Source organism: Ostrea edulis, chromosome 2, assembly GCF_947568905.1.
Source record: "Ostrea edulis chromosome 2, xbOstEdul1.1, whole genome shotgun sequence".
In the NCBI taxonomy this organism is placed as follows: Eukaryota; Metazoa; Mollusca; class Bivalvia; order Ostreida; family Ostreidae; genus Ostrea; species Ostrea edulis.
In genome coordinates this window covers 90,075,178-90,147,266 of record NC_079165.1, presented here as the reverse complement: position 1 = coordinate 90,147,266, position 72,089 = coordinate 90,075,178, and the positions used below count along the sequence as shown (strand labels likewise).

Genomic DNA, 72,089 nt, shown 5'->3' with positions numbered 1-72,089 from the left:
TCTACATTTTTTTGTATGGAATTAATTCCGAATTAGAATCTATACATAATTATATTATGGAATTATATCAAGTTCCTTAGCATGTTCCAATAATTGTAGAATGCTGTTTAGATCTGAACCAGCTAAAAATTGCTCAATGCCTACAAATTGTGTGGATTCACAGGGGAAATTATGATATAGCATTGGGAGACTTGACACATTCATTTATGCTCCTTTTTATTTCAATTGTGTCAGAGGAATTAGCTGACTGATGATAGTTAATTCTAAATTTGTTAAAATCATATTCATGCATTCATTATTGATCAAATACCTGGATTGAGTAACTCAAACATTTGTTTTATAATGCAATATGTGAAGAACAAACAAAAGACAGAAATCAGTTTGAATTAAAGATCTATTTTAAGGAATGTGAACAATTTGCAAATTTAGCAAATAACCACATGTCGATATGAATATATACACAAAACAAATTCAACTGGGGTTGCATTGTTCAATGACAAACAAAGTAGATTGAAAGTTGCAAGTTTACAAATAATCTCAAGCATGTTAAAAGGTCTTCCATTCAAAATGATATATTTGACTGGTGACCTTAACATTGACCTTTGTCCTACATACTTACAGAAAATTTGATTATAAGTTATATTTTGCAAAGCGTATGAGGTACTGCTTTTATATTTGGCATATGCATTTATTGTGAGAAGACCTTTGCAATGAAACCAGAATTGTTGACCTTGTGGCCTTGACATTGACCACTGATCTTGTTTTTTTTGGAAGTTTTATTTAAATAACATACAATGGCACATGGTTTCTTTTTGTTGTAATCAGAGGGCATCAGTGTTTCACAAACATGTCTTGTTAAAGATACATATTTTTCAATAACAAAATGTTGTTTAAAGTCAAAATATGTGGTCAATTTACTAGTCAAGCAGCCTTCATTTCTTTTCTGTAACTAGTATTGTAAAACTTTAACAATATTCTCTAATATTTTTTTCAAATACATTAATAAGGTTAGCAATTTCAATTATTTACAGTTAGGCCATGATATACCTAATTCAAACAAGTATGTTACATTTGTAAACCAACTAATCACTTCTAGCCTGTATAGATTGTGTACACATGTATGTGTACAATGGTGAATTGTGTGATACTCATTCCTTTTGTATAGTGTTTTTACATAACATACCAATGAAATCAATTGGTGTTTTTTTTCTTCAAATAATTATCTACAATACAAATGGGTTTTTTTTTTCATGTTGAAATCATACAATACAGTGTTCCACAAACAATGCATTGGAAAACAACTCGTGTTCACTATGAACATAAAAGTACATGGAGATTTGAACACCTAAATCTGAGATGCATTTCGTTCAGGATACATTGTTACAGTACTAGGATATTCAATACATACTCTGTATCATATATATATATATATATATATATATATAATGAGAAAAGTAACAGTATATACATGCACATGTTCCAGAAATGGAAATAGTAAACAAAAAAGTCTTTAAAATAAATGTACAGTCTATCTATAATGATTATTGACTTATTGTTGTGTGATCATATAATAAAGGGAAATTATTTAATACATTACTATCCCCACAACCTTAACCATGTTGATATTGCATCTATATGTTTGTACAGAGGTATTTCACTTTGAGCTTAAATCTTGTTGTATTTCCAGAGTTACTACATCTATGTCAATAGCATTAATGGCAGCCAAGAGATCTTCATCCTGAATCTGTTCATTTACTTTTGAACTCTGTTTTCTAGAGAAGTAGGATGTAATTTGATTTACAGTCAGCCACTCTGGTGGAAGGAAGAGGCGCTCACCAGTAGCATTTCTCATGTTCTGCATTTCTTTTGCAACATCTGTGGCATTGGCTTTCCGTCCTGTTTCTTCTCCTTCCCTGAACTTGTTGTCAAGAAAATCTCGCAACTTTGAGCTAAATCTTCCAACATGACGCCGTGGAATTTTCAGGGCCCACCCGATTCCCTTAACATTATCATAACTGACACTGGTGGAATTGTCTCTTGAAGCCAGCACTGTGTCTCTGTATGTTATCGTTATTTCATTGCATAAACGGGCCCACTCCCTTCTGATATGGTCATATGTTGTCTCCTTTTGTAGTTGGAACTCATGTTGGCCTGTTGTAAGATGACCATCCAGTTCAGCGTAGGAATGGAAATGACATATGCAGCCTGATTCTGGACAAAAATAAAGAGCAGACTCGGTGGACATGGGGATGAGTTCCTTGGGATTTTCAATCTTCCCTGTTGCAGTGATGGGAGTACTAGTTGTGAAGCCATTCAGAGTGAAACATCCTGACCGGTGATGGTGTTGTTGATTTCCACCGACTTTGTCCAAATTCTCCTTTGACAAGTCTACACCCCCTCCAATGCCATATGCTTTTCTCATGGTGATTGACCCATCATCATGGAACTCTACTTCACTGTACAAACTAACCTGCTTCATTTTGTGAGATTTCAGAGACTGATTTTCAGGGTTGATGGAAACATGTGACACCTGACATCCACTGACTCCTGAATAATGATAAATGATAATACACATGCACATTTTATTCCATGGACTGGAATATTTAGAATGAATTTATTATGTTGGTAAATATATTTCACATACATATTAGATTTGTCTTTGTGCAAACTGAATAATGTTGAACAATCTATCATCACATCGCAATTCATTCCGAGAGGAGATATGGTTTGATTGATTGAATGTTGTTTAACGTCCCTCTCGAGAATATTTCACTCATATGGAGACGTCACAATTCCTTAGACATATAAACCATTAGTGGTCATGACAAGATAGCTTTACTCGTACTACTACAAAATTACATCATTTAAACAGAGAAATGGGTATCTTATCAACAAAAAGAATAATTTTGTATGTTAGAAATGGGTTATCCACCTGATATGGAGTCTATTGCAACTTTCATATCTTCTGCACATATGATATCATGTCTGTTTGCAACCCAGGATTTCATTTTTCTTTTCATGTGGGCGATCTTGGAATCACAATAGGACTTTCCTGACTGTGGCTCAAAATAACAATATGTTTTGATGTGTAGACCTATAGAGAGAAGTGCACAAATCAACATGGTTAAATAATTCCTGAAAATAATATTGACACAAAATCCATTAGATATGAAAATACTAGTGTACATATACTTATGTACCTACTGTAATTTGAAATTGGATGGTAGTACAATATATATACCTGTCCGGGTGCTTATCACTGGCAGACACAACCATAAATGCCCACAGTGGTAGCAAGCAGCATTGTCAGACCGAAGGAAAATTTCCGTAATGTCAGGTAGTTGATGTTTGATGGTATTCAGGACATCCTCCAATAAAGAAGAAACACAGAACCAATCTTGTTTTGTTCCATCTAATACGTGGGTAAAGGTCCTGTGCTGTAAAAAGAATTGTATTAAGTAAAACGTAATAAGTAAATCCAAACTAACAATAAAATGATTATATTGCACATTGAAAAGGTGAAAATAACAAACCGTGATCAATCTCATAATTCCTATGAAGAATATAAAATTAAGTGTAGGGCACATACGGACTCCTGGACAAATCAATGTTGATGGGGAAAATCCATATTTATACTTACACATAAATTCCCATCAGCGTCACGATGAATGCAGACAGTCACGTGCCAATTCATTCCTCGCTGCCCGAACCAGTCCGTCTGTTTTTCACGGTACTTCATTGGTAGGAATTCCATTGCCCAATCCATGACAATGAACATCTGATTGGGTTGAAGATTTCTCAACTTGTCAAGCCTGAATTTATCTTGGTTCACTGTCCTTACAACGTGTGACTTCCACTGCATAATGTGCCTTATTGAATCAGATGTACGTTTCTGATACTCTTCTTGAGTGCCTTGGTCCGGGATTTGGGATGTTGCTGTTAGTAACTGCTCTTCGACCTCAGATACAAGGTTGCATCGATCACATTGTATGGGGTGTGGATGATCACATGGATGCTGGAACTCTTTCATATGAGGGTCACTTAAGCTCCATGAAATGCAGTGGTCTGCACACATATCTAATTCTTTGACATGAAGTTTGTAATCTGATTTCATATATATTAAACTAGCAGTAATTCTGGTGTGCAGTTCTTTTTGTTGTTCCACTGTTATCACCTGCATATCATGAAGTCTATCTGTGATCATTTTCAAAGCCTGGTATCCTTCTGCTCCCTCAGCGGCTGTGTTGTCCAAACCTTGTAGACTTGTTCTCTTGGAAGCAGAGCATACGTTGAGAATTTGGAATAAAGTTGATCTTCCAAGTGGGACGAAGTCCGATGCTTGACTATAATTCTCATATAACTGGATCATCTGGAAATGACAAGATGTACGGAAAACAACAGGAATTGTTAGCTTTTCACCCGAATCAAAAGAAAGGTCTCTTGCTCCAAATGATACGATTTGCATAAACATTGGATCAAAGAAGATATCCAGAGCATGTTGTAATTTTGCAGAGTCCATTCTTTGTCTGTGATGTATTGTCTTAGTTGGTATAACGAATCCATTGAATCTGTTTGATAATTTTCTTGCTTGATCTACTTTATAAATTGTTATTCCTGGAATTTTTTCAATCAACTCTGTTTTTGTAATTTCTTTTGATATGATGGAGAGAATTTGTACTTTCAAGTTGCTGTCCGTTGTTTGATTGTAGAGTTCGATCATTTTCTTTTGGAATTCTTCTTTTGCTTCTTTTTCATTATTAACCTTAGTTGACTCGGGATTCAGTAGGAGTTTTTTCAAAGCGGAAGACTGACCAGGTGCAATGAAAACAGCGTTCTTAGTTACGGTGTGCCATCTAGCGGTGTTTATGAAACTTCCACTAACGATAACTAAAACTCACGATTATTCAGCGATTATTTTATTATTTATAAAACCGGAATGAAAATTTTCCACACTTTTGAAGATTTAAAATGGTGATTGAAGATTTTACCTTGAGATATGTGTAAATGGCTCTTTATTTCAGTGTTGCTGTTTTCAGAATTTCCGTTTGATATTCCGGACATTTTGTATGAATTAGTACACGGTAACAACTTTTCGATTTTTTAAATAAAAATTATACTGGGTGACAAAAAATGAAAATAAACAGATTTTCATATATCATGCGCCCAACTAATTTTTTTCTAAAAGTTTGGCCCAATTTCGTAACATTGGATGTGCCGCGGAAATTCAATTTTGCATGATTCTTACGTGGAATAGCACATTTGAAATTCATTCACATTTTTAACAAAACTGTTATTATAATAAAACACCTTTTTTGGCAGAGGGCCTTTAGAAAAAACTAAAATCTTTGTCATACTGACATTAACATAAGTTTCCATTCTGAACAATACAAATAAAAAGCATTCAAGGCATTTTGCAAAACTGTATCGTCTGCATATAACAACATAAAAAGCTATAAATACTTGTACAAGTCTTCTATAGCATCTGTTATGCTTTACAAACCAATTATATTTCTATCCAGTAGAAACTCCTCTAGGTCATTAATGCAAGGAGTTAAAACCTCTATGCAAGGAGACCGGTAAATTACGCATACCGCACCTAGTTTCTGATTTTTTTTAGGCATTTGAAGCGAGTAAGTAGTTTTTTATCTGGTTCAGTTAAACCCCTTTCTCTTTATTTATGGTATCATAGAGTTCGGGCCCAAACGGGCTTAGCCCTGTGGATGAAGCGCAGTAACTCTTCTTGAAAAGTATGTGGTGTAAAATGTTGCATTTGATGAAATTTATTTCAGATATGATATGCAATAAAATTGGAAATGCCCTATCATAGATCACTGGATTCTAAGATACAATCAAGTCCCATCGTTGTATATGTTTTAACGTACACGCTCGATATTTTTTCACTCACATGGAGACGTCACGATTGCAGGTGAAGGGCTACAAACTTTAAGCCTATGCTCGACGCTTACGGCCTTTGAGCAGTAAGGGGTCTTTATTGTGCCACACCTGCTGTAGCACGGGGCTTCGGTTTTTTGCAGCCTCATCCAAGGACCGCCTCATTTAGTCGCCTTTTACGATAAGCAAGGGGGTACTGAGGACCTAATCTAACCCGTATACCCACGGGAAAGTGTGTTCATTATAATTTTGTCTAAACTACATGTAATCTTTTGAAAGGTATGTATGTTTAATTCTGGGGCATTTCGATACAGGACTACAATGTAAATTAGTCATTTGATACTAATTGTGCTATACTGTCTAAATAAAACAATTTATTATTATCATGATTACATATAAAGATGTATTCTTCAACTACCAGCCTTATCAAATATGTCATACAAATGAATTTTCTAATTTAGAATTATTGTGTAATAAGATCACTTGAGGTAATTAACATTTGTCATCTGAGTAAACGCCTTCCACTCGTGATTGCTTTCACCTATTTATTCATTTTAATCCAATAAAAATTTTTGTAAGAATATATTCGAGAAAACCTGTAAATTAATTTCGCACGTCACCTGTGAACATACCCCCAACACCTATTGCGCAAAATCGCATTGTCGATCGGCATCCAGTTTCCTTCACTAATGAAATAGTTTACAAAACCATACCTGTGTCAAATCGAGTGGATCTATCTAAGGGTTAGCACATCCTCTTTTATACTTGATAAATATCAACAGCTTTTGACTGCATATATTGGTGTTTCAACGAATGTTATATTCTGAAAATATGAATGATACAGCTATAGATCTACAGAAGTTCGGTGATATATTGAGAAAAATGGTGGAACAAGAACATCAGCTCCAAAACGCCATCACATTCGAGAGTCTGTATGGGAAACAAAGCGTTCGAATATTTATGAAGATCACTCCATTCATCTGGCTTATTCCATTCGTCGTTACTGTTATTCTTCTTGTTATCTTCAAACGAGCCCAGCTGTTCGGCCACACTCAGATATACCTCGTCATCATAATGGTGCTGGACCTTCTATATACTCTGTTGACGGGCATTCGAGATAGTTATATAAGCTTCTCCAATATGGATTACGGATTTATAGAATATAAAGTGTGCCGACCTATTCTTGTTTCGCTTGCCGTACAAACTGTTCTTCACGGGAGTTCAATGTGGATCAAATGTCTGATGTCTATTACCCACACAATCTTCATTGCTTTTCCACTGAAGTACAAATTTTGGAATCTGAAGAGGGTCCTAGTTTCTGTCCTGATTATACATTTTGTAATAGTCAGTATATGTATTTTCTTTCCGGTCATTATGGCACTAAAGGGGGTTAATACTATTCAGCTTCCTGAAAAAGTGCAAAAACCTAGGATCATACAAGCATGTGTCCTGGATACAGATTCAGGTTTTTATGAAACGCCTCTCTTCGAATTCCTGCGCAATTTCTTATCGTACATCAGATACGTTTGCTACATGATTTTACCTACAGTTATCAATCTGATATTTGTATTGATCTTACTTGTTTTGATGCGAAAACAGATCAAGTTAATCTCAATTTTAGCACCCCATACAGCAAATAAAATCAAAATAAAATACTTGACTTTAATCAAAGTCAATGTTATTCTTGGAATATCATTTCTGGTGCAAGAGATTCCTTTATTGGGGTATTTTGGGGTCCTCATGGCCGATGTAAACTTTTCAGAGAATCTAGAAGCTCAATGCGCCTACAACATAATAATGACTGTAACTTTCGCTTTCGGGAAACCTCTAGACTTATTCATCTATGCCAGCTTAAGTAAAACCTTCCGACAGGAATTCTTGAAATTTTTCTGGATTCGAGAAAAGAGAAATATTCAACCAAATAAAACATAACCGACCATTTACCCTCCTTCAAAATTGAAGTCCTAGAATACTTTGACTACCCAAGCAGTGGTAAAATATTGATATTTGCCATGTTTCACGGTTTCATAGTATATAGGGCTCACGGCGGGTGTGACCGGTCGACAGGGGATGCTTACTCCTAGGCACCTGATCCCACCTGGTGTGTCCAGGGGTCTGTGTTTGCCCAACTATCTATTTTGTATTGCATGTAGGAGTTATGAGATTGATCACTGTTCGTTATCTCCACCTTTCATATTATACATAAGGATAATATCTTGTTCGAAATCAGATCATAATGAGTGTGAAAACCTGTTGATCTAGAAGATAATGCAAAATGGTTAATGTTATCTAAAAATTATCGTAAAAATTGTTTTATTTGAGAATTACAATTTTCCACTCACACGCACTATTAGAAAAGAAGGAAACGGCTGAGATTTTTGTTAATTCATTTGTATCTGATTAAATGTAGAAAAATTCAATTGTCTTTATAAACAGTTTTGTAACATAATTCTGTACCTTGATCAAGTCTTATTGCCTTTTATTTTTAGTTATTCAAGATCTTTTATTCTATCTATTTTGTATTGCTTATAGGAGTTATGAGATTGATCACTGTTCGTTATCTTCACCTTGCATTCTACAAATTACCCATACCCTCGCTATTCTGTGTTTTTGCTTCTTCTTTTTTTTCCCTTTCTGTACGTGTATGAATACATGGATACTGGTGTGAAATGGATATTAAATATTAGTTAGAGATGTGATTTGATTTGTTATGTGTAGGTTTGAGACGAGCATCTAGTTAAGAAATAAATTGCCTTTTAAAAATTACATGAGAGTATGAACTGTGACGCTTCACTCCAGCGTACTTCATGAAGCGCATTAATTCTTCATGAAAATTGTGTGGCGTAAAGCGTTGCTGTTAAAAGTCCCTTAATGCATTATCAAAAATGAAAGTTTGATACACAACGAAATTCGAAATAATAGATCACTGGGTATTGAGATACAATTAAGTGAAACAAATTTCTATCCGTAGTCAAAATCAGTGTGACAAGAATGGCCAAACAATCGGTATGAAACACGTCAGAGAGCATTTGACCCAATGATAGGTTGTATTGGAAAACTACACGTACAAGTAGATTGTTATAACGACCATAGAATTTGCCAAAGACTACGAAGATATTGTCAATAAGGAACTCCAGCATAATTTTAATTTCAACTGCACAGTACTTCTGCGTGGAATCAGAGTGGTCTGTAACAAAGTAATTTTTTGGATGACTGATCACTATATATGAATATTTGCGTTTTCCATTTTTGTTGAACAAGTAACTGTCTATGATATCAAAAAGTCTAGTCTTTAGTTTATCGTGAGGAATGGTCGTGTAAAATATTGAAAAGTCATAGGTTTTGATGTTATTGATTTGGAAAAGTTTTACGATTTCAAGTTTACTAAAAGTTGTTTAAAAGTTTTTAGAATCCACATTTGATTAACACCAATTCTGGCATATGTAGTCGCACAGTAAATTTGAAGTTTCTCCTTCACAGCTGTAAATATTTTCGTGAGGAGCAAAGATAGGGGCTTGGTAGAGCACTTACTGGATCCAGCAATGCATCTTTGTTTGTAAGGGTTTTTATGTAGTTTAGGAATCCAGTATAGGTACGGTAACTCGTATTCATTCGACCCATTGACTGGGATATTAAATGTGTCGGGGGTTTTGGTATCTTTAGGGAAGTATGTACACATTAATCGTGAGATGATTATATCTAAAGCTGGATTAAATTACTCTCAAATTCTAATGAATGCAATCTCACAAAAATCTTTCATGGATAAGATATACATAAGAAAAACGATAAATGTGTGAAAAACAGATTTCGATGTTCATGACAAGTGCTAGGATAATCAATAAATTATGTTATCTGGTGTGAAAACAAAAACGGAAAAGCATCCAGAATTCGTGATCACGATATCGTTTTAGAGGACTTAAGAAGAAATTGCCTTTCGATAAAAAAAAAATACCAAAAAAAAAAAAAAAAAAAAATGTGCAGTATACATGTTTACTATTAATGTGTCAAAGAATCAATTTGACATCTTTTGAGGAGGAATACCACATCAGGAAAAAAAATGATATGAATGAAAAGTGGAGAATATATACTAGTACATGTACTTTACCATTGAAAACTTTCCAATTGACTTCATTTAGTCAAAAAATACAGTTTCAGTAGGAAGCAATCTGGGTGACTGACTAAGTTACCCAGATACATTTGTAGGAAATCAAAGTTAAACGGAATACATATATACACCCCTGTAAACGCGCGATCGTTAACTCGGACGCGATCAGTAACGTGGATAACAGAGAAGTACGTGTCGCTGATTTATGCAGTTTAATATTTTACAAGATATCAGTAGAGTAGTAACAATTTATGAGCCTTTCAGTGTAATTAGAAGAAGTTTTCCCCACAAATGATAGTGTGTATGCATTCTATTTAATGGATTTGGCTCCAAATTCTAAAATTTCTTGCCGTCAAATCATTTATTTTTATAATGGCTCATTTATAATGGCTCATTAAATTGACTTTACAAATCAAAGTAAGATAAAACATCACCAAAAAGTGCGTTTATCAATAAAATGAAAAGATAGAGGCGATCAGCAACTCAACCATTTGTTTACAAAGCGATCGTATAATGCAAAAAGTGCGATCGGACAACTATATATAGGTGATTGGGTATAGTCGACATTATTTTTAATTGTTTGACAAGACGGACATTGAAAAGGGCGCTAAAATATATGATAATAAGCAAAACCCTATCTACACTTGGTTATAAAAATTCCCAATAATCATTGTAAAGTTTTGCGCTTTGAGAACGAATTTCAAGTTGATATGTGTATATTTCTGTTAGAATAGTAACTACATAATCTCCTTCCACAAAATACTAAATAAAAAGGTAACTAAATATAAATAATATACCATAAACTATATTTAAGTACATGTAGTGCTTTTCTCTTATGCCATATCACTACTTTTGATTTAGATTACTACCTTCAGAAATTCCCTGTGTTCAATTGAAGATATGGCAAGAGAATGAGAAAATAAACGAAGCAATTGGTGGTTCCTTTCTGGGCGTCAGTTTCACCCAAATAGTCCAGTCTACCCCTCACCGCCACACTTGTGATACATGTGGGAAATCATATACAACCCATCATTGGGTCAAATGCTGTCTGACGTGTTTCATACCGATTGTTAGGCCGTTCTTGGCACACTGATTTTGACTACGAATGACTCCGTTTACCTGATCAAGATATAGGCTTCATGGCGGGTGTGACCGGTCGACAGGGGGATGATTATTCCTCATAGGCACCTGATCCCACCTCTGGTGTGTCCAGGGTCCTTGTTTTCCCAACTATCTATTTTGTATTGCTTATAGGAGTTATGACATTGGTCGCTGTTTGTTGTCTTCACCTTTCATGCTCACATGAGATCCAACACCTCTATATAATCAAGTACAGCGTTAGTAACGGATTCTAGAGTGACGAAGAGGAACGGATGCGGCACATGAATAACACATTTTCGAGTTACTGCCGGAACACCGTTTTTATCCGAATTTTACACGCGCCCTCAGATTTGGTTAGCCCTAGGCATTTCCGGTTTTAAAACGTCAAGTTTCAAAATGATAGAGATAACTTTTTAAATCGATTTTTTAATGGAAAGTGACAGATCTTAGGCTCTTTTTTTTCGGATCGAGGGTTATCTTGTTTCTTTTGTGGAAAAATTAATTTAGTTAGTTCAGAGTTGTGCGAGATTGCAGTGGAACTGAGGTAATACCACTTGAACATTATCGTGAATAAAATTATATTAAACAAAGTGTTTTAATTTGTGTATAGAATTTCGGTCTGGTAAAATGTGATTCGGTCGTGTAATATTGAACCAATTGTTCAGTAAGTACCAGAAGAACTGTTGATGCACTGCGCCAGTGGCGGATTTAGAAGGGGGGGGGTCCAACAGTCCTCCCACCTTTCGCCACAAATTCAAAAATAATGCAAGTAAAAAAACTCACGATTTCTCACCCAAAATGGCTGAGTATTTTGGCTAAAACTTTACTTTCACCCCCCCCCCCCCCGCGGTCGAAAAACCTAAATCCATCACTGATTTAACATCGAAGAAAACGGGAACGGGATTAATTAAAGTAATTTCATCACATGGAACAAGTGTCTGAATTTTCAGCCAATTTCAGACATTCAAACTTGCGATATTTTATAACTTACACACAGGATTCTGTGTACAGTCTTACAAGAACGAAAATGGGTTCAGGTTAATCACTTCAAACCATATTGAAAGTGTACAAATGTCATAAATGCTCAGAACAGTTGCCATTAAATCGGACTGCATTCCAGTAACGAGGCAGATGTCAAATCCTTACAATGTATGGGTGCTGATGCACCAGTCAGGACAAATTGTGTCTGGAGGTTGTATCTGTGTTGCGCAAGTTTTTGTGTTGTTTCAAATTTGGTTCCAATTTTGTCATATATTAGAAATAGATTATATTACTGCTAAGCAAACATATATGGTAAAAGTATCACACCATGTCAGATATCATTCCCATTGTGGTATCATGTCATTCAATCATCAACATATATTTTATTTTTCATGTTTTTGTATATCGTAATTTCTCATTTCCCAACAGCTGTTTAGTTCCTTTCGTTTTTGTACTAACTGTTGTTGATCATTTTGCAAATTGTCTTGATATTTCAAAGCTAGCATTTTATACTCTGATCGGTGGCTATGTTTTATTATCATCATGAACATTTGAACATCACCACTGTCATTTTTATGTTACGAATTGATCATGGATTGGTAATAATATCCAAGCAACTGATATTAAAGTATTCCAAGAGGGTAAATATAATCAATCTAAGAAATATTCAAAACAAATTAGAAGATAGATAATAAACTTTATTTGAAATTACAGTAGTACTAGTTTGCATTTGAAACTTAAAACACGTTCAATTTTCCAGTGCAAAACGGTTCATTAGAACATAAATGACAACAATCTATCATTAAATTATAATACACTTTATAAAAAATGCTCCCACATTTTCATGAATATTATCTAATCGTTTGTAGCGATCTAGAATCTATTGTTGCGATAATGGAAAGTGCAAATATTCAATGACACTCCAGTATGCTGTTTCACGCTCCCGTCACTGGATGTACACGCGACTCTCTGGACAAACAACATCAGTGTTCTAGGATTTCGACTTCAAATCCAGGAGCACTGTCATTTCTTCCATTCTTATATCTGTCTGTACTTCCATTTCAGCTGTTTTCTTGATGTTTTGAGGTGACGAGAAACCAATATAATTGCGATTAGTGGAATAATTATCATCACTAAAACAAAGTTTGGATATCTGGAAAAAAAATAATGAAAATTAATTTTGTGGCTGTACTGAATATTTTTAAACATAATACCAGTGTTTTAATGTGCAACCAAGGGGGCGGCACTTCGACACCGCATTTGTCTCTACTTCACTTGAAAAAATGGGGGGGGGGTGGTTCTGATTTCAAAAACGTTTTTATACCAAACGAAACATTAGTGAAGCATATAGGTTAAATAAAGCTTTAAATGAAAGCAGTTATATTACACTCCATTAGGTTGCTACCCAAATATAGTATCTAATGAGTCTATTTCCTCGCATATAAAATTGAGATCCCCCCTCCTAGCACCACCAACACTGTTTTTCGCAGTGTTCCACTATGTTCAATGCAATTTTTTATAATTTGTTGAACAAACTTTATAAACATTTTCAGAATGTATATATATACATGTATGAGAATGAATAGTGAAGAGTCATTGAATTAATTTGTAAAATATAAATTACAAACCAGTTCATGCTACTGTGAGATGGATGGCTCGACGTCCCGCTTGTCGAAAGAACTCGTACTTTTCAACTTCAAAGGCTGTTTATAGTTGTTGTTGGCAAACAGTCAGGTAGGGGTTTTCCTTTGTAGGCGTTCAATCTACGAAGTGTTTGGAGTACAGTCTATAACTAGTACAAGTCCATGATGTTTCGAAGGTTCGTAATCTATTTGTTTCATCAACTTTAACCACGCTTTTCGGATCTTTTGTCTGTGCCAGAAAGGGATAGAATATAATGTTTTTCGTATAACCATACTTTCCCATCTTCCACGAGTCCTCACCCTGAGCAGTAGTATCTTGCTTTTGATCCCTTCTTTTCTTCCCAACAGATGCTATTTTACCGGAAGTATCGAAGGCTAACCAAATCTTGAAATCACGTGATCACGTTATATAAAATCTAGAATAAACATGCGTTCCGACACTAACTCGAAAATGTACTATTAAGAAGAATTCTGTTATTTTGACGACTTCTAGTCGTTGTACGATTACATGTTTATCAGTATTGTAGGTTGTACGATCGCTTAATACGTCGTTGCCGATCACATCAATTCTTGAGAAATGTACAAATCAAATCGTTATATGAAAATTGTAAGATGTGATTCGAGCTAATGCTTCATTATGACAATGAGAAGAATTTACTTTTGTGTTTGAAAAACTCTTTTTCCTTAAATAAAGTACGAAATTACCGATCGCGACCGAATTAATGACCGCGCGTTTACAGGATTGATATACAATTATTGATGAAACTTGTATTTTCATTCATGTTGTGAATGGAAATAATTCATTATGACGATGTAGAATACCTCCTTATGCCTCGTTCACACGAAGAATTTAATTCGCATTAAACGTAAGTTAATGCGAATTAAATCTGAACCGCGTTCACACGGAAATTTTAATGCGCATTAGTTTACTTCGAATTAAAATTGACGTCGCGATTTAATGCGAATTAAATTTACTTCGCATTAGCTCCGTGTGAACGCTAAGCGAAGCTAATTCGAATTAAATGTAGACGCATGCGTAATGGCCAATTTGGGTCACATGTATCATACCCATGGTCAGCTATATATATTAATGTTAGTTTTGTACGAAAAACTAAGCAAAATGATGATAATCACTAAAAACATGTACAAACAGCATGACATTAGATAATGTCAGACGTAAATCTGTGCTCTGCATAGGCATACTGAGTAATACATGTGGAAGGAATTGTTTTTAAATATGACAACAATGTTTTAAAATAGCGATAATATGATTTTCTTTTTTACATTTTTTAAAACATATGCCGCTCATTGTTAATTTTTATACCATATGACGTCATAGTAGACTTATAATACGTATTAGTAATTAAAAATTACGTCATAACAGTAGTCAGCGGAATGGTGAAAAAGACGTTCCGAAGTTTTAAAATTGGGCCCATGAAGAAACAATATATTGTCTAGATTGAATGCTGGTTGTGGGAGGAAATAACAAGTAATTTCTTGGGAACATATAAATAAACACGACAAAAAACTCCTTATGTGTAGATCAGAATTATGTATGTAGGCCTAAATTGTAAACATGTAGTATACTACATGTAGGCCTATATAGCGTTTTGAACAAAGAATTCTGTATAGATCTACACAATATTCATTAAAATATATATAAAACTAATTTTCAATAACATAGTCTATTCTTTAATTTATTTCGCGCACCCTTTAATAGAGATGCATACGAATTTAATGCGCATTAGTTTACTTCGCATTAAATATTACCGCCGTGTGAACGCTATTTAATTCGAATTAATTTAATGCGCATTATTTTACTTCGCATCAAATTTGATGCGAAGTAAAATTTAATGCGCATCCGTGTGAACGAGGCATTAAAGTGCTAAGCATAACTGCAGTGATTTTTTGTCACCAGTTGGATTTCTACTTTCGCTTTCGTATTTCCGGGAAAATGCTTTTCCAGTGACTCTGAAAACACGATATCAGATAAGGGACCAGTGTAGCCTGTTTTCATACGATTTTAAGGACATAGCTAAAGAATACCCAAAAATATTTTGTTATTATTAAATTTTGTAAAAGTGTTTGTATTAAAGTGTTTAATTTACATGACTTGTTTATAAGAAACATGGTGAGGGTAAGTGGCAATGCTGGACATAACAAAGTAACAAATAACATTTAATCATGAACTTGTTTTGATTAAACAAGTGGTCATGTAAAAATCGTATTCGCTAATTGCATAAACATCTTCATATTCAACTATATTAGATAAAAATACATATATATCGTTAGAAGTAAAAAGACAGATGCTATGGCATGTTGGAAAACATTTGTGAACGGTTGGGGACAAATAATACTGCTCGATATCCTATTTTGGTACAAGAGTCCACAAATTAGCGATAGCTAACTAATTTCATTTCTGTACACGAGAGTGAGTGTGTCCAAAGCGGTTCTAAATGCACAGTAGCTGCAATAATGTAGCCCTATCCGATTTTTTTTTAATTCTGCCTCTTTCGGGATAGGGCTACAATTCCATAGGTTCTCCGTAAAGGTGCAAAATAATTTTATGAATAACCTATGATAAGCTCTTGTATTAGTCCCAAATGTTGTTTACACCTTAAGGAGTACCAACTTTGTGCTTGGACATGTTTAATAAAGGTGTTTTTCATTAAACAGCATGTATAGCATGCAAAATTATTCGTCTGCTCCACCATGCATGTTATCGCGAGATCTCGTAGGTGGATTTTCTGAAAAACCCAAACATTGAAAATCTGCGCGAAAATGTAGTTACTCGAGCCACTCCGACAAAGAAAGGAAAATCATATGGTAGCAGAAAGAATTTACACTCTGCTGTTCGTTTTTTAATTTGATATTAAATCATAACCCTTTTAATACCGACGAATTAGCTTTCTCCTCCGTACTTCTCCATTGTTTTAAATACTATCTTATATGGCATATGCAAATAACTTGATAATCGGAAGTTGAAACTTCAGTACATCAAACATGGCACACAAATATGAATCGAGAAATTGGAATATATCGAAATTGTTGAAAACGGTAGAATAGAGCCTCACAAATCGTAAGTTGCAGATTGTAAATTTATATTTTGACTAAGAAACACAGAATATCTTTTTATTTACGTAAAGAAAGTCAGCAAATGTTTAGAATGATCGAAAATGTTGCGGGAGTGATTCACTTCCGCATTCGCACCATTACGGAGATCCTAAGGAGTTGTATATTGAAATATAGCTGTCAAATTCCAATCGTAGGTCATGATGACCTACTTTATGGTCAGCGAACTCCGAACATGCAAGACCCATCAACTGACAAAGTTTGATGACTGTAGGTCAAATAGTATCTGAAATATAAAAATATAGCCGTCAAATTCCAAAAGTAGGTCAAGGTGACCTACTTTTTCGTCAATACCCTTCAAACATGCAAGACCCAACAACTGACAAAGTTTGATGACTGTAGGTCAAATAGTATCTGAATTATATAAATATAGCCGTCCAATTCCAAAAGTAGGTCAAGGTGACCTATTTTTTGGTCGACACCCTTTGAACACGCAAGACGCATCAACTGACAAAGTTTGATGACTGTAGGTCAAATAATATCTGAAATATATAAATATAGCCGTCCAATTCCAAAAGTAGGTCAAGGTGACCTACTTTTTGGTCGACACACTCCGTAGACTCAAGATGCATCAACTGTCAAAGTTTGATGATTGTAGGTCAATTAGTGACTGAAATATATAAATATAACTGTCAAATGCCAAAAGTAGGTCACAGTGACCTACTTTTTGGTCGACACACTCCGAAGACTCAAGATGCATCAACTGACAAAGTTTAATGATTGTAGGTCAAATAGTGTCTGAAATATAGTAATTTAGCTGTCAAATACCAAAAGTAGGTCACGGTGACCTACTTTTTGGTCGACACAAACCGAAGACTGAAGACGCATCAACTGACAAAGTTTGATGATCCTAGGTTATACAGTGCCCAAAATATGCATCTAAAATTGAAAATGTGAAATTTGAATATCTGCAAAATTCAAAAAGTAGGTCACTGTGACCTACTTTTTTATAAATATGTTTCAAGGCCTCAAGATGCATCAACTTACAAGATTTGATGATTCTAAATCTCTCGGTATTTGAAATAACAACTTAAAATATGTCTATAAATGATAAGCCATAAAATTCAGAAAGTAGGTCACGGTGACCTATTTTTCAGTTGACGCATTTCAAGGCACCATGATCCACCAACTGACAAGTTTTGATGATCATAGGCTTCAAAGTGTCCAAGATATGCATCAAAATTAATTTTAAAATAAATACCTGCAAAATTCAAAAAGTAGGTCACCGTGACCTACTTTTGAGACAACTTGACACAAGGTCCTAAGATGCATCAACTGTCAAAATTTGATGATCCTAGTCCTTATAATGACTAAAATATCAAAGATTTAAGGAAATATAAATTTAGGTCAACTTTGAAGTGACCTTAAGACCACGCCCTTTGCCCCAGGGTAATGCCTTGAACAATTTTTAATCTACAACATATCCTCATCCTTATGTGTAAGTTTGGTGATAATCTGCCCAGTGGTTCTTGAGAAGAAGATTTTTTAGCAACCACTACTTTTGTTTGTATTTTCCTGATTATCTCCCCTTGTTAAAGGGTCACATCCCTCTATTTAGTATGTATGAAAGCCCTTGGGCCAATGATACCCTGTAACAAATTTGAAAAAAATTGGCCAAGGGGTTCTTGAGTTATAGCCCTTTTTCTAAAAAGTTTACGCACACCGCACAAAAGGCCATAGCATTAGCTCTTTGAGCCTTTGGCTCAGAAGAGCTAAAAATCCATAGGCCGCATTACGTATCCTAGGGGTGAAAGACCTAATAAACCCATACCATCTGCTGACGTTGGATTTGATATTGAAGTATTTTGAATACCCATGATTTTACTATTGCCTTGAACAAGTCATTTATAAAAACTGAATACAGAAATAACCTGACAAAACTTCATGTCTTACACAAAACTATTTTGACATACATCCGTTAACAATAGGGCTTTGCGTATCAATATGGCAGCCATCAACAATGGACCTTACCTTATACAATTTAACCATCATACCTTCTTCCCAAACAGTGTCAAAAGCCTTGGTGATATCTACAGAGGCGGTGAATGTAATATCATTATTATTATATAGTATTTCCTGTTATGTAAAAGACATTACATATGCCAGAAGTGGTGTAAATCAAATGTGGATTCTGAAAAATTCTAAAGAACTTTTAGTAAATTTGAAATCGCAAAACTTTACTCAAATCATCAACATCAAACCGTATGACATTTCAAAACTTTACACGACCATTCCTCACGATATATTAAAGACTAGATTTTTTGACATCATAGACAGTTGATTCTTCAACAAAAACGGAATTTTTTTTTTTTATTTCACTCAATCGACATACATTTGCACATATTTAAGCGTACTTATATATATTATAATGTTCATTTTCTTTTTATGAGAGAGAGAAGAGAGAGAGAGAGAGAGAGAGAGAGAGAGAGAGAGAGAGGAGGGAGTCAAATGACTAATGGAGACCATTTTCCCCAGTCCATTTTAAATTTATCCAATTTATTTCTTTCCTTATAACTATCCAGGTTGATTTGATACAATTGTTTCCAATCATTTATAAGGGCTTTAAGTGTTAGCTGATTTTTTTGACATCTATTCCTATATATATATTTTTTGATTATTATAAGTAATGCATTGTATGACCTGAAATGTTTTTGTTTTGTATCACCAAATATAAAAGTTTTGACATCAAATTCTATTTCAATCTCCCTAGAATTGCAATATCTGATAAATTCTGATAATAATTGTTGTACTTTTGGACAATCCCAAAGTAAATGGTAAATTGTTTCGTCTTCCCTATCACAAAAGGTGCATAGTTTAGAATCTACTCTACCTAATTTGTACATATAGCTATTAGTAGTTAAAATGTGGTGGTTAACTCTGTATTGAAACCATAATAATTTAGAATCCAATGTAGTCAAGAATGGCAGGTAAAAGATTGCCTTCCATTGGTTATCAGAGGTAATGAAATATCTACTCCATTTCTTTTTTCCTGTGGGTATAGCATCTGATTTATTGAGAGTATCATACATAGGTTTCGACCCTTTCTTTGTTAAAACAAATAGTTTGATATTCAAGGGAATAAGGGGTTTTTGCACAGATGCTTTATTTGTAAAGTTATACTTTTTCATATCTGTGGCTACTACTTGTGTTATACCCATATATGTTAAAAAATTCATTTGTAGGTTAAATCTGTCTTTAATATTTTAAAATTTATAATTTCTCCTTTTTCGTTAAGTAGATCATGTACATTTTTTATTCCTTTATCATACCATGTTTTATAGAAGATGGACTGACTTTCTATCTTGAACTTATGATTATTCCATAAAGGTTGGCTCATATAGTCCTCCCAAGATTTAATGACAACTTTTTCTTGAATTTCCTTAAAAGCCACCATGACATCTTTCCAGAAGTCTTTTTTTTTTTTACATTTTCAACTATCTGTAAGATATAGTCTGAACCTGTATTTATTAATTTGTCCAAGTTTACATTATTTCTAAGGAGACTTTTCCATTTTGAGTTGTCCTCCATAACCAATCTCCTTATCCAAGTCGACTTAAGTCCTTTGATATAACAATCTAGATCAACCATTTTTAGTCCCCCATATGCATACTTTGTGTGGCAACTTTTCTTTTAATTTTATCAGATTTTGAATTCCAGACAAATTCAAATAAAATAGTATTAAGTTCTTTTATGAAAGCATTCATAAAATGCTGCAATGCTGTTAGTGATAGTATTGGAAAATGTCTTTCCGTTTCTTATGGTCATTTAATCCTTGACAGTTCACAGAGATAATTTTAATTTCAGCCATGTATCTGTTGTTTGTTATATAGATTTCATCAAAACACGGACTGACAAAATACTGGCGCCCATTGAAAGGTTTGAAACGTAAAGGAAAGGAGAAAGAGAGAGAGAGAAATGAGAAGAAAATATTAATCATGTATGAAAAGAGTTGAAGATGTTGATTCATTATATTATAACCGAATAATTTAGTCGGAAAGAGTGCTATTGGTCAAACCTAGTACATATATATATATATATATATATATACATTTGTCGTCGTCGTCGTCTTGTATACCGGAAGTTGCAATATTAAAGGAAATTATCAAAACCAAAATTGACACAATTACAAATTCCGGAAAACAATATTAGAATAGGATGATCGCGATACAAAGCTATATAGACCCATCATATGCAGACTAATAGATACACATTATAGCATAATTATACACACCATCTGCAAATAGTACCTTGATAATAGTAATTAGTAATATTGAGTTTTTATAATTCACATTTCTAAATATAACTTGCAAGTAATGCACACTGATATAATATAATATATATACATATATAACCCGCAGTAGCCACTCCTAGAGTACAGTGTTGGCCACTTCACACACATGGTCCTCCATGATTCAGAAACGGTCCGGACCAATATGATTTGGGCCACACCAGCGCGTTATAACTACACCCAGATTTTCAATTTTGTTTGTTTTCATATATGTCATAAGGCGCCTCCCTGCTCCATGCTCGCCATCATCCCAGTAACTTTCGTGAATTTTCCCTGAAGAATCTACATACCTGTAGATTAGGATTCGATGATCGACTGCGGCTGAGTAGGGGTCTACACAAACTTTTTTGTATAGGTTTTGAACTTCTATTATTGAAGTAACCTTCGCTCCGGTGGCGAATATTTCAGAACCCTTAAGTTTGGTTGGTTCAGTTGTAGTGTCTGAGATATTCAGGTTTTATATTTCATCGGGTGTAATTTGTAGAGTATCCGATGTTTCTATCTTTTGTACTGGATCAATATATGCGTCACCGTTTGGCAAAATTACTCGCCTCCGTTCCACTCTCGCCTTGATTTTATTTTCGCGCAGAGAGTCAGAAATACCATACAGTCTTTTGCGTTCTTCCCGAATTGCAGGGGGGTCTTGCGATGTTATATAGAAAGGGAGCCTGATTTTTTCTAGCTTTTTCGCTTTTTGCGCTTTCAGTATTTCATCTTTTTTGCTTTTGTTGTTGATTCAACGGCATTTTTACTGCATCAAACACATTCAAAAATCTTCAAAAACACTATCCAAGTTCGTGAGTTATATGGGTTGCAGAGAAGCAGCAATCACCTATTAAAAAGCTTCAAAAATAGCTCTTTCCGACCCAATTTTCGGGAGCCGAGTTTTACGTGGTCATTCCTCAGGTAGGTCATGTGAGTCCCCCCCCCCCCCAAAAACGGAAATATTTATATCTAGTGATCAGTCATCCAAAAATACTCTGATTCCACGCACAAGTACTCCGATGTTGAAATCAAAAAATATCATGGAGTTCCTCGTTGACAATACCCTCGTGGTCTTTGATGATCTGGTCTTTCAACAGTCTGTTGGAATCCTCATGGGCACGAATTGTGCTTCTTTGTTAGCTGACTTCTTTTTATATTCCTATGAAGCAGAATTTATTCAAAACCTTTTACGTGAGAAGAAAAAAATCTTTAACTGTGGCCTTCAATTCGACAATTAGATCTATCGACGGTGTATTATCTATTAACATTAATAATTTTCATTCATATGTCAATTCAATATATCCCCGTGAACTCGAAATAAAAGATACCACAGAGTCGTCCATTTCTGCTTCATACTTCGGTATTTTATTGAAAGTAGATATTAACGGCAAACTAACAAATCAACTTTATGACAAACAGGATGATTTCAGCTTCTCCAAGGTCAACTTCCCATATTTATGTAGCAATATTCCATTATCACCTGTGTATGGTGTTTACATCTCTCAACTGATTTGATACACGACCATTCCTCGCGATAAATTAAAGACTAGACTTTTTGACATCATAGATAGTTGCTTCTTCAACAAAAATGAAAAATGAAAATATTCATATATAGTGATCAGTCATCCAAAAAATAACTATGTTAAACACCACTCTGATTATGCTCCTTTGTTAGCTGACCTGTTTCTATATTCATATTAAGCAGAATTTATTCAAAAACTTCTACGTGAGAAGAAAGAATCTCTTGCCGTGGCCTTCAATTCGACATTTACATATATCGACGATGTTTTGTCTATTAACAATAATAACTTTCATTCATATGTCGATTCGATTTATCCCTGTGAGATAAAAGACACCACATAGTCGTCCACATTTGTTTCATACTTAGATATTTTATTGAAAGTAGACGGCAAACTGACAAATCAACTTTATGACAAACAGGATGATTTGAGACTTCTCATATTTATGTAGCAATATTCCATTATCACCTGCTTATGGTGTTTATATCTCTCAACTGATTCGATACGCAAGAGCTTGCTCTGTGTATGGTTAGTTTTTAAATCGAGGCAAACTACTGACAAAAAAGTTGATGGTACAGGGGTTTCAAGAGTCTCGATTGAAATCAGCATTTCGCAAATTCTATGGTCGTTACAATGATCTAGTTCGTCAATACAATCATTGGGTCAAATGCTGTCTGACGTGTTTCATACCGATTGTTAGGCCGTTCTTGGCACACTGATTTTGACTACGGATAACTCCGTTTACCTGATCAGGATATAGGGCTCACGGCGGGTGTGACCGGTCGACAGGGGATGCTTACTCCTCCTAAGCACCTGATCCCACCACTGGACACACCTGGTGTGTCCAGGGGTCCGTGTGTGCCCAACTATCTACTTTGTATTGCTTATAGGAGTTATGACATTGATCACTTTTCGTTATCTTCTCCTTTCATGTAGCAATATTCCATTATTAACTCCATATGGTGTTTATATCTCTCAACTAATTCGATACGCAAGAGCTTGTTCTGTGTATCGTCAGTTTTTAAATCGAGGCAAGCTACTGACAAAGAAGTTAATGGTACAGGGGTTTCAAGAGTCTCCATTGAAACCAGCATTTCGCAAATTCTATGGTCGTTATAACGATCTAGTTTGCCAATTCAACCCATCATTGGGTCAAATGCTGTCTGACGTATTTCATACCGATTGTTAGACCGTTCTTGGCACAATGAGTTTGACTACGGATAACTCCGTTTAACTGATAAGGATATAGGACTCACGGCGGGTGTGTCCGGTCGACAGGGGATGCTTACTCCTCCTAGGCACCTGATCCCACCTCTGTTATATCCATGAATCCGTTTTTTGCCCTACCCTCTATTTTGTATTGCTTATAGGAGTTATAAGATTGATCACTGTTCATTATCCTCACCTTTCATAGAGAAAATTCGGAATTTTGAGATGCACTCTCCCGAGTTATAATTAAAAAGTTAAACGAGACTTTCCTGGAAGGTGAAGTTTGACTGTAATTTTTCCTACCCATTGAGAGACGAAGGGATCAAATGAGATGAAGTCGAAGGTCACGTAATCATAATTCATAGGAGTAATAACTAAATATTGGAGCATCAAGCTAATACAAATCTAATAGGGTGGGACTTAAATATTTTGATAGGGTTGGGCATTTTATCCCTTCGTCTCTCAATGGGTAGGAAACATTTCAGTCAAACTTCATCTTCCAGGTACGTCCCGTTTAACTCTATAATTTTTCCTCCCATTGAGAGTTCTGTCTCAAATGAGACTTTAGAATTGACATTATAGAAGGTATATGACAATACAATATTTTTCTGAATAAATTACAAATACATATCCGAGTTCAAAAGTTTATTTAAACTTCCTCAAAATAGAAGTAAAGAGCATGCCACATGTACATTAAATTCTACTGTCTATCCGCATGAAAATTATCAAGCAAAGTATTGCTGAAGTCACTACTCACTTTCACTGGTTTATAAAATTTTCTAAATGCAATATCACCAGTGCAACCTGCTGATAAAAGAATTGTGGCAACAGACACATTAGCTCTTGCAACAGCACTAGTTGATGCCGACCGAGTACTATGAAGTGAAAAACAGCTAAGTCTATACCAGCACTGTTCATCACAAACTTGATCCAGCAACCAATAGTATCCACAGAAATGGAATTGTGGGGCCTCTGGGAACTTATAAAAAGTTTATATTCTAAAACCTCTCAATTTGTTAGTTCTGCGAATACATTCATTGTACACAGTCAACACACATAAATCCTTATCATTTGGAAATTTCATCCACACATTGATGCCCTGGTCTTGATTGCTTCAACAAATCACCTTATCTAAAAATCCACATCTTTTCTCTAACAGAAACATTTCTAATATCAAGAACATGTAATCCTTGTTTTCGCTGTCCAGATAGTAAAGCTAGTAACATTGTCAATTTTTGTGACAATTGAAGTAATGATAACTCTTGTACAGGTGACAATAACTTCAAGTACTCTAAAACCTTATTTACATCCCATGTAAAAAGATAGTTGGGTAAACTTGGTCTTAACAAAAGCACCCCTCTCATAAAACGTTAACTAAAGTATGATATCCTAGTTTCACACTAAAATTTCCTAAACGAGACAAAAGAGAACTTAATGAGCTTCTTGCTGTGTTTAAAGGACTGTAACCAAGATTTTTCTTATACAAATCTTTAAGAAATTCTAAAACTAAATCAACATCTGGTTTAAATGGATCACTCTGTTTTTCACAACAAATCTGCACCCACTTTTCTTGATAACCCCTGTACTGTCTCTCGGTGGATTCCCGCCATGATCTGCACATAATATTGATAGTGTCTGCTGTTAATTCTGTATTACACAAGCATTTCCTGATAAAGTGAATGCACCCATCTTCATCTTTGTCAGAGGATGTTGTCGACCTGGATCTTGTGGCAACTTTAGAAGAGTCTCTGTTTTCGGAACAAGATAACATGGACCTGCATTTTGATGTAACAACTGAGGGAACCATGACTGAGTCTTCCACACTGGAGCTATCAACAGAGCGAACTGCACCTCTCCTTCCTCCTGTACTTTCCTCAATACTCTGCTTATGACACTAGAAGAAGGAAATGGGTGACAGTCAATATTTCTCCAAGAATGTGCAAAAGCATCGATTTCTGTAGCATTCCGATCTGGTCTATATGAAAAATAATGTTTTTAACTGATGATTGTCATTGGATGCAAACAAGTCTACATCACATTTACCACAAAGATTTTGCAGTAGTTTCAAAACTTGTTTCATACAGCTTCAATTCCATGTCAATATTTTTTCTAGATAGCGAATCAGCACCCTGAACATGTTCTGCACTTATCCAAATATTCCTATTAATGCCTCAAAACCATAAATCACGAGCCAGGTCATTTAAAGTAGAGATCTTGCCTCTGTGCTTATTAACATAAGACACAACTACTAAATTATCCATACAAAGCCTTACACTCTTTAGCACTCTGTTTTTCCTTTTAGCCCTTACAAGGTTATTGTAATTTCGGATTTCCAAAACTTCGGCTTGAGCATCACTGAAGAGACATTATTTGTCGAAATGCGGATCGGGTGCATCAAAATTGGTACCGTATAAGTTTTACATGAGAGTCTTTAATATGATCTCCAAGTCCTTTTAGGATGTAAAACCCGGCAAAAAGCTCTAAATGATTAATATGTAGCTCAGTAATATCACTGTCCCATACACCACTAATGACTTCACCTGACTCCTCATCAACTCCACCCCATCCAAACTGTGAACTGTCACTTGAATAGAAAGTTTGGAGGGTCTTTTGTTAATGATTTGTAAGATGTGCAAACAGTATGGGACCACCATTCTAAACTCATCCTACTATGAGGAGAAATGGTCATACGTGCTTCAAAAATTTTCATGGTGAAGTTTTAGGGCAACATCTTTTTCAATTTCTAGAGTTTCATAATAAAGTCTAGCATAGTTCACACCTGGTTCAGAAGCTACGAAAGTGCCTACAAGCTGAGCTACCTGTGTTATTGTTACTTCATTCTGATTCAAATCACATAACAAAATTCTTTGATACCGTAGACTGCTTTATCTTGGGCAATTAAAACAGTTATTGTATCAGAATCTAACAAAAACTCCAAGAAAAATACACTCTGACTTGCATAAAAAGAGATGTGGTCCCATGAGTATGATGTAAATTCATTTCTCGCTGCTAAGTTGAAACTAAAACAAGTACCCTAATATTAGAGTGTCCAGACAAAACACGTAGCCTACAGAAATGCTAGATAATCATGGATTCATCAAATGAGTATTTGTGCATATTATATATATATATATATATATATATATATAAAGCACTAAATAATCACAACTATATATATATATATATATATATATATATATATATATATATATATATGTAAAACTTATACGGTACCAATTTTGATGCATCAGATGCGCATTTCGACAAATAATGTCTCTTCAGTGATGCTCAACCGAAATGTTTGAAATCCGAAATAACTATGAAGTTTTAGAGCTAAATATAGCCCAAAACAGCGTGCCAAAAAAGTGGAGCCAAAAGAGCTATGCATAAGGGAGATAATCCTTAATTTTGAAATGAATTTCTAAATTTTATAACAGCAATTAAATATACATCCGTATTTTCAAGCTAGTAATTAAGTACTTAGCTACTGGGCTGTAGAGACCCTCGGGGACTAACAGTCCACCAGCAGAGGCCTCGACCCAGGGGTCATAATGTAAAACTTATACGGTACCAATTTTGATGCACCAGATGCGCATTTCGACAAATAATGTCTCTTCAGTGATGCTCAACCGAAATGTTTGAAATCCGAAATAACTATGAAGTTTTAGAGCTAAATATAGCCAAAAACAGCGTACCAAAAAAGTGAAGCCAAATTCGCCAAGGATAAGAGCTATGCATGAGGGAGATAATCCTTAATTTTGAAATGGATTTCTAAATTTTATAACAGCAATTAAATATACATCCGTATTTTCAAGCTAGTATATATATATATATATATATATATATATATATATATGAAAATATGTCATTCTTTGGTCTATGAAGACAATTTATGGTATACTGCACTGTATGCACTATACTTACAAAGTTTCATATCCAATGATATGATAGTCCGTGCTGGTTGCGTCACAAACATGATTGAAGAAACAAACAAATGTGTTCTGTGCGTCAATAATATTAATGAAACCTTCAATTTGATATCATGGGCTCCGAAATATGTTCTCTTTCACGAAAAGCAGCATGTTGAAATATTTACTAAATTGAAATGATCCGAAAGTAATTTTGTTTTAATTGATGCACGGTTTGGATTCATGAGATGGGTTCCATAGATGAAATGTTTGTCCTGCGAAGTATACTAAGTATTTGATACACAATTTACATAATAAGCTCTACAGCTGCTTTGTGAACTATCGTAAGGCATTCAATAATATTAACAGGATTTGTCTTTTTCATATGAACTACTATGAAGCAGAAACTGCAGACGTGTGTATATGCAAGAAATGATGTAAATGAAATATAGATTCTAAACTAAATCACAGAATTTTAGTGATTTGATAATCCCAAATTAACAGCATTAACACATACAGTTGTAAGACTACGATACTCAATACTCGTACTCAATACTTTACACGACCAATTCTCGTGATAAATTAAAGGCTAATGTTTAACATTATATTCAGCTGATTCTTCAATTAAAACGGAACACGGAAATATTCATATCTTAGGATCAGTCATCCAAAACAAAACCCTGCTGTTAAGTTGATATAAAAAATATGCTGAAATTTCTCATTGACAATATCTACGTAGTCTTTGGTGATCCGGTCTTCTCTACGTAGTCTTTGGTGATCCGGTCTTCTCTACGTAGTCTTTGGTGATCCGGTCTTATCTACGTAGTCTTTGGTGATCCGGTCTTATCTACGTAGTCTTTGGTGATCCGGTCTTATCTACGTAGTCTTTGGTGATCCGGTCTTATCTACGTAGTCTTTGGTGATCCGGTCTTCCAACAGTCTGTTTCGATTCACATGGACACCAATTGTACTCCGTTATTAGCCTTTTTTGTATTATTAACAGGTAAAATTTATTCAAGAGCTTCTACCGGAAAAGAAAAGCATTCTTGTTGTGGTCATCAGCTCGACATTTAGATATATGGACGACGTTTTATTTATTAACAATACTCATTTCCATTCATATGTCGATTCAATATGTCTCAGTGAACTCGAATTGAAAGACATCACAGAATTTTCCATATGTTTCATATTTGGATATTGTATTGAACTGTAGATGTTAACGACAATCCCACAGCTCAACTGTATGACAAACGGGATTACTTCAGCTTCTCCATCGTCGTCTTCCCATATTCATGTAGCAATATTCTCTTATCACCTGCATCTGGTGTTTATGACTCTCGGCTGATTTGATAGTGTTTGTCTACTCTTACATTTGTATTCCTTGTAAGAGTTATTAGTTTGATTGTTGTTCGTTATCTTAACCTTTTCATTCACGAGAGTATGTTCTGCATATGATCAATCGAGACAAGTTATTGGCAACTAAGGGACTTCAATTCAAGTCGCGTTTAATGTAATTTCGTAAATCACATGCTCCTAATAATGATTTAATTTGCAAATACAACCCGTCATTAGGTCAAATGCTGACTGACGTATTTCATACTAATTGTTAGGCTGTTCTTCACTCACTGATTTTGACTATGGATTTCTCCGTTTATCTGATCAAGATATACGACTCACGGCGGGTGTGACCGGTTGACAAAGGATGTTTACTTCTCCTTGGCACCTGATCCACCTCTGGTGTGTCCAGGGGTCCGTGTTTACCCTACTCTTAATTTTGTATTCTTTACAGGGTTTATGAGGTTGATCATTGTTATTTTCACTTTTACATTTGTCATTCAACACATCTAATAACGAGTTTTATTTGCATCTACCTTTTTGAATATGCAGCTCAGTATCTATAATTTTGTTTTGAAAAGAGATTGGTTAGAAAGTGTCCAACTATTAATTTTGTAATGCATTTTCCACGTATTTTAATGTTTGGATATATATTGCAGTGAACTGTACAATTTATATAAACTTGAAGTTACATGTAAGTATCATATGGTTTTAGTACAAAATATGAAGATATAAAGTATATTACTGACTTCTGCTTAGGATCTTTTTCGACCAATGTCGATATTTCCAAAAATAAAGTACTCAAATCAATCAATGAACATTGTATAAATAGTTTATTTACAACAAATAGACATCAACAAATGAAATTTAACAAGGGCAGTGTGTGGTGTCCTTGGACTAGAAGAAAAATATTGGTAATGACAAATGATATAATTTTATAAGTCAAAACACCGGCATATAGGACATGGTTTGCTTACTGGCCCAAGGATTGCAGAGCATCTTGTACATGTAGATGGTTGAAATTCTTATTGTGCAAGTCCAAGTCTGTTTCATAATTTTTATGATCCTTGAATTTTATGCTCTATGTTTCCGGATTTATGTTGACCATACAGGACTTGCCAAGAAAAGCATCGATTCTGACCTTAACAAAATTAAGCAAATAAAAGATACAGAGGACATTGAACACTAAATAGAAGTAAGGAAGTGGATTATGACATTTACATGAAATATGGTTTTACTTTGGCAACAATAATCAGGTGTATTAATATTTTTTACCAGCATGTGAAATCCAAAACAAAGTTCATAAATAGATGAATGAACTGAATACAAGAACTTATACGTTTACTACACTCTGCTAGACTTTGTATTGCAGTTAGCACTAGATAACCAGAAGTACCTGTAATATGATGAAAAACTGACTGATGCCAATAAGGGCATTGTTTCTTGCGCTCAGCGCTTAAGAATGGCAATTCCAACCTATCACACTAATTCACTGACAAAAAAGACATACAACTAGAGTTGTGGAGAGGTTTTGCACAAAACATTGGTTACATGTACTTTTGAAAAGTATAACAGAAGCCTGCGTCCTGTTAATGGAGATTTTACATTATCTCTTCTCTGTAGAGAAAAGCGGATCTTACGTCAGTAGATATCAATTTATTGTGATATCATCAGACTGATGTTTTCAATGTCAAGATTTCTTCAGCGAATTGTGGTCTGTGACGTCAGCGGAATTTGTGATGGTGTCGCGCTCAGAACGAGGTCGCACAGATCCTTACTTTCGTCTGTGCTGCTGGGTGCAGTATCGTTGAAAGTGTCAAGTTTAGTCATTCTGTTTCGATTAATGTACGTGCACTGAGTAAAGCTTGTGGTTGGAGGATCAGTGTAAAGCCGCCGACGTGGATCGACGTCATCGAGCATACAACACCCTAATCTCATAAGAACACATCTTACTACTCGGAATCGCCTGCAAAATAAGAATATTACAATTTTCAATGAATTACAAACTTATTTATCATGAAACACCAATTACAATTTTTTTTTTTGCATGAACCCCTTCCCCCTAAAAAAAACTACACCAGCTATTTTTCTACATTATGAGGAAAAAGAAGCGAAACTAAACTCCACAAATTAAATATATGGTGCATAAAATGGAGTACTCCAACTCTTAACCAAAAAAAGAAGATTCTTATCAAACATTAGATATTCTTGTCATTCCCTTTCCAATGCAACTATCACATCCCACGTATCTTCACTTTTATACAAAACAATATGACCCTCTGGTGCCAAAGATGAAGCAATTCTTTTTTATTAATTAAACAAAAAAGATCTCTCGATCTCTCTCTCTCTCTCTCTCTCTCTCTCTCTCTCTATATATATATATATATATATATATAGGAATTATTATCTGGGGTCTGTTTTAACATTGGTATCACACACTATATCAAACATACATGTATTACGAGAATCTACGTAACTCCATAATAACATCATTTATTACATACTTTGCAATAAATACAGGCGCGGGTGATATAAGGGATGTCATCATAGTTATATCGGGCATTAATCACACTCCTAGCTGACGTCATCATAGTTATATCGGGCATTAAGGATCGGTAGAGCTGGGATTCATTATCACACCCTTAGCTGTCTTCTCTATCACATACGCTGTTGCTTATTCAGTTTAAATTTAACTTTTCATGTTTCATCATAATTGTAATTTATATGTTTCTAACAAACTAATTTCAATGAAAAAATATTGACTTGATATAAATAGTTATCTTGCTTGTTATAGTTCAGTATGTTGGTTGGTTGTTTGTATATTGCTCGAGAACTTTTCCCTCATACGGAGAAGTCAACATTGCTGGTGAAGGGCTGTAAAATTTAGGCCTACGCCCGGAGCCTACAGCCTTTGAGTGGGAATGGATACTTGCTGTAAAACGGGACCTTGGTTTTTGTGGTTTCATACGAAGGACAGCCACATTTAGTCGTCTCTTACAAGAAGTAAGGGTTACTGAAGACCTGTTCCAACCCGGATCCGCAAAGTTTGGTATGTTATCACTAAGTATGTAATAAATTTTTAACATAATAAAACATCCTTTTTCATATCGCATCCAATGCAGACCGCAAGGACTGATAATAGCGTCTTAAGTTGTTATGGGATGTGCTACGAAAAAACTATGCATTATTTACACACAATCTGTTATTCAATATCGATGGGACAGAAATAATCAAGATATCTACATGTAATAATGCATGCATGACTGAATATTATAGAGATTCGGACATAATCTCGCCGACAAGATGAGATTATGTTTGCATTTTAATGACACAGATGAACAGTTTAAAGGTAGTGCAAAACATTCATCTAAATATATAACATGCGCTAGATCAAATCACATATCATCAACACATGCAATCAAATCATGTTGAAATAAATCATTGAAACATTGACTTCTTATTCATGCAATTCACATTCCACACACCATTATAGTTAATTCGCAATATGTTTAACCATATCAGACCAAAGTATACCTTGCAAATCCAACAGAAAATGGAGGAAAACATCCGTTTTCTACAGAAAAACCATAACAAAACTGAAATCGACTCAGGCCCTAAGTTTACAGATTGAAAACTAAAAATTAAACAAAATAAAATCTAAAATGATATCTACTTCTGAGAGGTTTTTATTTATTAGACGGATGATATCTTGTTTTTCATTCCTTCGGCTAACAGAGCCTTCACTTGATTTTTAAAGATGATTCTAAATTTTATACATTAACGTGCAAATTACCTTACTGAAATGTCAATCATCAACATCAAATGATGATGTGATTGATTTGCTTTAAGACAGAATAGCATAATTATTTTCTCACATTACAATTATGCATTGATTTTATCATTCATTGTAATATTTTCATTATTCGCCAATGACTGCAAATACTTTTAGAGTGTCACGTTTTCGTGTTACGCATCTCTATCCACGCGAGCATTGTCTGAAATCCATTGAGTGAATTCGGTAATGAATGAGAACATTAACCTGGGTAGATATTGACACAAACAACGTCGTCTATCGTGTCTCTTTCGTGGATTACATATCGTTGTGTTTCCTCTAGACCGACTTCATGTAATTTCAGAATTTCAGTACTCGGAATTTGAATGAATTTGAAACATAGTCACTTTGTATAAACTGGAAGCACAGGCACTTGTTTCTGTAAATGACTTATGACCTCTGTATACTAATAACAACACAAAGTAACTAGCTTCAAATGACACAGAATGGCACCCCCTGAGAATGTCGGCCTTTTGAGCTTCCAGGGAATATGCTATGTAAATGTATTTACTACCGTTGTATTATACAATCATTCAACTTAAAAACCATGTATGACATGACTGCATTCATTGCCTCTTATCGCCGAAAACTGCAACAAAACATGGATTTTCCGTTTTATACCACGAAGTGCTATGTACTGATACCGCACAGAATGAAAATTGTATATTCGTTGTGTTGAAAAATAAAGTCTCATTGTTTTATTATCACAATAAATTGATACGATGTTTATTACCAAAAAATCTTGAACATATTGCTTTGTTAACAAAATAAAAAAAATTGAATTGAAGACGCTGTACGCTATTTTTAGTTACTCAAAAAACCCAAAGCTGTTCGTACGTTTCGGGATTTTACATGTCATCAGAAGATAGAAGCTAAGACCTCCCGAGTGGAGATTTAAAAATATTTTCGTGTCGGAATCATTTCTGATGAAAATAATAATGAAATTATGACTTACTGTAAATACAACTTCGTTAACTAGTATGAGAAATATTTCTGCCAATTGCATGTTTCATGCAGATCTATGGAAAGTCAGAGAAAATACAGATAAAAGATTATTGGGAAGTATGCAAAATAGAGCAAGGAAAGTTTTTTTTAGTGATGTGTTATTGACTTTGTGATATGTATTGATGTGACAAGTACCTGTTGTTACATTGAAGTTTTATGAAACCCACCATAAGTACCAAGAACGCTGCAGGCACATATCAATGTTTTTCGGAGGCGACTGGCCAACCCTTAACATTAACTGTTATTTTCATGCATGCAAATGAAGATATATTGCGAGAATGGCCCCTCCACTATTTTTGATAGTACTATGTAGTAGTGAATGAGAAGATATTAATGCATGTAAGCTTGAAAGTTAAAATTGAGACAGCAATGACGAACACTATACCCCCCCCCCCCCTTGTGCACACACTAATTAAGGTTCTGAAGGTCTTTATCATGACTATCATATTTTTATCATTGTCTGTCAGGAAATTTAAGCAAGCCATGTGCAACTTACAACTTCTCCGACGAACCCCCTCCCCGCATCCCTAATATTACGGATCTGCCCCGATATGGAAAAATTCACAGGCATCTGAAGTATGGACCCCCCCCCCCCCCCCCTTCTGATTTTTTGGGGCGGCGATTATTTCTTTGAAATGTGTGGATTCCCCATCTATTCCATCCTAATTTCGATTTATGTAATCGTAAACTTGCTTTTTTGTAAGCCTTAAATACCTTATACTGTTTATAATAAGTATATTCTATATTATACCAGTCCAGTAGAAGGCCAATCTCTAAAGCTTGTGAAAACCGTGAAACAACTACATCAATCGAAATTGGGTTGAGAGAGACAAGGAATCCACACATTTTGGAGGCATTGTCACCGCAAAAAAAAAAAATCAGAAGGGGAAATTATAGTTATCAGGTGTCTGTGGAAAAAAAATATGGGGGGATGGAGTTCCCTTTATTTTTTGTAGCATTTCCCCCCTAATGTTAGTAACTAAATTATATATAAAATAAGATCAAATGTGGTTAATGGTCACCATTAAAATCATCCTTTTGCCTGTGATTTTTAATTCATCTCTGATGCTCTATCTTTCTATAAATAACTCTAAAGAATTCCAAACGTAATTTTAGAAGAGCGTGCTAGCCAGTCAAAATCGCCCACGTATTCTGTGCGGTATCAGTACATAGCACTTCGTGGTATAAAACGGAAAACCCATTTTTTGTTGCAGTTTTCGGCGATAAGAGGCAATGAATGCAGTCATGTCATACATGGTTTTTAAGTTGAATGATTGTACAATACAACGGTAGTAAATACATTAGCATCGCATATTCCCTGGAGGCTCAAAAGGCCGACATTCTCAGGGGGTGCCATTCTGTGTCATTTGAAGCTAGGTACCTTGTGTTGTTATTAGTATACAGAGGTCATAAGTCATTTACAGAAACAAGTGCCTGTGACCGGAAGGCAGGCTTTATCAGTATCAATAAGTGGTGCATTTAAAAACAAAACCGAAATATAATCGTTCGAACTTCCATCGGCTTTCAAAACCCAAATGCCTTATCAGAAAAGAGTAAAAAAAAAAAAAAAAGGAGACACGAAGCAAAGGATAACTACTCTCACAACTTTCCTCTTTTGTCGCTACAAAGTCTAAAAGTTTTATAACCTTGAACAATACGGAAAGGTCATACAACATGAGGTAAATTCACATTATATACATTGAATAATATATACATCACAACCATAACGATTAAGCGATACTTACTAAAGAGAATTATCATCATACATACCTAAGCTGCCTACAGATTCTCGTGCTGAACACCCCATAGATGATAGGATTGGCGGCGGAATTCAAAGGTGACAGACTTTGAAAGAATGAATGCAGAGCCATTGTTGACTCATTGACAGGAACAATGTGGTACACCGTCAACAGGTTAAATATAAAGTATGGACTCCAACACAAAATGAACACTGTCAAGAGAAACAAAGGAAAAGTCTTTAGACACAGCGCTCATTTAAGGAGTTTGATATGTTTCAAGCTTCTCCTCACGGGATTTGCGCGTATGAATACAAAATTACTTAATAAACATAGCACATCTATTTCAACAGCTGGAAATTCCGATAGAAATTAAAGTAGAAACGTAAATGTAAGAAATTTTCCTTTTTGATAAAAGATACATGAGTGTACGAACTGCAACGCTTCACTCGGGCTTACTTTTTTAAGCTCTACCCCGCATTTCATGAAGTACATGTATGCTGTCGGGAAGCGTCGCAGTATATATATATATATATATATATATATATATATACATATACATATCGGTTCAAAGGTTCCAAACAAGTAGGCAGAGGTTGTGAAGAGACATGGATACGGAAAAAATAAGCGGACAAACAAATCTTGATGTATTGCAAATCTATACCTACAATTCAAAATCAAAATACTTCACATTGCATGGCTAAGCATATTACGAATTGATGCCAATTCAGACGTTTTAGCCACTCTTAAATTCTAAGTCAGTAATTTCCACTGCATTGAAATAAAGAAATCATGCAAATAATTACCAAATATAATGATAAATGTCATTTTAATGGTGCGGATCTTTGCTTGAGGGATGATGCCCCTGGAACTCATATTGGTTTCTCGTCCTCTGATAAATTTACTGTCTTTGTAAGAGACAGGCTTTTTTCCAATTTGAAATCCTACAACGAAAATGATCAAAATGAATTACAACACCTCAATATTTTCAACCAGCTCGGGCGAGTCAATTTCAGTCCAGAATTGATTGCAGCTCGCAACAATTTCGTAAATAAATCGTTCGTTAAGGTTTCCAACTGGCACGGTTTTATGATTGATGCTCTTTTTGATTTATAATTAAGAACGAGAACAAAATCTAATGATGAAAAATAATCCTATAGTAAATATACTCGTGTCGTAATATGTAGGGATGGTTTATTTTTCAGTGTGTAGTGATCTTAAAAACATAAATTTTACGCAACATTATGTCAATTAGGAACAAATGGTCTTCTATAGATTCAGACGCGTAGAGAAATGAACTGTCAAGAGAGCAGTACAGAAGAATGAATTTAGTTATATCAGCACAGACGAATGCCAGAAACGTTCTGGCATTACAATCGCAGTCCTGTTTTGTGGGTTAATAAGTGTTTTCATTCATAAATGTTAAAGTTCAGATTTCGGGTTCTGTTGAGTACCAATCAGATTTATCAAAAAGTTTTCAGAAAACGTGATGTTAAATAATCAATGCACTCTAAGTGTATATAACTGCGATGATTCAGGGTAAGGTTAGACAGAAATTTGATCGCCATCTAAATCCCGTTATCTGCATTTCATAAAAGTATCATAGTCTATATCTATATCTTTTTCTGAAAACGGTAACATTTACAGGGTTTAATGGAGACTAGCAAGAAGCAAAGAATGCAACGTTCATGTAAAATGGGATGATACAGACTCCATTTACATTCTTTCTTCTTTCTGAGAAAAATAATTTATCATGGGTAGCGTTTATAGAAGTGTTCTCTTGACGGCACGTGAAACAAACAAATAATCCAGGTGTTCAAGAATTCAAGTCTATACATTTCACTGTACATCACGTTATATTACATTTCTAATGTTTTTGCCTTAGATATATTTACCAGTTGTAATGATAGCCATTTCCTCAAGAATGCGCTACAGATTTGATTACAGTATGCGTATGAATTTTAATACATATAGTACGTCTATTTCAATAGCTGGAATTATCGACAGAAATGAAAGTAGAATGTAAATACAAAAAAATAAAATAATAAATTTCATTTCAAAAAATATATGCAGGTGGGAAGTACGACGATTAGGCGTGTTAAACGTTGCAGTATTTGATCACTCCATGTTTTCTATGCAGTTGTTATAGACTTTGATGTGTACATGTACAAGGTGTACATTTATGATAGATACATGTACATGTATGCTGTTTCCTGAATATGACAATTGCACAGGCATATGACCGTAAAACTATGGATTTTAGCGAAATTTATTTTGATGTACACATGTAAAATGCAAAGTGAAGGCTAGAGTTGATGATGTCACACAATATCTTGCAAATAAATGTACCCGATTTGGAAGTCAGTGGCTTTCCCGATTCGTGTATCTTCTTGCCATTTCCAGATTTTGGCCCTCCTCGAGTGTGTAACCATATGATATATATCATAGCGGAATAACAAATACCGATAATGATAGCAGGTATGAAGAACACGACGCAGGAACTTACTGTTAGATAAATCTGAAAAATGATTGTATTCCAACTGTACAATGTCATATTTAAAAACAATGTTTTTATACAAAAATGCATGTTTGAAATATATTTTCATTCGTCAGCTCTTAGTAAAATAAAAATAAAAATGGTTAACACTTTGGGCTTTTGTACTCTTCCAGGGGCTTCTGTTAAAACAAATTTTTAAACTTTTAAAATGAAATCTAACTGTACAGACATGTCATACAATGTGCTAATTTCCAAACTATACGTGATGTAAAGTAAAGGTTTACCTGCCATTGTAAAAGTTTACCTGCCATTGCTCTTGAGTTAGATGTATGACGCAGTCATCCGTTTTAAACAGAACAGCAAACGGAATGGAACAGAGACCTGCCAAAATCCAGCTCGCGGCTATCATTAACCGGGGTCGTCGCCCTGCAGGTTAAATACATGTACCAGGGTTATCTATTCATATCAATAAGGGACGACGCCTATTCTTCGGTTTTCATCTCTTTAATGCTTTTAATACAATATTTAAGCAGAATACGCCGAAAAATGTATAAAATAGAGATAATCACGCACATGCTGGACAATACATGTGCATGTAGTGTATATCGGAATTTATAAACATGCATCATAGCCCCCCCCCCCCCCCCCCCCCCCCCCCCCCCCCCCCCCCCCCCCCCCCCCATCTGTTTCTAATACACGTATCCAGAAAAAAAGACGGAATTGTTTCAGTTTGGTCTATCACATCAACAGCGCTGCTTAAAGCTCCGGTCACACACACAATGCGACTGAGATGCGACCTTTTGGCGTCCAAAATAATTGACAATCGCGAATATAGTTCAGAGGTTGCTACAAGGTCTCATAACTGACAACATAAGGTCTCAGATATCTAGTCACATCCAGCTTTTGAACATGAAAATATTGATGTTGCAGTGCTCTCTTAGAGCAGCTTCATTTCATCCTCAGGGTGGAGATCAGGTGGAGATCAGTTTCATCTAGAGAGGATCTGTAATTGTTCGCAGTAGCGTCGATCGCCTTTAGGTTACATATCGTAGTATTTTCTGAAAAGCACGTGGTCTGTTTTCGAGGTAATCGTTCTTGTTCAGTGATCACACGTCAGCTACAACATCACCGGGGATTCGCCTACTAGCTTCAAGACTATCTACATGGAATATTTGTTACGAGTCTCCGATCTGTTGTTCACAAGTTGCGATTGATCATGGGCAGAAGTTGTCGCAGTGGTCGAAAAAGAAATCAGTCGCCAAAGTCGCACTGTGTTAACAGAGCCCGATGCTTTGATACGGTGATGCATCATCGCTAGCCAAAGTAACCTCATTGGTTAATATTCGAAAGGAAATATATGTCTTTAGACATCCATGAAAATAGGACATATTTTCTACAGTGGGTCTTTATTAAAAGCCAAAAAGGGGGTTTGGGCTAAAACGCAGAGTGGACCTGAGATATTAATCTGGAATGATAAAAAAAACCAAAAGCTATATGTATGAACTAAATATTCATATGTAATGAAGATTTGTATGTGACTCAGTGATCTAACAGATTAAATCTGTTTACTGAGTTGATGGTAGTGGATAAATTTTAAGAACAAATGATTTGCTGTCATCCAATGCTCTGTCAATTCTAAAGAACTAGAGCCACAAAGTACTAAATTGGCCCTTTCGCAAAAATAAATGAGACTTTCACAGTTGATGCTCTAAGATGTATAGGTCATAGAACAATTTATTTTATAACAATATCTTTTCTAGTTTTCGTTTTACAGTCGTTTAAACTTTGTATTGCTTTTCTGCATGAAAACCATATAACGTCATGATGCTTACGTCATGATGTTGACGTTATTTTTTGGGGCTTATTCTGATTGTAAATCGGAACTGTTAAAATACTAGGAACTTGTATATTTTCTATCACGACGTTTAGATTTGAGATATATTGCCCCCTCCCCCCACTTTACAATTTTTTTTTTTTTTTTTTTTGCTGTATTGGACATAATTGAAAAATCGTGATAAAAAATCAAAATTTCATGCAGTGAAAGGACCACAGCAAATAATATTGTTTTACCGTCTACCTCAAAGACGAGTTAATTTTTTTCAAGTTGTATATCTATTCGTATCAATTTCCATTAAATTGATATTAAATTATTAAATTGTAATAAGAAAAATTAAATAAATTTATTTTTGTGTTGTTTGTTTTTATTCTGAATTAATAAATATATTACATTGACTAACTCTTGTGCAGTTTTGGTTTCCCTCCTATGGTGCGGAAATGTGATTTCATGACATCACGACATGATGGTCAGGCCTTGGTGGGAATGTTTAAAATATCGTAAAAGTATGTCCGTTCTTGGATTGTTGCGGAGAAGTTTAGATTTCTGAAGCTACGGATGAGAAGAATCATCATCTCTGAGCTTAACCGTGTCGGAGAATAGGTTTGTGAAGATGCTGGGTCACATGCATGAAGATCATTTTGAATCTTCATTACGTATGAGTATTTAGTTTATACATTCAGCTTTTGATTGTATAGCTTATTCCAGATTAATATCATTCCACTCCACTCTACTGAGCTTTTTAAGCCAAGCCCTTTTGAACGATATTTCGGTCGTTCTCTGTATTTTTTTATTACTTCATATAGCCTACATGTAGGTGGCTGAACCTTATGGTTCCTTTAAGGCTTAAGTGTCCGATATTTTATATAGATCTAGGAGGTTACGTACTTGTAGCCTAGGTGGCTGAACCCTTATGGTTTCTTTGTGACCATCAAATGAAATATTTGGTAATATTTTTGTAAATAACGTAGTTATTTATTATATCCTATTCGAAATATCTAAAAGCATGTTACCTAAAGACAAAATCAATACATGTAGTTGCACGTGCAATGAATAAAATAAACAGTTGTTGATTTTCACAACGTGGTCATATATATATATATATCAATGTGTGATAAATCTAAGACAAAGAATTCCGGAAAATGTATAAATATTATATAGGTAGTTTATATTAAAAAGATAGTTATTTTAGTGAAAACAATTAATGTTTTGAAATGTTTAACAATACTTACTCAAAGGAAAGAACGAATTATAACGCAATTAGCTGCAATAATGTAGCCCTATCCAAATTTTTTTTATCCTCTCCCTAAAAAAAAAAAAAAAAAAAAAAAAAAAAAAAAAAAAAATCAGAGAGGGCTACATTATTGCAGCTATAACGCAATACATTTCCTTCCCGATTTATAGAGTTCGTCCGTCATGTGTAATTTTTTCCAAACCTTTTATATTTTAGATGATTATATAACGATCATAAAAACTCAATATTACAGAAAACACTACATAATCTTTGAGATTTTTTTTTTTACATCAGTAACTTACAATTTCTACGAAATTTTGCACCGTAAGGTGTGTTAAGGATGTATGCTACACCAGAAAAATTTGATATCGATGAAAAGTGGAGGATATGTACAACAATATTTTGAAATTGAAAACTTTCAAATTTACTTTATTTAGTCAAAAAATGCAGTTTTAGTAGAAAGCAATCTGAGACAAATTTAAAAACCCTGCTGGACTCGAACACGTAATCTACAGTTCAACAGTCGACGTGCTAACCTACTGAGCTACTCAGCTAGGTGAGAAATTTTCAAATGAATAGACAAATATTGCTGATATTTATATTTTCATCCATGTTTTAAAAGGAAGTCAGTCATTATGACGATGTAGAGTACATCCTTAAATGAACTTTAATTCCTTTAATGAATTGTTAGGAGTAAATGTGCGCGTCCACTGAATGTTTAGTTAATATCCAAAGCAGAATTCCGTGTATGACGGAAGAAACATTTCGATCAGTACTACTCTTGAAAAGAAATACACCTAGTACTAAAATCTTACGTCACAGTCATCTTCGTTTGTTATGCTCATCATAAACAAAAGTAACGGACGGTATGAGGCAATTTCAACCCTCGATAATTCTGATGATATGCTGATTTATGAAATCTGTTCGCTTTAATGCAAGTTATAATCTAGTTTTAAAAAAGCCGTAGGTCTGTGTGTATTTAGCAATTTTTGCGTAAATATTGAGAAATACCTTCCGTATCACTTGATCAATACCCCCCCCCCCCCCCCCCAGTAAACCCTTGGTTAAGGTATAAATGTGGCGGTCTCTTAGCATCTCGTATTAGTTTTTTTATACTCACAACTATCACTAAACCCTAGGGGTCTGGCTATGGCATCCAGGCGGTCGATACTTAAGGCGACGAGGACAAAGGTCGACCCGTACGTAACTGTCCCCTGAAACAAGACGAGAGTGATGAAAATGAGTCACCGTGACATTACAAAAGAAAATGTAAATGTCAAAATATAATAGGCGATGGAAGATACAGAATCCCTTGGGGAGGCATATCAAATATCGTAGTTTTGAAATTGTCAAATTGGTTTAAATTACTGCATTATGACAAAAAATTAAATTAAGAGGCGGAAATCTCTTAACAGTCAACAAATGAAGCATTAGAAGTAGTAATTTGCCTCTTGTCATTTTAATCTGTTTTTCGTGTAGTTTTCATTCCCTAATTTGATGGGTAATGTTTGCATTAAATTTGTTTCTCAGTTGGCAATGCCATTCTTGTGGAGCAATTATCATTGAAAATGGCAACATGCATTTTTTCTTTCTTCCTAATGCATTACTGTATTGTTTCCTGTGAAATTCATTCGCGTGTACCGCTTGATATCGAATATATATATCAATAAAAGTAATTAGAAAATATCCAATCAAAGTACATTATCATGAAAGTCTTCGCCTACTTTTAAGGTAGCTCCATCCTCATGTGAATTGTCAATGTTAATAGTTAAAAGTGGAAAAATTGTATTAATTTTCATTTCATACAGTTTAATTTCATCAATAACCAAAACAAAAATGTGTATGTTGCCACCTTTTTAAAGATGTCAGACATGCAGAAACAGAAGTATATGTCGACATCAGAAAATCGCACTATACATGAAAAAGAATAATAAAGACACAGTGTACATGTGCTGAAATCATTAACGATTGGATGAATGCAAATAAACTGAAAATTAATACATCAAAGACCGAATTCATTTTATTTGGCAGCAGGAAGCAACTGGATAAATGTAGCACAAAAGTTATTAACATCAATGGTGATGAAATTGAACCAGAACGTTGTATAAGATACTTAGGTGCATATTTGGATGAAACTCTCAATTTTAAGGAACATATAAAAAGGAAATGCCGAACAACTATGATCAATTATCTTAGGATTAAAAGTATTCGCAAATATTTGACAAAGGAAGCTACAGAAATTTCTCATTTGGACTATTGTAATGTGATTTTACACGGCATAACACAGACTGAAATATTTAAAATGCAAAGAATCCAAAACATGGGTGCGAAACTGGTATTAAATCGTAAGCTATTTGACAGCTCTAGGGATGCTCTCATTGACCTACATTGGTTATCTATCGATTCTAGGATACATTTAAATTATTGACCTTCCATGTATAATTGTCATGTGGGCGAAGTGCCATTGTATTTAACAGAACTTTTAACGAAACAGGTACCAAATAAAAAGTTGTGCTCCGCTCAATCTTCTGAGAGTTGCTACATTGTTCCTTTTAACAGGAGTAAAACTTTCAGTGACAGAAGTTTCGGAACCATTGGTCCGAGACTGTGGAACAGTTTACCGGCTGAAATAAGACAGTCCAAATCTCTACATACTTTTAAAGCCAAACTGAAGACACATTTGTTTAGACAGTTTTAATGTACATGTTTTTAGTTTAGTAAATGTAGAATGTGTTTGCATGTATATGATGTATTGTTTATTCTTTTAAAGCTTTTTATATTATACATGTACAACGTCATTGAATACTTTGTGTAAAATTAGGCGTTAAATCAAATAAAAACAGTTTCAATTTTAGTTTTAGTACCGGTACATAAAAATCTGTTTTTAAAATGACCAATTTTTAGTGTCAACAGTTTTTAAAAAGACTTCTACCTTATAGATATGAATAAATTGTGGAGATCAGGGAAATCATTGTATAATAGACATACAGTAGAGAAAATATAATTTTATGAGTTATTGCCCTTGATGACATTTTTTAAAATTCTAAATGATTGATAATTTATGGGAAATGGAAACTGTTTAAGTATCAATAGTTTACCAGATTTATTATCTTATTCAGGGAATAAAATTCCTCCAAAAGATATATTTCTAGCATGTGCAAAGTTCAATTAAATTAAAATTTTGCAAAAAGCTATGACGTCACATGATGATGGAACTACCTTTATATTATGGAAATCGTTTAATCCGCACATGATTTTTTTTCTCGAAATTAGAACTATGGACATTAGCTGCATTTCCCTACTATTCAAAATATGTAATACCTATCTCATTACCTTTTCGTATAAATATGTTATAATGTTACATTAACGATGATACATTCTTTCTATATTGTATCATGAATTTCATATCTATGTATCTACTACAATTGGGGATTCTTACAATAAATGATCCATTTAAAATACTTTTTAAAAAACAAAAATTTAAAATTAACCCTCTGCCTTATTTTTCTTCGAGTTTCAAACAAAGTACATGTACAATTACAGTGATCCAACGATTTTATGATGTGGATAGTTCGTAAAGTATTAATCAAATGCCAAGGAGCCCGCGAAAGGAACTCTAATAGTATTACTATATCGGTCTACTAAATGTGTTCAAATAAATTCTGACCTTTGATTAATGTTGCTTTAATGACACGAGAACCCATAATGCTTTATCTAACAAATGCAATTTCATTTCAATCCGGCAAAAAGTAAATCAAATAGTGAAATTACCACAGAAACTAATTTTTTTTTCACATGTCGAGATGAAATAAACCCAACAGCCATGAACAATACATAAAATCACACCATGTTGAAACCGTACTTTCCCCGCCACGACAGCTTGTAAATTGTCCAAACAATGAAATTATTATCAACCGCAGGAGCAGCCGATCGATTTTGTGATTGTGGGAGAAACTACGTATTGGGAATTGTTTCATTAGTTTTTATTGTTTCAGTAAAATAATTCCTTATTAACAAAATGTATATAAAGTTATGAATAATAAAATTTTCATTAATATTTAGATATAAGTCTTTTAATTGTTGTTATTAATACGTTTCATTTGTATTCATTATTAATCAGATATAATTGATTTTCGATTTTTATTGGAAGAATTTTCAAGAAGTATCCCGATATGACGATGCACAAGCCGTTATTAGTGTGAATACGTTATAATTGCAAATATGCATGCGAGCGTGCGTGCGTGTGCTCGTGTGTGTGTGTGCTTGTGTGCGTATGTGTGTGCGTTATTGTGATCTTCAAAACTCACGTCCTTCGGATGACACCGCAAAAACCGAGGTTCTGTGTCACAGCGGGTGTGGCACGACAAATACCCCTCCCTGCTCAATGGACATAGACGCCGAGAATAGGCCTAAATTTTGCAACCCTTCACCGGCAGTGGTGACGTATCCATATAAATGAAATATTCTCGAGAGGGACGTAAAACAATATCAATCAATCAATCAAAACTCACCACATCAAGACACTGCAAAAATCGACATCACGTGGTACGTGTATCAGCACGATATAGGTCATGTATGTTTTCTTGTCATTCTATTCTATTTATAAACTATGACGCAATAACCAGATTTCTGAAGAAAGTTTAGTTTCTGCAATCAAAAATCTAATCATGTTTGCTTTATTTGCATACCAAGACACTTCAACATTTTATGAATCAGTTCAGATTTTTAATTACAAATTGCCTTACATACACTCGATCCGAACAGACCTGAAACTCAAAAACCTATGAAAAGTACGTACAAAATCTCCTGATGATGAATTCTGATGTGTTTGAAAAAAATACTTTCTTTCGCTTTCATTCAATGGTCAGATGGTCATGATCCTTGAATTTCTAAGCATCTGCATTTATAAGTCCCTCGAAAGAATGTGATTATCATAATACACTTAAAACTCCCAAATACATTAGTGCATTTACAGGTTTGAATGATATTCAGACATGTATAATTTTTGATAAAGCACAAATGTTCTTGCATAAATGATAGTATCTACATTGTTCCTTCTGTTTCCATTATGCCTGAATGTTTTCTTGGAAATAATTTAAAATGCTTCAAATTTTAGCGGCCGATTTGATGCTTTGCGTCATATTTATCTTGCATCTGTTGTTTCTGGATTCTGAGAAATTTTAGATCATCAGTGAAGGTTATCCATTTTTGTGCGACAAAACCCTTATACAAGTAGTTATAACACATGGTCCTGTTTCCTGCATATGAATGAAATAGTACCAACTCAAAATCAAACAAAAGTGGTCTTTTAATTGATTCAGGAGCCTTATATATATATATATATATATATATATATATATATATATATATATATATACATCATCATTATCATCACACCGTGAAGTTGTTTTTTTAAATTCAATTTCATATTTGATGGATTATTCCAAAATTGTCAAAATACTAATCACCAAATCAAAACCCTTTTATGATTTTAGAGGATATATTTATTAATATGCAACCATCAAATTATTGATGTACTTTATCTTCTATAATGAAATAAGAAAACGCTATACAGTAAACTATCATCCAAGCAAAATATCTATATACTATTGTAGTTGATTTTTTGCCATTTTACAATTTATCGTCTTTTCGTTATTTCGAGGCAAAAAAACCGACAAAATACATGCGAAAAGACGAAAAAGTAATCCCACAAATTAGCAACCAATTTTGTCGTCTTTTCGCTTGGCGTTTTGCCGTCTTGTCGGTATTTCGAGGCGAAAAGATTAGCGACTTCTTTTGTCGTCTTTTGGCCTCGAAATAACAAGATGACAAAGCGCCAAGAAAAAAAAAAAAGTCGTTAATTATCGTTTTGTCCGCCACGAAATAACAAAAAGACAATGAAATGTAAAATGGCACAAATCAGCCACCATAATAAACCAATCTAACATCAAACTTTGAATTCTAAAATCGACAGCTATTGCCGAAAATTTTGTGAAATTGCAGTTATTGAAAACGAGGTCGGGCTTACAGCTGCTATGGAGTCGGCTACGATAATTGGGGTTCCTACAGACGAAAAACAAATGCTTTGCTCTTCAAAATTGCTGCATTATTGAATTCTTTTTGTTGTTGCTTGAATTGTCAAGTTCTGTTAAAACTAGCATTAGAAATAAAGTAAAACAATTCCAGCATTTTGCTAAGTGAGGCGTATTCAAAAAGATAAAACATCTTATATATAGTTAAGGATTCATCTGCTGGGCGCACGAGATCTTAGTGCTAATTGAAGATTTTGAAATTACAAAGCGCAAGTCAGTTTCCCGTCAACATCCACCACACGTGTTTTGAGACACACCTAAGTTTCTTCCAAGATTCGAAAAGATACAAAAACTACCTGCAGAGTATCTTACATTCTTGGTTTCGCCTTATAGTATTTGATGTAATACAAACATGATGCATTAAGCCTATAAATTATTCATTTATTAGCATGAAATATATCTAAATTCATGATTCAAATATGCAATTTTTGATGGCGTTTGATAATGATGACACATTGGAAAGAGATATAATGTTTTGCATCGTTTTCCATAGCACCGCGTCGTAATAGATATCTAAGAAATACATTTCATTTTTGAAAATACATGAGGGAAAGAACTGCGGTGTTTAACGCCAGCATACTTGGAATTTATGAAGCGCGTGAAGCGTAGATGTTCATGCACTCAAGTATTTTCAAAAATGAAATTTATTTGTTTTATCTCTTTTACTTCCATTTCTTTCAGAATATTCCCAGCCGTAGAAATAGTCGTACTATACTTATCAAGCTTCTTTTGCACACCATTCACAATCCGGAAGGAATGGCTATCAATTGGTAAAGATATCGAAGGTAAAACATTGGAAATGTAAATATTGCGAAGTGACTACAACATCGCTAGGGAGTATTAGGTGTAAGTTAAAAGGATAAGATACTGAAGCAGACGACTTGGGTTATATCTAATTGTATGGTGTATTACGGGTAAGTTAAGAGGTGAATACACTGAAGCAGACGACTTGGGTTATATCTAATTGTATGGTAGTACTAAGGGTAAGTTAAGAGGTGAAGACACTGAAACAGACTATGTAAACGCCAGCTACATTACATCACTGTTCTCGCACAACCTACCATTCCAAAGCGGACAATTTTACACATCACTTCTCCGGCGTACCAGCGTACCGTAAATCTTTGTACGAGGTCTGGAAGGACGCTTAGCACCCCAACCAACATATCTAAATCAACAAAAACATCGATTAAACTTGAAAGTTAAATTTGAAAGCTCAAATTCACTGCTAGGTGTTGGTAAGATATTCTATGTATGTATACAAAACTTGGTAATGAGTACAAAGAAAAAATAAATTAGTAATTCACCTCAAAATCCTAAGCATTCCATCATCATCATCAAAAAACGTATTTCACAATTTCTGGCCTAAGCATGTTTAAGAACAACGGGACTATGTACATATGTATATTTAGGTGACACTAAAATATTAATTTTTCCCCAGTTTTCCTCGCATGTGATGTAAATGTACTAAACCAGAGAGACATCGGTGTTCTTTATGCAAGATCCTAACATTTTAAAATGGATGTGAAACTATAAACTTTTAGACCATGGACCAGTGACACATTACCTCCCACACCCCTCTAGAGATTTTTCAACATAGTAAATAAAGTTAAACGAGAAATATTTGACAAATTTATGTAGAGGCATTGCCAATGCACCTATTTTTAATTTTCTCTGTTACATTGAATTTGATGAGAGATATTAAGTTTCTTTTGTTTAATCTTGTTTTGTTTTCTATGGTAGCATATTCTGCCTTGATTTGTCAGATAATAAATGAAACTTGGTCGATAATTACGTCGACTTATCAGTTAACTATGTCGACTTGTCAATTGATTATAACGTCTCCATGTGAGTGAAAAATTCTCGAGTGGGACGTTAAACAATATAAAATCAATCGATCAATCAAATGATAATGTCCACTTATTGGGGAAAAAGCCTCATTCATATTTCCTCATTCTCTTTTAATTTCAATTTGCTAATGCCATTTGCTGACATCTTTCCATCTTATATACGACAAGTCAACATCTCGATACTGCAATATGATCATCTGATAAGTTAACATAATCATTTGACAAGTCGACAAAACGATCTGACAAGTCAACATAATGATCTGCTGTTGACTTTTCAGATCATTATTTCAACTTGTAAGATGAATATGTTGCTACTAAAAATAGGTGGCACAATTTGGAAGTGAAAGCATTTTTACGGCTACTTTTTAAACGTTTTATAAGTCGATATAACGATCTGACAAGTTGACATAATTAACTGACAAGTCAATATAATGATCTGACAAGTTGGTATAATTATCTGACAAGTGATGACAGAAATATGCCTCCATGGTTTTCTTTTTAAAAAATTGTCATAACTGTGGATGCCACACAAAACATTTGGTACACTTGTTAATCACTTGAATCTTCAGTTCCTTTCCATTATTTCCAGGGGTTATATTAAGAATCATTTACACGTACCTGCAAACGCAAGCTGCTTTATGAAGAAATTCATGCGCGTCTTCCGGTTAGAGACTGCTACCGCCACTAGCACTATGCAGTTTCCGATCATGATGAATAGAAACAGCAATATAACTAGTATTCGTTGTTCTCCCTGAAAGATGAGAAAAGAATAAATATTTGTGAAATGCACCAAGAGCACAGTAGTAAATTTAGAACATACAATTTTGTTTTATCTTGTGTGCGTGACATTACCTCGAACGCATTACTTACAATCTCGTGCGCACGACATACTATGTCGTACGCATGCCCCCCCCCCTTTTTTTTTATCTCGTTTATACAACATACTATCTTTAACGCATGACCTTTTATCTCTTGTGCACGTCATATCATCTCGAAAGGATAAAAACCTCTATCTCATGCGCACGACATATTATCTCAAACGCATGACTTAACATCTCGTGCACACGACATATCATCTCGAACGCATGGCCTTATATCTCTTGCGCGCGAAGTGTATTTATGTTCTGAAAATACATTCTTGTATATAAGTGATGTATCTTATGCTTCAATATACATTTTGTTAGTCATCACAATCGACCGTTCTGCAATGGTCTAAGGATATTGGTTGTGAATAATAACACGTGTATTTATTAAATGGTATTCACATTTCCAATGTATTTGCGCTTGACATCTTTGCAAATTGTAATGATAGGAATTTCTTCATGAATGCGCAGCAGTCGTAAACAATGGTCGTACATTGTATGAATGCAAATATAGTCCGTCTATTCTAACAGCTGGGAATTCCGCCAGACTTGTAGATTGTAAATATCAGAAATCAATGTTACGTTGTGCGTGTACTATGCTGATTGATAGGCTATTTTAAACACGATATCGATTAGTTTGTTATTTCATCGATGCATATTAGCAAAAATGATTAGAACTCATTATTTCTTTGAAAATTTAATATTTTGGACGAGTTTTCTTTACAAGGTAAATATTAATTAATACATATTTTAATTTATGCGCTGTGTGGTGATGTCGTGGCCTTGTTGAGAGCGAGGTCCCGGGTTCGAGCCCACATTCAGCGACTATTTTCTGAATTTATAGAGTTGTTTTAGTTTATTCCGTATAAACAATTTGACTAAGGCAAACAACTGAAAACACATAAAAGAGCTTAGTGTGTGCGCGCGCATTGTGTAGAGAATGTTTAAGAGAATTCAAAATCAGCCTAGTAAATCAGAAACATCACATCGAAAGAGGCATGCTTGATCCTCTCTATAAATCGAATGACGAATTGAATAAACAGATCGACATTGAGGAAATTAAAAAAGTAAAAAAAAAAAAAAAAAAACAACAAAAAAATAAACCAAAAAAACAAACAAAAAACCACGGTAAATCTCCGGGAATAGATGATTTATCATACGAGGTCCTTAAATCTGAGAACGTTATCAAAGTAATTCATAGAATGGTCTTGTACTTTGACACTCACATTATTCCCTCGATTTGGCGGAAGGTTATCATCTGTACGATACTAAAAGACAATATTTTAGATCCCAGAAAACCCTTAATCAGTTGGCAATTCGTAGTGGCTAAGATATAAACATAGCTTTTTGACATACTAGAGAACCAAGAGCTTGTGGATGAACAAAATGGTTTCCACCCGCCGTGAGCCTTATACCTTGATTAGGTAAACGGAGCTATCAGTAGTCAAAACCAGTGCAAGAAGAACGGCCTAGCAATCGGTATGAAACAAGTCAAAGAGCATTTGACCCAATGATAGGTTGTATTGGTAAACTAGATTGTTATAATGACCATGGAATTTGCGAAATGCTGATTTTAAACGAGACTGTTGAAACCCCTGCACCATCAACTTGTTTGTCAGTAGCTTGCCTCGATTTAAAAACTGATCATACGCAGAACAATCTCTTGCGAATTGAATCAATGGAATATTGCTAAGTATGAAGCAGAAGTGGACGACTCTGTTGTGTCTTTTATTTCGAGTTCACAGGGATATATTGAATCGACATATGAATGAAAATTGTTATTGTTAATAAATAAAACGTTTTTTATCTCCAGCTGAGACTGATCTACAGGACACACCGGGTACTGTTGACTTTTGGTGTCAGAAATGGCGCCTCCAAATAAACCCGGACAAATCAAAAGTTGTTCATGTTAGCAAAAAAGAACGAAAAGAACCAACTATTCATTTCATCAAAAAAAGACATACAATCAAGAATATCAAAAGCCCGTACAGCCTTTCACAGACTTCAGCCAATCTGGAAGTCACAAAACTTCAGCATAAACACCAAGCTGAAGTTGTTTAACAGCAACGTGAAATCAGTCCTCCTTTACGGCTCGGAATGCTGGAGAATAATACATCGAATATACTGGCCTAACAAAATAACAAACAAGAACTTGTTCAATATTAGCAAATGTAGTAGTATCTCAACACAGATAAAACAGCGGCGCTTTAGATGGCTAGGTCATGTTCTGAGAATGCCCAGTGAGAAGATTCCAAAAACTGCCTTGCATTGGACACCACCAGGGAAACGAAAGCCAGGTAGGCCTCGAACCACCTGGAGGAGAACCATCCAAGCGGAACTTCAAGAGGAAGGTTACACCTGGGGGCAGGCTCAGCACTTGGCAAAGGACAGGGACAAATGGAGGAAGCTTGTTGGTGCCTTATGTCCCACCGGAGAGGAAGAGGATAAGTAAGCAAGTATTCATTTAATCTAGGATCGGAGATAAAATTTGGAATATGAAACATCCTTCAAATATCTTGGAGTAATGTTTGTTGAAAAAAATTGACTTTAAAAAGGAATGCTGAAAATCTTGCAAATCCGGAGGGATACATGGGACCTGTAATTATATGAAAGACTTTGGATTTAAAACAAATGAAAAATTATACCATACTTGTGTCGCACCAGTTCTAGGTTATTGTAATGGAGTATGGGGCTGTACAACTTATCACTGTGTGGAAATGGTCCAAAACATAGCAATGCGATACTTCCTCGGCGTTCATCGTCTCTCATCGATCCTGGTGTCGACATCAACTGAACACGATACCTTTGGAAGTACAGATGTATATATTGACGATGGACAAGGAACAAACAAATGAAAATATGTATGACTAGGATCAAGCCCAGCCAAGTCGGTCAAACTGGGCCTCCCATACTAAGAGCTATAATGGATTCAGTAGATATGACGTAACACTTCTTGATTCTAACAGCGTGTGATCTTGAAGCCGCCGACACCAAATTACGTCAGCAATCCTCGGTTGGTTGGCTCCAACATATTCCCAAACTCAGAACCTACACTCTCTTTAAAACTCAGTACACTGCCAAAAGTATGTGGAGCTAGACCTCACTTAAAACGTGAGATCAACTATAGCCTTGTTAAGATGCGGAGTTTTACCACTGAGAATCGAAACTGGTAGATATAAATGTGAACCAATTGAGGACAGGATACGTGTTCTATGTGATCGAAATGAAATAAAAACAGAGAAACACTTTTTGTTACACTGCTCTAGTCTTTATACAATAGGTTAAGAAAGGTTTTCTTAAGTAGAATTCCCGTGGGGATCTGGGTCCTCAGTCCCCCTTGCTTGTCGTAAGAAGCGACTAGATGGGATGGTCCTTCGGATGAGTCCACAAAAACCGAGGCCCCGTGTCAGAGCAAGTAAGGCACGATAAAGATCCCTCCCTGCTCAATGGCCATAAGCGCCGATCATAGACCTAAATTTTTGCAGACGTTAACCGGCAATGGTGACGTCTCCATATGAATGAAAAATTCTCGAGAGAGACGTTAAACAATATACAATCAATCTTCTGTAGAATACAAGTATCTAAATACCAGAATTTAATTTCAGATTATTCCTTCTTTGTAAATATGGCTCAAAGTAATTGCTCAAATTGGTTTGGCAATTCACATTCTGTGGCAATTTTATTTTCTATGTGCCATCGTTTTGCTGTATATTTTATGTATTTTGTATTTTTGTGCATATATATTGTAAAGCTGTAATTTTAGGGAATCAGCATAGTGAAATGTCATTTTGCATTATGTGATTAGCTGTTGCCTGATCCCCTATCAGAGGTTATATATAATGGGGTAAGGAACGTGACATTATAAAAGACATAACAACAGTCTATTGTTTCCAAATGAACAATTACTTCTTAACCAAACTCAAGTCGTCGAAAACAAATTTCTACTACTTTTCATTTTCTCTAGGAATTTTTTGAAGCTGATGCATTGAAAACTCACCTTGTCTTCCAGACATGATAATGAGAACAGATTAGAATGGGGGCCATGGTTTGGGGTATTTGATTCAATAGAGAACGGTTGTCAAGGAGACAACTTACTAATCTATAATTACATATAACACCATAGATACGAATCTCGTGAATGATTCTGATAAATAATGATAACACCACAGACCCCAGTCCATAGTCCGTCCAATTATCAGTTGTAAAAAAAAAATTCATACAGTTTGATTGCCCAAGAATATATAGGAATCATCATTTTATGAGTCACAAAAAGTTTGCTTCTATAAATACACATTTGTTTTGACATTGTTTTATATTAGTTTGTTAACTGAAACATTTTTTTCCCAGAAGGCAGGGTAATGTTTGTTTTCCGGTACAGCGGCAGGTAATTTTTACGTTTATGTTGCATTAAGTGCATTCCGTCCTGTCATATCAAATGTCAAGTGAAGGCTGGTATGCACTATGCTAATATGGATCAATTTAATCCACAGTATTCTTACCCCGCATTTCATGCACACTGCATTTCACATCAGAGTTAACTTGATTCATTTAACCAATTTCGAAGAACTTCGTCAATTTGTATTCTTTCTAAGATTTATGAGACTGATCACTGTTTGTTATAATATATCAGATCTATTTGGGTTCTATGTAATCTAAAAGACATTATGTATAGTGATAAGTTGACAGATGTTCTTTGAGCTCACCATGCACTTCATCCTCGCTAAGTTAACCCACTTCACCACCCACTTCCTAAATGAATGAAGTTCGCCCAACATGAACTCGTTTTGAGTTAATCTACTTTTAACTGAGCTCTCCCAGATTAACTTTGAATCAGCCCTTTATGGAATTATGAGTTTTAGTATTATCTGAATAAATTCTTTCTTCATTCTTCCTTCTGTTTTGAGTGTTATGCGTTCATCATAATGTTGACTGATTGCATTCATAATCACAGGGGCTCGGTTGTCATATATTGAAGTTTTGTATTATTTGTTCCCGAATAATAAATTGAAGTTTTGCATGATTTGTGTCCGAATAATAAATTATATAAATAAAATCCACCACCAAAATCCGCTTTTTCGAGGTTTTAAAAAAGGTGTATCATGTGTACTTTTTTAATGTACACATGATACACCTTTTTTAAAACCTCGAAAAAGCGGATTTTGGTGGTGGATTTTATTCATATAATTTATTATTCGGACACAAATCATGCAAAACTTCAATTTATTATTCGGGAACAAATAATACAAAACTTCAATATCTGACAACCGAGCCCCTGTGTTCATAATGACGTAGACTATCAACTTTAAACTTATTGCAAAACAGACACATCCACTGTTTTTCCTTGTATTTTGCTGAAGAATATCAAATGTTTATACACTGCTGTTTGGTTCTCATTAACATCCACTCAAAACTCAATGGGTTTGGAGTTTAATCTGCTGATGAAACAGTTTTATCTTTGAGGATTCTTCACGAAGTGTTAATTATCAACATTATTATTGAAGAGAGAGAAGAAAAAAAACACCGACCTTCTTAAATATGTTTTTGTACCGAAAGAAATTCCATGTACATGTGTTTTGTAAGAAACAAAAGCCTAAATTGACTTTTCAGCAGGTTTATCAGAAAACTGGTAGATGAATCAGCCCGCTATTATGTGTGTTCAGCGGGTGCAGCAATCGATCGAAACAATCGTGATGCATTGAATTGATACACATTGTGTGTACCTTAGCATCTAATATCTTCTAAGGATAATTCATCTATGATATTTAATGCTTGTCGATATCGAGGATGTATTACTTTAAACTGTACAAGCTGGTACAGTGAACGTATCGATGTTAAAAAAAATACACAAAACACAGCGGAAATTGATGTGCAACGCTGGGTATGAATTATAAACCATATCTTCCTGTTTTGATGTCGTGTAGAGTGCAGTGAAATGCATGTACAATCGATATTGTCAAATAAATTTAAACAGAAAATTGAAGTAAATGGTATAATAGTGTTATATGCGTGGAACTATATCGCCTAACACGTTTACATAGCAGCAATAGCGTGAATAATGACTATACGCAAATTTGATATATCAAAAAAATCGCCAAGATTGATTGATTGATTGATTGAATATTGTTTAACGTCTCCCTCTCGAGAATATTTCACTCATATGAAGACGTCACCACTGCCGGTGAAGGGCTGCAAAATTTCGGCCTACGTTCGGCGCTTATGGCCTTTGAGCAGGGAGGGATCTTTATCGTGCCACATCTGCTGTGACACGGGGCCTCGGTTTTTGCGGTCTCATCCGAAGGACCGCCCCACTTAGTCACCTTCTACGACAAGCAAGGGGGTACTGAGGACCTATTCTAACCCGGATCCCCACGGGATCCGCCAAGATTGAACATGTTTAACAAATGAAATGGCTTTTTAAAAAAAATCCGATAGTTTCAGATATTCATTTAATTTAATACAATTATTAAGAAAACGACGCGTATTTGTAAAGTTCGCAGTTAATTAATTAATCGAAAACATTTGCAATGTTCTCATTAAATGATAGAACAATAAATTCTTTGTGATTGAAAACATGTACATCTATAGTAAATTGATTTCTTGTGTATAATTTCGTTTTATTTCCTCGGATCCGTGTTTTTCTTTGATCATCTGATTGTTTATCAACATTCTATTTTCATTTTCTTTTATGAGGCTGAAGAACTTGGTTATAGATATGCTTCTGGCCATTGTCTTTAAGTCATTCACTGCAGCGTTTAGAGGCTTACCGATTTATTACGAAAAGACGATTTTGTTTTGTCACAGTATGTATGTATGATATATTAACATTACATTGGCGTCATTTCGATTTTAAAGTCAGACTATTGACCTGACATCATGGCAAGCAATTGTGTGCCAGTACTACTCATTTTGTTGCTGGTTGTAAGTAAACACACTTGTACATCAAGTGTCATATTTGTAATTCTTATATTTACCTAGTAAATGACACAATATTGCTTGGATCTCTATTTACAAAACAAAAATATTGAAGATAAAAAACATAAATTTCCATAACACAATATATTCTAATGACATCAGAGATTTAATAAGCCACATTTCTAACAATGCATTACGATAAAAAAAAATTATCAATAAGATATTGTGATGTAATTACAAGTAAGATATGTTTAAACCAGAACATGCAGCTCTACAAATGTGTCCGAATAAAAACAAACACTTCTCATTATATATCAGATCTTCAAAGTAAATCTTATCGTATATAGAATTGGTTAATCTGTTTTCACGTATCACCATTACTTCTCTCGCGGAGGTCTTCCTGTCTTATTTGTTCTACCAGGATTTCGCAATTTTATGAAATGAAAGAAAAGTGTACACGTTTGAGAGAGATTCCCACTTGAAGAGCCCATTAGGAGGGAGGGGGAGGTGTCCCGTGAGCGCTGATATGAAACAGCGAATTAGAAATAGATAAACATTAATCAATCATATCTTAATAGTAAAATCAAGGTTTCTAAGTCTTATACGTATAAATCTATACAACTGTGATTCTTCACTCCTATTTAATCAGTATATTCATTAGGATTAAAACGCGCCAACAAGGATTGTATCTTTTTGAATCAGAACTGGGCAAGGGTTCATTGGTTGGATATTGTTTAACGTCCCTCTCGAGAATCTTTCACTCATATGGAGATGTCACCATAGCCTGGTGAAGGGCTACAAAATTTAGGCCTATGTTCGGCGCTAATTATGACTATTGAGCAGGAAGGGATCTTTATCGTGCCACACCTGCTGTGACCCGGAACCTCGGTTTTGCGGTCTCATCTTAAGGACCGCCCCATTTAGTCGCCTATCCCGGATCCCCAAGGGAGAACTGGGCAAGGACGTACTTGTCCAGACCTATACATGTATACAACGTGTTTTAAAAATTATTTCGCGTAGGGCTGTAGAAATATGTTGTTATTGCCCCTCTTATCAGAATATTCACAAACCCTCCCCTTAAAGTCGTAACCCCCCCCCCCCCCCCCCAACTTTGGTGTTACTTCCAATAATATGTTGCTACAATTCTTGAATGTTTACTTTTGTCATCCATGGAGGTGTTCACGCAGAAAGATTGAAATATATTTATAAAAAGATGCCCGATTCTATTTTGAATAGTAAATGTTGTTTCATTACATGATGCACACAAGTAATTTCTCTGAATTACAACATGTTCTAAAGCATGCCTGTTATGCATTTGTGTATCCACAAAGATACACAGAAATGAAAGGAAAGATATTTGCCAATCGATAATGATTTTAAAGAAAGTTTCAGAGTGATACTTCGATCGTGTCAGAATGCTCACATTTATTACGGCGTGCGCTAAAGCATATAAATGGACGAAATAAAACGTAATAATAGTATGAGCTGGAATTCAAAATATAAATTCGTATAATTATCCCAAAGATAGAGTAAAAAATGGATGCATTCAATTTTGGTGTTAATTTCTTTCTGTAACATTAATTCGGAAAATTACAATATTCTTTTTTGGTGACATTCTTTCCAGTTTGATCACTTATTATTAAAGTGATGAAGAGTGCAAATTGTGATTGTAACAACAAGTTGTGGTATCCGAAATACACGCACGGAAGTAACTATAATATCACGTAAATGAAAAGGTGTCCAAATAGCGGTTAGCGGTTCTGTTTAGTAAGAAGTCATATCAAAGGGTTTACTTATCAAATCACGACAAACACAAAGTGGCTTGGAACAGATTTGAACTATTTGGATTTTCATCATTATCTCCAATACGAAAGTCACAAAGCCAATACTGCTAGCAGGATTAAGCGAACTAATGTAGTTTATTTTTATTAAAAGTATACAAGAGATTGATTTTGAGAAAGGTAAAAATGGGATGGAAGGGGGTATCAGGTTGAACAAGAGCATTCTAACAGGATGAAAAATTTACTTAAATAAACTTTATTCAAAATCAAGTCTCTCTTTATGTAATACAGTAAAGTGAAAATATGTGACACTGTACTCAGAGACATTTCTACTCATTTGGAACAATTTACGCTTATTTACGTGTTTATACGCTTGGCTTCCTGACAGTTGAACTCAGCCTCTGGTATAAAGAATCCATTGGTAGTACTCGGGGTAATGTTTAGCCACTGTGAATCTCGTGTTACATCAGAAATAAATGTCACACTGAATAGAAACTCGATTTTATTAGATTTTTAAAAAAAAAAAAGCCACACATGTCTACATCGCGTATAAACATCTGTAAACTATGCACAGCGGGGTTCTTGGAATAATCAGGTAATTATAGATTTGTATCGCGTTTTGACGGAAACTGGCATGTAAATTAGAGGACCGAGACAACAAAAGCTGACCTGCTCGGGCAGGTAGAAGACGATCTCTAGCATTTGAGAGGATGAGGCGGGTCGTACGACAAGCATACGACAAACAACCTACTAAGAACTCTATTGGAATTACAAAGTAGAACCTCTATCATTGTTCCATCATTTTTCAGATTCTATGAAATTTGTTTGAAATAAGTATGTTTCTTTTTTCATGTCATACTTGTTATTGAACAAGAACGAAAGAGCGAATGTCCATACACATTTTTATATTCAAAACGAGGCTTTTCCCGCCTAAATATAATCATAACTTGCGATGCCTCTACCTATAACAAATTGGCTGCAGTCCCTTGGTATCCCAACAGAACTTAGTAATTTAAGTCATCATATATACATGTACACATTTGACCTGTTTTGGACTTTAAGCAGTTTCGTTTTGTGCAACAGGATTAGAAATTTACGGTCATCACGAGCAGCTGAAATATATTTGTATGTGACAACTGAGACAGACAAGTGCACGACGGACCAACGTAAAAGAAATATTTATATAACACGCCACCCACACACCGCACGCACGCACACACAGCCACAAACCCACACACCGCACGCACGCACACCCACCCACCAACCCACACACCGCACGCACGCACACCCACCCACCAACGCACACCCAACAACCCACACACCGCACGCACGCACACCCACCCACCAACCCACACGCAGACCCAACAACCCACACACCGCACGCACGCACACCCACCCACCAACGCACACCCAACAACCCACACACCGCACGCACGCACACCCACCCACCAACCCACACGCAGACCCAACAACCCACACACCGCACGCACACACACACACCCACCAACCCACACACCGCACGCACCCACCCACATACACACCGCACGCACCACACAGACATTACTGCGAAGAGTGTAATGACGCTAAATATTCGGAATTACTACTTGAATGTTTATTACAAATTAAAGAATTAGTGTAAATGTCCACCGATAAAAACAATGCAGGTCACGCATCACAAGCACTGTGAGTACCGCAGAAGTGGAAACGTTTTGTGTATTCATTGCATACACTTTACAGAGGTTGGAAGAGCTCTGACAAAATGTATAGAGCTGCACTTGTATATCAGTCATCGTTAGATTTACGCTTAAACGACTTGGACGTTTCTCAGAATCCCTAGTTTTTGGGAAAGTATTCATCATCTAAAACATTCCTTCTAAATAGAATGGGATTTATTTGAATATATGTCTATGTATACGACTTTTTAACTGAAAGTGAAATCATTCGGTTCGCATATGTTTTTTATAATCGTTTAAGACTATCGAGGAATTTTCTATCAAAACGAATAAGATACCAGAAAAAATATTCATTCATACTCATACCAGTCGATAAAATCGTCTTTCATGTGTGAGGCGTTACCCGATTATAAAAATGTCTTATTTTCTATGATTAGATGAATCAGATTATAACCAACATTTGCTACAGTCCCAGGAGCCATTATTGTGAGCGGCAGCAGCCAGATATGAGAGTTATTACAAGTTTATGGTGAGCATCTAAATTAGCCGAGTGTCGTCGTATCAGCAAGACATTGTACAGAGTGACCTGCGTCGTTCCTACAGTTTCCGTAAATACAGAGTAGAGAGTTCTCTGTTTCAACAACATGTCAAGGTGTTTTTTTTTTTAAGATAAACCATTTTCAACAGTTTATCACGCTATTGGCTAGTGTCTCCACTTTGATAGAGATAGCTTACATAAAGTATAAATATCCTTATACTAATTCGTCTCATATCTTCGACATAATCTTCTATTTATTTTTATAGATAGTTCTGTCCTACCTTAATGAATTAGAAATATTAAATAGAATACTAGCAACTTACCCAGAACAGGGGCTCTTGGCGGGTTTGGGTAGAATCCTGAACACAGCTGACATTTTCGTAACTAGAATTCCCAGTGGAATTACACTTAAACGTCTCTTGTATCAAAGTCCCATTGACATCCAAAAGTGTCCAGTTGTTCATTGTGTCTTTTGTTTTCCTGTCGTGATTGAACACTTTATTGCCTTTAAATATTACACATTAACATCACCACACCTCTCCACCGTGTCACTCTGTCATTGACTTCAGCATGGAGTAGATTATAACACAGTGCTGGGGTAAACTCTCCTGCTAACGCTTTCTGCTATATATGACTTGAGACGAGCTGTTTTGTTGCCCACTACAATTGTCATAGGTCTTTTATATGTATGGCTGTAATTAGCAGATGGGCTTCCTGTTGATGAAATCGCATTGATCTACTCTCCGGGAACATGATGTGGCAAACGTATCGCTCGTCATCAATACATCCCTTTTATTTACTCCATCTCTTCCTGAAAAATATGACAATATCTTTGTTGACAAGTTTCAATAAAATTGCGATGCTTGAAAAAGATTCCGTGGCTTTCGAGATATTTCTGCCCCCTTCCCCCGCCACAAAAGTTGACGTCTAAGCAGTGGTGCCTCTCATACTCTGATGCAGACCCTTTGAAGGAGCGTTTGAAACACAGATATATGCTCATACAACATCACATGCCGCTTTCTTAATAGCTTGGTTACATGTGAAAGAGGTTGCATCCTGCGTTTTGTCTGGATGGTTTAACATTTATAAAATCAAACAGTTTCCCTTTGTATCAATCCGTCAGGACTTGATAAGGTAGTTACGTTATATAGTAATGGGTGATTCCTGGAAAATCTGTAATCCAATGCAAGAAGAAAGTGGTGCGATGGATCTCGACTTAAAACATTGCAGCTAATTAAAAAAAAAACAATGAGCGATGAAATCTACAAATATCTAAATGCACTTAGAATGAATTAGAGTTTTGTTCCAAGAATCAGATTTTCTGTTTGTTAAATTTATTATAAAGTTATTTTCTTCCCGTTTTCTTTGTAATTTAACAACCAAGAACCTAACTTTTCGAACAGAAAAATCTACAGCATTAACTTTTATATTGAGATTTCCCATGACCAGAGACTCGGCGTACCGAACACGTGGAACTGGTCATCAAAGTACATGTAGCTGTGACGAAACATAGCATTTCCTGGTTTAAGCGACCATAACTTGAGATCTTTGCGATTAAAAACTTAAGTGTATCACATTTTCAAACCGTGACTTGTAATGTTACAGTGAATCTTATGTAGTATTTTTAAGATCTCTTGATATTTGTTGCTGAGTTTATGACAGCCTATATAAATGAATTCACAATTAGATAATAAGATACCTTAAATATAATGACATCATAATAGTAAAACTCCAACTGTTTTCAAAATATTTCACAGATGACTGAATTTTGTCTCTCGATATAAAACGGTTGAGGTTTGGAAGTGTAATTAATGTGATTGTTAACAAAATGAACCAACATTACATGGCTAATACAAGTAGCAAATAAAACTCATACCGTTATGGATTTCAACCCACAAATCACGCAAAATATGCGAATTCACTAACTACTTTTTTTCCCGTATGCATGTCAACAAATACTGTAGGTATTTCTTTTCGACTATAGATTCTAAAATCTACCGTCCGGGTCCGTAACCCATCTAAGTCTCTAATATCAGGACTATTGTTGATAGGTTCTATGACATTACCAGGGATAGGATTACATTTTTAACACATTGCCAGTTACAAGCGCAGGATTGTTTAAGCGTTGTGTGTATATAGAATATAAAACTATTGTAAATTCATCGCGACATCGACGAACTGAATAGGTCCTGTGCGATTCTAACGCACGTAACTGTATATTGTGAAACAAACATATGTCGGTCTTCTACTTGCTTAGATAGAAACAATGAATACAAACACAGAAAAGAATCGCCCTTTTAAACGCTTAACTGCATGGTAAAATAGAAAAAGAAATGGTGAAAGCGATATCTAAAAAACGATGAAGAATTCGACACCACCCTAGCGTTTTGCACAATTTCAAAATCATGCAGTAAATACACAGGCGAGATAAATGGTCATTATCAGTCTAAAAACTATTGATGAATCCTTTCAATATACAATTTAATCTATCGGTAAAGTAAAGTTATATATACTCCAAGTCTTTCACATCGCCTCAATATTTTGGATTTTACAAACTCACGATTAGTCAAGTCACGACTGGGTGATCTTTTTAAAACATTCATCCACATTGCATAATCAATTATTTTTTATATAAATTACATTCAAACATGACTTTGCAGTGAAAAACTTAGCATATATATATATCCAACGATGACTAAGTACAAATGGTCCCCATTTAATTGAAGAAAGCAGCCACGACTATACAATTATTTTCTATGACTATTACATGTACAACTCGTTGACAAAACAAGCATGTGGACTGCTAAGAAATTGGATATTTCTATGTTTTAAAGAATTAACATGCTAATTAAATATAAATGTAAGCATTGAATGTTTATTTTCGGATATCTACTGCACAGATAACACGCAACAATGTTTCCATAACGCGCAAACGCGACATATTCAACTCATCTGCACATCGTAGCGTGTGATCAGCATAATAGATTTTTTAAAAAACCAATCAAAGTACAGAATGCACTACTGGGAGATGAATTATTTCAAATAAATTAATTACTGTAGATATCAAAGTTATTCCGCTGGTTTGTTTTTTCCTTTTTTTCCTTTTTATTTATTAATTATTTTTTGGTTTTATTTTTCAATTTAATATGGTTTATCTCAAAGCGGGGTAAATATCAGTTCAGTGAATCATGGATTCTTATGTGCAGAGACTTTCACGTGTAGTGGTTTTAAGGAGTATATCTTAACTTTGAACCTCTCTTATCAATGACCTCTTCAATATAGTGCTTAGCTTGCGATCCTCGTTTACAAAAAATCATCTGAATATATTTTTCCTATCATTTTGTAAAACTGGCATATATGTTTATATATTGTTCATAATTCAATTAAATTCTTTGTTTTAAAATGACCTTTTCAATATAGGATTATATTATTTGGAGAACGTTTTCTGTGACATACGTTATTTCAAATAAATTGAAACGAAGAGTTCTTTGCCATATATTCATGCACACAGTGTGTGATGGCCTAAGATTAACTCCTCCCAACAAACCACGTTTAATGCTTAAAAACCTGGGGGGAAAAACCCATTTGATCATACAGTGTGCTATCTAATAAAAGGTAATCAATCGCATGAAAAGCAATCCTGTGGTATCGTGTGAATGGAAAAAAAAATCACGTGGTCTTGTGTCAACCTTGACTTGTGTTTCTGAAAAGTCCCGAAAGTTAAAAAAAAAAAAAAAAAAGAAGAACAAGATCACTCAGAGCTATTCTAAATTACATAGATAAGAGAACTATATGAATCCTGCGTCCCACATTTTCTTATAGATTAAAAAATCACAATAATTCTGAGCTGTTTGAGTTAAAAAATAATGATCAGCATCTACCGATCTCAATCAAAGGAAGATCTGTTTAGGCCTATATGAAAGTAGATTTGGTCTACGCATGTGTCCCAAGATTCGAAATAATTCTTGAAAAGTTTATATTTTTGAGAATTTTCTAGGAAAACGTATAAAGTCACCAACTATTTTCGTTTTACAATATCTCAAGGAAGAGTAACAAATCGTCATATTGGGCGACTTCCTTTTGAATCATAAATGAAAATATAAATATCAACAATACTTGTATATTCCTTTAAATTTAATAGCTGACCTGTGTTTATATTCTTTCGAAGTATAATTTATTCAAAAGTTTCTACATGCGAAGAAAACATCTCTTGCGGTGACCTTCAACACGAAATTTAGATATATCGACGACGTTTTAGGTATTAACAATTCCCATTTTCAAATAAGTACATCATGTGCCAATGAACAGAACATATTAATTATATCGAATCCGTCTCAGTAATGCAATCTTTAAGAAGAAATCTGTTTTCTCCTGTGTGATTCAATCTTTTGAAATGGGATATATCCCAGTGAACTCAAAATAAAAGACACCACAGAGTCTTCCATATCTGCTTCATATTTTGATATTCTATTGACCATAGATGTCCACGGCAAACTAACAACTCAACTTTATGACAAACGGGATGACTTCAGCTTCTTCATCGTCAACTTCCCCCAACTATGTAGCAATATTCTATTATCAACTGTATATGGTGTATATGAATATCAACTGATTCGATACATAAGAGCATGATCTGCGTATGATTAGTTTCTAAATCAAGGCAGGTTACTGACAAATAAGTTGATGTTACAGGGGTTTGAACACTCTCGTTTAAAATCAACATTTCGCAAATATTGTGGTCGTTATAACGATGTAATTTACGTACTAATTTTGACTACGGATTACTCCGTTTACCTTATCAAGATACAGGGCTCACGAAGGGTGTGTCCCGTCAACAGAGGATACCGGTATTTAATCCTCCTAAGCACCTGCTCCTTCCCCAAACGCTCAGCAATTAGAAGCGAGAATCACGACTCTTTCGGATATGACCTTAAATACGGATGTCCTGTGTCGCAGCAGGTGTTGGCACATTAAGGAATTCTCATTGCTACGACTCTAAGCATCAAGCATAAGTCTAAATTTGTGGTGCTTCACCTACAGCTGGTGACGTTTCAGTATGAGTGACAAATTCTCGACAGGACGTAAAACAAACAATAGCCGTTGCAGTTCACAGCACGGAGTAAAATTTCAAGCTACATTATATATCATATTTACATATTAAAATTGTGCATGTATTGACTAAGTGAACTCTTAATGTAGAATTGTTTTGTTTCCTAAGCATGGTGGGTAAAATGTCAACCACATGTGCACACGAGCATTTTCTTGTTCATTTGCCGGGACATGGTACATTCGGCATATTGGTGTACAAGGTACCCGTACATTAACGATGAATTATAGTTGTTTGCCATAACAGACACAATGTAGGCAATTATATAAACTGGTGGATCCGACATTTATATTTCTTTGTATAAATCTTACAAAATATACAAGAAGTACATGGACCATGTCGCTCACCTGTGAAGGTGTATTTCTCGAGTAAACATTAAATACCAATGTTGCCTCCACCTTGGTCCCTGAGGGTATGGTATAGAGAAACTAGCATCTACACTTCACGAGAAGATTTCAATAATTATTATTTCTATTGTGCATTTTTAGTTCTTGAGAAGATTTTCAAATAATTTCCAACATATTTATATAATTGTAAAATTACTTTGATCCCCATGGACCACGCCGTGAGCGATAACTGAATCTCTGATCCCCATGGACCACGCCGTGAGCGATACTGAATCTCTGATCCCCCATGGACCACGCCGTGAGCGATACTGAATCTCTGATCCCCATGGACCATGCACGCCGTGAGCGATACTGAATCTACTTTTTAAAGTATGCTTGCATAGGACAAATTGTATTCGTGTGGTTCCTGAGAATGACAGGTGAAGATAACGAACAGTGATCAATCTCATAAATCCTACATTGTATTGTGTATTCCTATGTAAAGCTCTGAAATCCTATATAATATTATGTGTGCCATTTCAATAGGATGCTTGCATACAACGATTGGCTTTTCTGCTTCCTTGCTTTTTCAACATCACACCATTTGGATATGATCCTTCATTTGAACAAAGTTAAATCCCTTTCAGATGTTTAGTGATAAATGCCCTGTGGATTGTGGTAATAAGATGGAATGTGAACATTTCACACAGACATACAGACAGACGCGGAACAATTCCGGATCAGCTCACTTCATTAAACCTTCCACTCGGGTGAGCTAATAATTATATTATGGCAAAGGGTTATGCATCGCTATGTGTTTACTAATTCGGAAATGGCGGCTATTTCAGCATTTTGATAGTTTTCTGGTAAATCCATGCATTGTGTCATGTCAAATTATTTAACATTACATGGAAGTAGCCCCAAAGCGCGTAATTTTATTCCATTGTTATCAAACTACAATGGCCATCATAATTTATGCTGGGGATTAACTTAAATTGAATACCATCCCTTTGTGTTGTTTTACAATATGATACTTCAAAACTGTGATCTAGTGAACTCCTGCGCACTATATTAGATAATCAAAATACCGCTGACAAACTCCCCCCCCCCACCCCCACCCCCATTTCGCAAAAAGAATGAAAATCGACTCTGTTTGTGCTCAGAATAATACTATATTGACCTCTGACCTAAAGCGAAACGGACCACCTTCTAACTCTTCTGTGCCTTTTGATTTTCAAGGGAGAAGAATGGCAACGACTAAACCAACATCTTTACACGTAGCACTTATAGTGCACGAATGTCAATTTACCTTACAAACAAATACATAAGAATTAATAGATGAATTACCTGTGTGTTCTACCGGAAGAAGATTTTAAACATCGACTGAAATTTTCTACCCGTTCAAATAGGAACTTCATGTGTACATTTGTTCACATCAAAACATCACTCGCACAAATGCAACACTATGTCATCTTCTACAATAACTTGCACGCACAGAGAAATGGTCGTTTAAATAATTTGATATCGGGTCAATGTGTAAAACGTGATTTCATTCATACGGTTCAGAATGCTGTGAAATATTTCCGCCTCTTTAAAATTAAACATTCGAGAAATAGATCATAATCTCTCGTCATCGTATCCGTGCACATTGTATTACATGTATATTGCTTTAGGATATGATATTGCTGATCTTAACTAGGACTTTATTTCTTACATGTATAATATTCACCGTTTCCCGATTCCCTCCGCTTCCGTCTTTGAGAGTCTGGAGATATTCAAGAAATGAATTTTATTTTTGTAAGTACATGAGTTTATGAATTGTGACGCTTTACGCCGGTATACTTCATGAAGTGCGTTTACATTCTAGTTTCATTTCTGTCGCAATTCCCAACCGTTAAACTAGACGTACTAGAATATAATCATATTCATCAAGATTCACACACGCGTTGTTTACAACAGCATCGCATTCTTGCGAAATGGTTATCATTATAATTTGTAAAGATATCAAAAACACCGGAAATGTAGATATTAAGCAATGTGTACTATTGAGACTTTCACAAATCATTCGCCTTGCTGTCAGAATTTATGAATTTATTACCAAAGAAACTAAAACCAAAAGAAGGAAAAAATTAGACACAAAAAAAATTAGATAAATAAATAGTTTGTACTGCCTAAGTGTTCAATGAAAAACACGCCACATACGACTATATTGCTGAAAAATGTAACTTATCAATTTTAAAATTCCCGTGGGGATCCGGGTTAGAATAGAACCTCAATACCCCTTGCTTATCGTAACAGGCGACTAATTGGGGCGGTCCTTCGGATGAGACCGCAAAATCCGAGGTCCCGTGTCACAGCAGGTGTAGTATGTTAAAGATCCCCCTGCTCAAAGCCGAGCCGTAAGCGCCGAGCATAGGCCTAAATGTTAATGGTGACGTCTCCATGTGAGTGAAAAATTCTCAAGAGGGACGTTAAACAATATTTAGGCAATCAATCAATATCTTAAAAATGAATGAAATAAAATAACAAAGTACGTGCGTGTGTGTAGGGGGTTGTTACATAAAATTTGAATTGTCTATTTCTGTGCGAAAATAATTAGTACAAATTAACAGATCTTGTTTGTCGATAAAAAAAAATAGATTCGCAGAAACACTCCTTTTCTGTCAAATCCAATATATATAAGTACCGTAATTTAACGTGATAAAATAATCAAATAACAACGATGGCTTTACATAATTATGTTCAGTATTTTATAAATTAGGTCCTCAGTTAATCACGGTCGTCTTTCGAAAACGATAATATATCATAGCTCGCTTCATAGCGGCCAACATTGACAATCGATAAACTAATAACATAGTATCTAGTTTGTTTAGGAATTGCTCATACATAGGATTCAAATCTATCAAAGAGTTTCAAATTTATCTTTGTCTTTCGGGTTGTTTTTTTTTTTTTATTGTTTTTTTTTTTGTTGTTGTTGTGGTTTTTTTTTTGTTTTGTTTTGTTTTGTTTTTTTGATTTTCGACAAAATATTCCTAAACATGTCTTAAGACGTGACCGTTTAGGGCGCGAATCAAAAAGTATTGGCATCTATAGACATGTTTTGGAATATTTTGCAGAAAATCGAGAGAAAAAAGAAGAAGTAAAAACAGGAACAAAAAATATCCCGAAGTTAGCATCTAATGCTTTATAAAAGCATCCTCCAAACTTTAATAGATATTTGATCCGCCTATTCATTGAACGCGGGGAAACATAACGCAATTGATGTAAACAGTGCATTGTGACAACATATTCAGCAAATTAGCAAATTCACTAACATAGGAAACATGGTAGATCTACAATCGCGTTAATCAAGAAGTGATTATATTATATATATATATGTTTGTTTTGCTTGATTGTTTTGCTGTTTTCCGCCACACTCAACAATTTTTCAGTTATCTGGTGGCGCCCAATTTGTTTTATTGATGGAAGAGAGATACAATGTACCTGAGAAGAGACCACCGACCATCCGCTAGTAAACTGGGAAACTTTCCCACTTACCGGCGCGAGCGGGGTTCGAACCCTCGCCGACCAGAGGTGAGAGCCGTGTGATTTTTAGCGCGATGCTCTAATCACCATGGAGAGAATAAGATTTACAGGCTATACGGATTTTATATACATACATATGTAACATCTCAGAAGGATGTGATCTTGGGTACACGGACGTGAACTTTGGTACACAAGATCTAAATTGGGGAAATACATGTCCACGCGCCTGTATTCGAATCGACGCCATTTGGACCAAAAGTTCCAATTTCCATGGATATGGTTTATATTTTCATTAGTTGTCTATATTTTCCTTTTAAACATGTATATACGTGTTGCCTATAGGGAGTTCCGCTCTTCGCCCTCTATGAAAACAGTAAAGTAAAATAATTCATTTACTTTTCAGTATTCTAAAATATAGATCACGTATTCAATAGTATATTACAGTTGATTTAGACCGGTGGGTGGTTGAGCGTTCAATCGCACCGTAACCGTAACGTCATGAATTCAAATCCCGATCGTGCCAAGGCGGCCAATCAGGTCATGCGCTCGTCCTTTTCCGTAACCGGTATAGAAGACTCGGACGTGAATCGGCGCAAGAACTGCATCCAATCGATGTATTTCTTTGCCGGAAGCTCGCCCATGGATGAGGATAAAAGGTCAAAACCTGAGTTATTTAGATTTTCACCACAAATTCAGTTTTGGTATCATTAACGTTTTATTCATTATAATATGTTGACGGTGCTACCATTTGAGCGAGAGCAGCTACATGTACACAGTGTACATGTATGTACATATTTTGTAATGTTAATGCTTTGATCAGGTTCAATTTAAACAATCATACATTTGCCAAATACTCAGTACATGAATGAAATTAGGCAACAAAACAGCCCATTCTAGTTTTCTCCCAGGGTTTTATATCAAATCATTAAAACATAAAATATTATACATGAATGCGATGGAAATATTTTCATACTTATACATTTTATTTCTGCCGCCTTCACTGTGACTTGCTTAACCTTTGATACACGTCTTGTTCTGAACTGTATGCTCTCGACTTTCCTTATTTCTACTCTCTATCTTTCCAAGTCACTAATAAGCACCTATTTAATCTTTAAAAATGAAATCCATATAATAATCCCCTTCAGCCTTGTAGCAGTTGCATGTTTTAAAAGAGAGAATTTGAAGAAAATATTGTAACACAGTGATGAAATATTTCAGCATTCGCATATAGTTATTGAATAAATTGCAACATATTTGAGACCCTCTCCACTGCTTTTGTAAGAATACATTGAAATTTATTCACAAAACTAGAATTATAATTAATGATTTTTCAGTCATTAATAGCAAGTGGCATGGTTGGTTATCATAGGGGGGGGGGGGGGGGGGTCATCATGGTTTGCATTAGCAGACATGCCAAGGAAATTGATTTAAGTAGTTCTTATTTTTAAACGTGAATCCTTAGATTCAGTACCTGTGATACATATGTACCTCACATAGTTTAAAACAAGTCAGTCTCTTTTATTCTTCATAGAATAATCAATTCCTTTTGAGACTTTAGTATTTTAATCAGGTTTGTGGTTTGCGGTCGATTATACACAATTTGTATTCGATGCTATATTACCTAAAACTAATATTTACGTAGATTCTATATATTATCCTGGTAACATGACTTTTACAAATGAAAGATCAGCCACTGTCAGTCTTATGACGTATGTCAAAACGTAAACATGACGTCACACGTAATCTTGCCCTGCCTTTCATAAACAATTATGCACTTTGTTAAACAGTACACCTAATGGTGCACTTAATTTTCGAGCTAGGAGATCACAAGATTAGGATGATTATCCACGTAAGTTCACAATCACAGTCCAAGGTGTGACTTTGCGAGATCACAACCATTTTGAAAAAAAAATTCTTGTTAAAGGTTTAGATTTAGCTCGGATAATTTCACGCGCTCTAGTCATTAGAGCTCGCAGTACGAGCTATCGCTTCGCGCTGGTTCGCTAATATGTTGTACGGTGTGACCGTTGAGACGAGCGAAGCCCACTAACATCTTGCAACACGACTTTTATCCGCCTCTTCATTTAACGCGGGAAATATAATGCGGTTGATCTAATAGTTACAAATTGTGACGTCATATTAGCTGCAATGTTTTTTCTTCTCTCAAACCAAGCAAAAACAAAACGCT

General features: G+C 35.1%; 1 protein-coding gene across 5 annotated transcripts; it reads right to left on the bottom strand.

Annotated features, from left to right (window-relative positions):
• Positions 1-29,913: 29,913 nt before the first annotated feature.
• Positions 29,914-62,927, bottom strand: LOC125682474 (cardioacceleratory peptide receptor-like). 5 transcript variants are annotated; one of them, XM_048923098.2, is made up of 10 exons: positions 62,820-62,927; positions 61,267-61,754; positions 49,795-49,927; positions 48,391-48,494; positions 42,358-42,451; positions 38,474-38,595; positions 38,022-38,190; positions 36,479-36,616; positions 35,707-35,887; positions 29,914-31,065 (listed from the first exon to the last, which is right to left on the bottom strand). In XM_048923098.2, exons 2-10 carry the CDS (start codon positions 61,405-61,407, stop codon positions 30,801-30,803), a joined length of 1,347 nt encoding a protein of 448 aa, XP_048779055.1. In that variant the 5' UTR covers positions 61,408-61,754; positions 62,820-62,927; the 3' UTR covers positions 29,914-30,800. The 5 variants fall into 5 exon arrangements, with proteins under 5 accessions (XP_048779055.1, XP_048779057.1, XP_048779052.1 ...); XM_048923100.2 differs by lacking the exon at positions 62,820-62,927 and adding an exon at positions 32,634-32,673 and having other exon boundaries at positions 61,267-61,961; XM_048923095.2 differs by lacking the exon at positions 62,820-62,927 and having other exon boundaries at positions 61,267-61,984.
• Positions 62,928-72,089: the final 9,162 nt, after the last annotated feature.

Coding starts and splice junctions, on each gene's coding strand:
- LOC125682474 (XM_048923098.2), bottom strand. CDS start 61,407: ATGAACAACTGGACACTTTTGGATGTCAATGGGACTTTGATACAAGAG. Junction 42,452..48,390: donor AAATTGTCCGCTTTGGAATG/GTAGGTTGTGCG, acceptor GTCTTGTTTCAG/GGGACAGTTACGTACGGGTC. Junction 38,596..42,357: donor CCTAGGGTTTAGTGATAGTT/GTGAGTATAAAA, acceptor TTTAACCTGCAG/GGCGACGACCCCGGTTAATG.